This window comes from Diadema antillarum, unplaced genomic scaffold (assembly GCF_040938485.1).
Source record: "Diadema antillarum isolate AM-2024a unplaced genomic scaffold, OU_Dant_1.0 scf00000151, whole genome shotgun sequence".
NCBI lineage: Eukaryota > Metazoa > Echinodermata > Echinoidea > Diadematoida > Diadematidae > Diadema > Diadema antillarum.
This window is the reverse complement of record NW_027271040.1, coordinates 1,009,169-1,081,257: the sequence shown is the minus strand read 5'-3', so window position 1 is coordinate 1,081,257 and position 72,089 is coordinate 1,009,169. Positions and strand designations below refer to the sequence as shown.

Genomic DNA, 72,089 nt, shown 5'->3' with positions numbered 1-72,089 from the left:
GACTTTTTAAGTCATATATTTTAAGTCATATAAGTCATATAATCCTCCTTATTGTTTACAAGATATGTAATAATCTTGCCCCATCTTATCTTAAAGATTTAATTTCCTTCCGCTCCTCCACTTCAACCCGTTCTCTTCGTTCTTCCTCCGCTCTCCAATTATCACGTGGTCCCCGCACCTGTACACGTTATGGTGATAGGACCTTTTCAGTTATTTCCCCACTTCTTTGGAATGAACTCCCTTTTTATATTCGTAACGCTGAAAATGTTGATAGGTTTAAGTCATTGTTGAAAACTCATCTGTTTACACAACCTTAATTTTGCTGTTGTTGTTGCTGTCGTTATCATAATATGTACATAATGCTGTATTTTGTTTCTACGTTATATATATTATTTTTCCCCGATTTGATGCGCTTAGAAACATCAGTATTAAGCGCTATATAAATGTTATTCATTATCATTATCATTATCATTATATATGTATTTTCTAAAATCTAGAGTGGTTTTTATGAATATTCATGAGCTATGTAAAAATTTGTACCACAGGAGTACCACAGGAGTACCACAGGAGTACCACAGAAGTCCTTATGAAATTTCTCATGCTTTACATCAGCACTTTCACTAAATAGGTAATACTGTAGGAGTATAGGACAGGATAAGTAATGGCAAATCAATTGCTATAATTCACAGCATAGCTTATCCATCAATTAATTGAGGAATATTAATATGTGCTTTTTTGTTTGTATTTTTGTTATACTCCTGTGTGGTACTGCTGTTTGATATTCTCCTGATGTGATAGTCCTCTGGTATAAAATGTTAAGAAAAAAAAGAATATCCTGTAGCATTTTTCTGTGGTACTTACGAATTTAATTTGCTGCGTGGTACTAGAACTGTGTGGAATAGCACCATATTATGATTTTCCTGCGGGATTTTGGACAGTTCCTATGGTACTCTCCTGTGGTATACATCAAAAATTACCACAGGAGTTCCTGTCGTACTGTCCGGTGGTACGTCCCAAAATTCCACAGGACAATTCGTGTGGTACTGTCCTGTGGTATGTCCCAAAATACCACAGGACAAGTCGTGTGGTACTGTCCTGTGGTACTATCCTGTGGTACTTTCCTGTGGTACTGTCCTGTGGTACTGCCCTGTGGTACTGTACCACAGGACAAGTCGTGTGGTACTGTCCTGTGGTACTATCCTGTGGTACTGTCCTGTGGTACTGCCCTGTGGTACGTCCCAAAATACCACAGGACAAGTCGTGTGGTACTGTCCTGTGGTACTATCCTGTGGTACTGTCCTGTGGTACTGTCCTGTGGTACTGCCCTGTGGTATTGTCCTGTGGTACTGCCCCGTGGTACTGTCCTGTGGTACGTCCCAAAATACCACAGGACAAGTCGTGAGGTACTGTCCTGTGGTAATATCCTGTGGTACTGTCCAGTGGTACTGTCCTGTGGTACGTCCCAAAATACCACAGGACAAGTCGTGTGGTACTGTCATGTGGTACTATCCTGTGGTACTTTCCTGTGGTACTGCCCTGTGGTACTGTCCTGTGGTACGTCCCAAAATACCACAGGACAAGTCGTGTGGTACTTTCCTGTGGTACTATCCTGTGGTACTTTCCTGTGGTACTGCCCTGTGGTACGTCCCAAAATACCACAGGACAAGTCGTGTGGTACTGTCCTGTGGTACTATCCTGTGGTACTTTCCTGTGGTACTGTCCTGTGGTACTGCTCTGTGGTACTGTCCTGTGGTACTGCCCTGTGGTACTGTCCTGTGGTACGTCCCAAAATACCACAGGACAAGTCGTGAGGTACTGTCATGTGGTACTATCCTGTGGTACTGTCCTGTGGTACTGTCCTGTGGTAAGTCCCAAAATACCACAGGACAATTCCTGTGGTACTGTCATGTGGTACTATCCTGTGGTACTTTCCTGTGGCACTGTCCTGTGGAACTGCCCTGTGGTACTGTCCTGTGGTACGTCCTAAAATACCACAGAACAAGTCGCGTGTGGTACTGTCCTGTGGTACTATCCTGTTGTACTCTCCTGTGGTACGTCCCAAAATACCACAGGACAATTCATGTGGTACTGTCCTGTGATACTGTCGTGTGGTATACGTCCCAAAATACCACAGGACAATTTGTGTGTGTATACTGTCTTGTGGTACTGCCCTGTGGTACTTTCCTGTGGCAATGTCCTGTGGTACTGCCCTGTGGTACATCCCCGAGTACCACACGAGCCTGTGACACAGTACCACACAGTTCAACATATATTTGTGTGGTACATTGTGTGGTACCAACCAGTACCACAGGGAGTACCACATGAGCCTGTAAAACAGTACCACACAGTTCCTGTGGTAACATTTATTTATGTGGTACATTGTGTGGTACTGACAAGTACTACAGGGAGTACCCTACAAGCCTGTGGTACAGTACCACGCAGTTCCTGTGGTAACATTACAAGTGTGTGGTACATTGTGTGGTACCGACAAGTACCACAGGGAGTACCACAGGACTTTTTTGTTAGGGCCCTATATAACTTGTTTATTATTTGATGCATCATCATATTTGGCAAATGGGTAGAGTAACTCATACTCTATATACATGACTCTTAAAACATCCGAGTCAGAAATGACCCGGAACTGGGTCCGTTGGGGTCAAACACCGTTCCGGGTCAGAAATGACAAGGAATGGGGTCAGATATGACCCATTCAGAGTCATGAATTGGGTCAGGGTGACCCAATTCGGGGTCTTCGTGACCAAATTCCAAGTCATTTTTGACCCGGAACGGTGTGTGACCTCAACGGACCCAGTTCCGGGTCAGTTCTGACTCGGATGTTTTAAGAGTGTACATTTGAATTTTCTCATGGTCACCCACGGAGGGCGCTATTTACCAAAATATAAAGAAATTCATAGAAATATGCTAAAAACTTGATTTTTCTGCATAATTTCTTTATCCCCATTATATATGTCTTATTATAGACCAATAATTTTCATATTTGCCACAAAAGATAAGTGGAATCTTATCATTTGTTATGGTTCAATTTCTCAAGGTCACCACATGGAGTTGCGATTCATATCAACATAAAGAAATACATTATGAGACCTGATAAGAAATGTTTGGGATGGGTACATGTATAGTCATAGTTATGACATTTAATATTATCATAATAGAGGAATTTTGAGACTGCAGATTGATAATATGATAAACTGATGATATTAAAAGCTTAACTTGGCTGAAGGAATCAAAATAACTCAAAACAGAAGGGCAATCTCTAGAAAATACTATTTTTTCAATTATCTCTATCATATGTTTTATTCTTTTGTCACCTAAAAACAAAGGAAATAGTAAGAAAAACTTTCCGGAAAAATGATTACTTCAAATTTTGTTTCTTCAACAAATTTCAGCCAAGAAACACCCATTTCATACACTGTGATACTGTTAAATGAAATGGGAACAGAAAAAAAGAGATTCAAAATCTGACTGACATGGTTATCAGTTTATGGTCGCCATGGCAACCAGCAACATTATATATAGCTGAATTATATATCAAAATGTTTGCAATAAGATTTGAGGAAAAATCACCAAATGTGGTTGAAATCGGATAAAGGGCGAAGGAGTAGGGGGGCACATTGTCCTCCCCCCCCCCCCTTTGGCTTTATGGGATTAATGGTAACGGTAGAACTCTGTGGGAGAATAGCAAGGTTACAAGTTAGTCCGGCAAGTAAGAGGTTACCCTTTGTGTATAAAACTATGTCAATACCAAGTATTATCATCAAAATGATCATAACTATAGCTCTTTCAATATTGCCATGGTAACTATCATCATTATCATCATGCTAATTATGTAATTACATCAGTTAATATACCAAGAAGATGGATCCCACCTCCCTGCATACCATGCTGAAGTGAAGGTCCTTATGTCAGATATTTGGCTCCGGCTGGATTTTCGTGCCAAAATTGTTTTTTTACTGGCTAACTTTATCAACTTGGGGGGGGGGGGGGGGTTGCTGATTCCGAAATTTAAGAGTACTATATTTTTCCGAACCCGTAGTCTGCCGCCACTTTGAAATTCAAAAGGGCCGCCTCTAATAATGAGTCTTTTGCCTTTTGCTCGACTTGTAAGGAATGAAAATCACATTAATTAAATGATGCGTTACCCATGTTTCTGATACCACAGATTTCACTAAAATCATCAGCCATGTTTCACCTCATCAGGCTTGGCAGCCATTTTGAATTTCGACATGGCCCCCAATTCAAAATAGGTTTTGTGCTATATCTCAACTGAGTGATTAAAAGCATTGAGATTGGTGACGCTGCTGGCTGCCATGTTGAATTTCAATGAGGCCGCCAATTCAGAATAAGCTTTGTCCCATTTCTCAAAATTGTGAGCAATGATTATCATTAGAATCGCAGCAATATCCATGTCTGTGATACCAACAATCTGGGCCCTGTTGCATAAAACCCTTACCGCTGGACTTACCGCTCCTTTCTAGCGGTAAGTCTTCAAATTAGCGGTAAATTTTATCATCCTTGATGCTGATTGGCTGTGACACCTTATTTTGACGGTAGTTACCATTGAAATTCAACGGTAAGTTTTATGCAACGGGCCCCTGATAGGCTACGGTCACAACTCAGAGCGGCGACCGACCGATTTGTAGCCTGCTCGGTCGCTGCTGAAATTTTGGCACCGCTCAGCAGTTTTTGGAGATGCTGAGCAGGCTGTAAAACCCTAGCGATGTCCGAGCATTGCCATGTCGATTTCCCGTCGGTCACCGATCGATTTTCAGTAAAATTTTGGCGAAATATGGGGATCTGCAACGCGCAGAGTCCGAGCAGTCACCGAGCGATGTCCCATCGGCAACTGGACAATTTCCCACCGGCCACCGGCCGATTTTTACGAAATCGCTCAGCGACCGACGCACAGTGGGCCAGGTGTGCATGAAAGTGCGCCAAAATAGGGATTTAGTCACTGGAAGGAAATTTATTTTTTTCATATCCTAGGCACAGATTACATCCTCCTGAACACCTCTGATCAATAGTTTCTCTTAAAATTAATTTTAAGTGGATTGTTTATCTACAAAAAGACTCAAAATTTGTGAATACTGGGTACAAAACGTGTAAATGCAATATTGCGGTTTTCAAAAGGTTTCCGCCAAACAAGTCGTTTGACCCACTTCAAATTCTCAACACGTGTGTCAAATTAACTATTTTAAATGATCATAAACTCTACAGGCCAAATTTTACTCCCCCTGAAAATAATTTGGGCCAAAACAAGGAAAATTTGGCAAAAAATAGCAAATTTCTTTTCATGTGCAAAAATGGTCAACATTCCTGCCGATTCCCGCGCTAAAAATATCACAGTCGCCTTTGTTGTAGTTCCTGCTTTACAATGATACCAAACTTGGCTGCAATCTTCCGCAATCTTGTGAAGAAAACCCAATTTTCCATCCGCATATTTGCCTGGTTTTTGCCAAATTCTCACGTGCGGTGGAAGCACGCACCCAATAGATCCTCATACGCAGGCAAGGCACACACAACAACAGAGACCCCAGAGAGAGCAAGAGAGAGGGAGAGAGAGGGTGAGAGATGGGGGTGGTCTGGGGAGGGGCGGGGTGTCATGTTCATCATGATTGATAGGTGTGTATGATTCAATGTTTACATCAAGCCAGTGAAATGACCATGAATGTCTCGATGGTCTAACCCTATAATGCCTGTGTAGTCAGTTACTTGCACTGATTAAACAGCATGCCAACTACCCACATTCAACAAATGTAAAGATCTGACGTTCTCCTCCTGCACGATTCTTTCGAACTAGTTTTTCGTGGTACCACAATTATATTTTGATGCCAGAGTTATATTCTTCATTGAAGGTAAGGAATATCCTCTTATTATTCAATCTTAAAGTGTCGATAAACAGTTCATGTTACTTTGTTTTAGCATGATGTTTTCACAGTACATAATATCATAGGCTTCTGCTTCTGTTATTGTGTAGGGTTATTGAGGTGTAAGGTTAGTTTCCAGTGTGGGTGTCAGTGATCCTTTTTCGCTGTATTGAAATATTCTTTCGTCCGAACTAGAATTCTTCATGCCTCATGCATGCCTGTAGACCACACTGGTCAAGTCAGTTGGAAGGGGGAGGGGAATCATTCGTTTTGTTAATTACGAAAATGTAGAGTATCTTTTCTCCGAAAGTATGTATGCCCTAGAATGTAGAATATTTGTCTCTCCTTTATCAAATGAAGTGAACACTATTTTCAGGGAAAGTTTTAACTGGTAATTCATAGTGTATCAATTCTCATCTCTCTGTCTTTCAGTCTACCTCCGTAGGCACATCTTCCTCCATCATTATGCAATTATATCTATCTAGTCTTGTAAAATCCTACATACTTACCTAAAATTCTCATTAATTTATTCATTTTGAAGAAGTATGACGACCTCTCTAAATTTTTTTAAGGCTTTATGCATTATGGCCCATTATTAAGAAAGAGCGGTAAACATGACTGTCGTGTGCTACAAAATCCATCCCTGTTGTTTATAACTTTGGAGAGCGTAAGATTTTTTACCACAATTTGTCAAACACAAACAAATGAAGAACTAGCTCTCTAAATGAAGAGTTTGTTGGCAAAAACCAATAAGTCCATATTTGCCAAATGGAGATATTTGCGATTAAAGGTCAAGAAAAATAAGGAGAACAATAAGATATTTTTTGCTTCTTTTGACCATAACTTCAAAAAAATGAACCTTTGTATGTAGCGACCAATAAATCATTTAAAAGCTATTATTTTGTACTTTATGACAGAGACCGTACTTCAAAATCTTCAAAAACGAACTTATCGGTTTTTGCGATCAAACTCTTCAAATATTCCCTCACTCTTTCGTTTTGCAGACCCAACATACTGAGTAACTCACAATGGCTTCTGTGAATATTTCAAGGCGGAGACTTTTCGACATAATTCATGCTTCTGACAGTATGGACAATACGGCAAAAGGACTACAAAAATGCATGGACTTCATCATACAGTTTCATGATTTGGATAACGCTGTCATACCTGAAGAATTTCTTCAGATGATATCCGAATCTGTCAAGAAATTTCTGTACAAATGCCGAGACAAGTGGAGGAATAGCTACCGCATGCGTACAAATTTTCTCCAGAAGAACTGCGAATGGCTAGATAGTAATGTCTTCCCCGATACTATCATAGATTCGATTCAACGAGCACAGAGGAACATGCCGTCAACGTCCCAAGGGGAGTGTCGACTGCAGGCCGACCGACTAAAACCTGGGAAGCATTGTCGCAAAGATCCAGACAAAGGAAGGCCCAAGAGTTGTTGACGCAAAGGGAACCAGAAGAACTGATCTTTGCTGCAACTCAAGGAATGTATAAGAAAAACCCAGATCTGAAATATGTGCTGAACTTTGCAATGATTTCCCCATCCCGACCATCCAAAATCAGGAAAGTAATCAAGAAGCCAGTGAAGACACCTGAAGGGTACACCTCTGATGAAGCATTATCACTTCTTGTCGAAACAGGAATGACAAAACAATCATATCAGACTGTTAGATCATCAGCAAAGAGAAAAAATGCCGACATCTACCCACCATACAATGAAGTGAGGACGGCTAAGATGAAGTGCTATCCTGAAAACATTACAATAAAGGAAGATTCAGCCGAGGTCCCTCTTCAGAATCTGCTCGATCACACTGCCTTGCGAATTATCGATGATCAAAAAGAGGTGATGACAAATATCGTGGAGGGTCTCGAGGATGACGAGCAGATGTTTTGCAAGTTGGTTTGCAAGTACGGATTTGATGGGTCATCAGGACAAAGCGAGTACAAACAACGATTTTCGTCGCAAGAAAAGACGGACGAGAGCTTGTTTTGCGCAACTGTGGTTCCTCTACAACTAAAATGGGGTGATCAGATCTTGTGGGAGAATCCGGTGCCGTCTTCTACAAGATTCTGTCGACCTCTCCGCCTCAATTTCGCCAAAGAAACAGTAGAGTTGAGCCAGGATGTAGACACATCAATAAAACGGGAAATTGATAGTCTACAGCCAATGGATGTTGGCCTGGACATCACGTACGAAGTCGAGGCAGACCTGAACAGAATCGCCCAAGTGAAAGTCAACTATGAACTACATCTCACCATGGTCGACCAGAAGGTCATCAATGCTCTCACAGACACAAAATCTTCCATGAGATGTTACATATGCGGTGCAACCCCAACACAATTCAACAACTTGGAAGAAATGCCTTGCTCAGATCCGAAGACGTACATGTATGGCCTTTCGCCTCTCCACAAGTTGATTAGGTGCTTCGAGATGTTGCTTCACATCGCCTACCGAACAGAGATTAAGAAATGGCGCGTTTCTTCTGCGGCAGAAAAGGAGGCAGTGAAAAGCAAAAAACAGATGATCCACGATCGCTTCAAAGTGGAGCTAGGAATCAAAGTCGACGAACCTAAACAAGGTGCAGGGAATACAAACGATGGCAACACAGCTCGGAAGGCTTTCAAGAACGAAAAGGTGTTTGCTGATGTCTGTGGTTTGGACGAAGACCTAATCCACAGATACCACATGATTTTGGTCGCTTTGTCATGCAAACTTCCTTTGGACCCAGCCATATTCGGGACATATTGCCATGAAACAGCCGAGTTACAGCTCCAACTGTATCCATGGTTTCGCTTTCCCGTAAGCATCCACGTCCTCCTCATTCATGGTGCCAGAATCCTGTCTTCTTCAGTTTTGCCGATCGGGATGATGAGTGAAGAGGCACAGGAAGCCAGAAACAAAGACAACAAGATCTTTCGACGAATGCACGCTAGAAAAACATCTCGCACTGACAACATCAGCGATGTTTTTCACAGACTGATGGTAACGGGTGACATCGTAATCAGTAGCAAATCTCTGCGAGTACAGAAATCACAGCCGCTTCCCGCTGATGTTCAGAAAATGTTGAAAGATCCAACAATCCAGGGCATTGCTGGTAACGCAGCAGAGAGTGACTGTGATTCAGAGTAATTTCAAATGCTTCAGTGATACAAGTATGCGGTATTTTTTTTCCGGGCTACAGAGGGCGCTCTTAACAGAATAACACTATCAATTTCCTTTTCAATTTGTGTACAGTGTTTGTTTCTCACTTATCTCTTATTTGCATTGTTAACGCATGCATTTTCAAGAGGGGACATCATATACAGCAAACTATTGATTAATACCAAAAAAGTACTGAAGGGCGCCCCTTTAAGTACGTATGACCTAAGTCTGAACCTTTGACGTCTTTTCTTTATTTTTTCTTTTGTTTTGTTACTTTTCATGTTGTTTCTGCACATGCGTTACAGCTACAGTTTGCACTATCAATTTTCTGACATGGGAAAAATATTGTAACGTGAGAAATATTACATTTTCTCATTGGATGTTCACAGCCAATCAGAAATCGCTATATAAATGACGTCATATGTGTTTGAAAATATTTTCATTGGATTCTACGGGTCTGATTACCCCTAGATTCACCAATTTAGCATACGTTTTAAGTTGATCTCGGTGGATATGAATTTTGGCGCACTTTGGAGCCATTCTGGCCCACTGTGCGACGGGTGATCGATATTAAAGTCATCTACCGGTGATCCGTAGGCGTACCGACGGCCACCCGCCGGTCTCTGCCGGAAATTTCTCACGAGCGACCTGTGTTTATTAATGTACCAATGTGATTTGTGATGTGTTAATTAATGAATTAATTTATTAAGATAAAACTCGAGGCAAAAGATCTAAGAGTTAGATTATCAACTAACAAACCTCACCTATGTCATACCACAGATAACTAGAAATTAGGAAATAAAACAAAAGGGAGGAACACCCAAGATGGAAAAAAGATTGGAATAGATTGGATTTTTCCAAAATATCTTGTTTGCTTCTATATTTTACAGTATTTTTATATGCCTATTTAATTTCATATTTTACTTTTCTCAATATCTTGACATTCATTTCTTCTTCAATCAATAAGGCCTTTAATGAATGATAAGGTTACCAAATCAAACCGTATTCCACTTCGTCAACATATCAACACTGACTTTTAGCTTTTATTTCTTTTGCCCCAAAGTGGTTGCCTCTGACTTCCATGTCCCTCATGTTGGTTGCCAAGATGTTGAGATGCTGAGATGTTGGTGAGGTTTCCTTGCCTCTTATCCCTCTCCCTGCTTCTTCCAAATTACGCTAGATTATCTTCTCCATGTATAGTCCCTGGTTTCCTTCAGTGCTTCTGTCATTTTTATCTTAATATTTTTAGTCCCTAAATCGCTCGACGGCGACTGCCCGATCTATTCTCTTGGTTTTCTTCTGTGCTGTTGTCATTTTTGTGTCTATCATTTTTGTTCCCTAAATCGCTCGGCAGTGACCGCTCGATTAGGTCAGTGCCTGGGCGGTTCCCGCTCGGACATCGAGCATATTTTGGGCAGCAAGTGCAAACTGGTCGGTCGCCGCTGAAATTTTAACTCCGCGTTAAAACTTAGCGGCGACCGACCGATGCCCTAAAAATCAGTGGCGCCTGGTCGGTCTCTGGTCGGTCACCGGTCGTTGTCAGACCGGTTTTGGCTAAAAACTCGCCGACCGGTCGCCGAGCTGGCTGATGGGGTTGTGACCGTAGCCGTAAGTTAATTCTAAAATCACACACGGCCGGGTCACAAAACAGATTTGATCCAGGTGAAAATGAGCCGGATAAGTCCCGGAATGGAGGGTTATTAATGCTGTAGTCACTCACTGCCGGATTTTGAACCGAGTCCATAAGGAATCAAAACCGTGTCGACCCGGTTTGAGCCGATGAGACCCGTAATGACTTGTATCAAACTGTATAAAAATCCGCTTTAATGTATCCTTTTCGACCACTATCGACCCGTGTCAACCCGCTTCGACCCGTATTGAACACGGATGTAAACCTTGTCATCATTTTGTTGCGCATGGAGGCAATGCTGTAGACGGCAAGGGTCCATAAGGTTTTACTCTGCGGGCTGCAGCGGGTCAATGCGGTTCGAACCGGGTCATTTCGGATGTCAATACGGAATTGAAATCCGTAAGAAAATTCTGAACATGACCAAAATGATTTCACCGCCGTATCGTAACCCTCGGAATCCATCAGGAATTGACACGGGCTACGATGCAGGCCAATGCGGGTCTCTACCACTCGAACTGGGTCGATGCGGTTAAGATTAATTCCTTATGGACCCGGTGCGACATCCGGCCGTCTGTGACTCTAGCATTAATCATTGCTTTTTGTCTGCCTTATTGTGAAGCACTAATACTGGATTTTTGTTTTATTTGCAAATGGTAGATTATGCCTCTAAAGAGTATGCTATTTAGATGATGCTTTTAAGAGTTAAAATATTGATGAAATCTTTGAAGGTTTTCTTGGTGGTAGAATGCTTGTTGGAAGAAGGTTTAACGTTGCACCACACTTTCTTTCTAAATAGGAATTTACGTGGAACTTAAATGGGCCTACACACTCTTGACTTTTCGGCAAGATTATCCTTGCTATTTTCAAGAGAATAAAAAAAGAACATTATTGGTGGAGCGTCGTGAGCGCGTATAGGCCTACCCTTTTCAGAGCCACTATGACTATACAAATGATAGCATCTGCACATCTAATGAGCACCGTTCAAAATGTTAAATTCCCACCACGATAGCAACAAAAATTCATGATTTCAGTGCAAGCAACAACCAAAAATTGAAATGGATTGATGATGGGATGACCATACATAGAATACAATGCACTTTGTTATTGCATTGAGGCATTAGGGTAGGCAAAACAAGAGAATGTGAAATGACAATATTGTGACTTAGTGGTCATACATATAAAGAATAACCAGATGTACAATTTGGAGTGAAAATGATAAGGCAGGATGATAACAAAAGAAAAGAATGTGAAATGATCATGTGGTGATAGATTTAACTAGTCATTTGGAGATGGTATGGAACGAAAACAAACAATACCCTAAAGGTGTTAATACATGTTATAGTTCTTGATGCCTTGTTATATTGTGGAGCACATATCAAGCAGATAATGTATCTTTTCCATTCATTATCATATTGAGTATGACGTAACTGCATAGGAAAAAAATGCCCTATCACTTTGTATGGCATCAATGCCCTGAGCATCAAAACAAAATATTGTCCGTGGAGCAGGGTTTGAAATTTTTGCAATATCATTTGGTTGGGAGATGGACTCTGCAATGATGTTACACATTAGTGGCTGAATTTCACTGACAGTGATCATAACGTCCTATGACCTGAATATGAAGTTCTATTGTTGTTGTTGCTGTTGTTGTTGTTGTTGTTGTTCTTCTTCTTCTTCTTCTTCTTCTTCTTCTTCTTCTTCTTCTTCTTATTTCCAGAATGAGAAATAATTTCAAATATTGTTTTTTTTAACAGACAGTAAATTCTGGAGATTCACCAAAATGCACACCTGGTAATACAGAATTCCTTATAACAGATTATATTGTCAATAGACACACTCTCTAAATTCCTCAGATTTAGGAGGGATAAAACCAGAATTAGATTGAAAATGTCATTCACAATATACAAGTCAATGTAACTTTTGAGCTTAATTTTGGATTTGTCCCTATCCACAATCTCACAGATTAATTTCCAATCTAGTATTTAGATAGCAAGATTTGATGAAAGCGAAACCAAATAGAACTACTTTCTTAAGTCTCCCTGTATAAAACATGCAAATCTTGGGTTTGAGGCGAAAGGGCAAGATGCATAGCAAAGAGAAAACAAAATGGATCACTGTTTGTCAAGGTCGGAAAGGATAGCAAAAGGCTGGCCAAATCATCTCAAGAAAATCTTTTAAAAAAAGATCAGAGACCACTGACAGGCACACTAGCAGGTTTTATGTGGGAAAACAACCTTTCCATCTCTCCGTGACAGGATAACAAGTCTTTTAGAATAACAAGATTTCCAGTCAGTTTACCACCACGGCTGTTATGATAGCGTTGCATAGATAATGAGAAAGTGCAGATATCTAAATAGATTTAGGGACACATCATTTTCATCTATTATACTCTGCCACCATAAAGGGCTGACTTTTCCGATCAGATTCAATAATATAATGGAACGCAGCACAAGTTGACTGCGCATTAGCTGAGATAAACTGTTGGATATTTGATATTCACAGGATATTCATGATATAAGTTGTGAGATTCAAAGTAGCCTTTTGCAAAGGTGATTATACCCAGCAAGCACAGAACATTTCCTTGACGTTTTTTTAGGTTCCGTATATCTTCGTATCAAATAGACGTTTTAAAACGTACTTACAACCTCAAAGTTGGGACTTAGCATTTACCGCAAAGCACATGTTCTTTTTTTTTTTAAAAAAAACGTTTTAAAAACTTCAATCGACGTTACAAAACTTTTTTATCATGTCTCACGTCTTCGTCATTTATAAACGTTCACAAAACGTTTTTATTTAGGCCTCTACGTCGACCTCGTCTTTAATGAACGTTTGCAAAACATTTTCATTTGGTCCGCTTCGTGTTTGTCATAGGTTTCTTTGGTATGAATATTCATGCCTATTTATGAATATTCAAATAAGAAAATATAAGATTCGAAAACAAGAGGAAATAAATAAAATACATCGAAATCTAAAGATTTATGGTAGGTTCAAACTTTCTGTGGTAAAAAATAAACTTACCTACTTATTTTTCAGTTATTCACAATTTCAAATGTTGTTATGAAGATTTATTTGTATATGTTTATAGGCCTAATTAAGGTGTGTATGACTTAATTTTAGTAACCCTGTCTTCATGCATTGCATCATTTAATCAATTGGAAATAGGATGTAGTATAAGTATAGGTGTTAGGACATTAGGTACAGGTTAGGATAGGATATAAGATTAGGATTACGGTACATTAATCTCAGATTGTGTCAGTATATCTCATAACTATTTTTAAAAAAATACCCAATAAGAAAAAGAAATCTTAAAGGGTGTTCTAGACGGAAATAAAAGGTTCTCTAAACGTTCTGGAACGGATCATGAGATTTTTTAGCCGTTCTTAAAACGTTTTTTGAACGTTCTAGACGGTTTTCAAAAGTTTTCTAGACGTCCGCAGAACGTTCTGAATTTTCTTAAAATGTTTTATTGACGTCTATAACGTCCAAAAGGTTTCTGCAGGTTTTTAAAAATTCCGAATGTTTTTTTTTTAACGTAAAAAAAAAAACGTTTATATAACGTCAATTTGAAACGTCTTAAATACGTCGAAAACCTTCCACAACAAGACGTTCTCAAAGCGTTTTGACAAAACGGCCAAAATACGAATTTGGAACGTTTCCAGAACGTTCAGAAAACGTTCAAATGTTAGCTTGGTAGCAGTGGACTCGCATACGGCGGGCGTGTACTCGCGCACACAGCGATCGGATAGGAGCGAGTACTCTCTCAGCTCGTCGGTCGCACGCTGTGTGTGCGAAGTCCATTGCTCTCTGGGTTCTTGTGCTTAAATTATAGCTGCCTCTACACAAAGCTATGAGTTTCATTGCTCTGATGCAGAGTTGTGAACATCATCGTGTCGAAAGTGAGACAATGAGAAGACTAATTCTGTCCAAATTAAAAACCCATGATAACAAGGGTCTTTTAGCATTAGCAAATGTAAATAAGCCATCTGACTGTATAGTATACTGTATTTTATTTCATGTATCACAAAAACTTGTGTCTGTTTGAGGGACCATAACGTAAAATAGGAACCGTTTCAAACTTTTGAACTGGAAAATTATTTTCTGATTGTTGTCAAATGTTTTAACTTAAAATACACTGAATGAGATTAATGAAGACTAGTGTCTTTACTTGAGAACATCAATGGTGATCCAGGTCTTTTCAACATAAAAATAATCTGAACTAGAGGTGTCGCTATGGCGACTGGTATGCCTCCGCCATAATGCATGATTATCCTGATAGTACATGTGGACAATGTGTGATTACATTTTTACCAAATTGGCAAAATATTGAAATGACATGTTTGTCATAAATGTGTTGAATGTTCACCTTCCTTGACCTAGGTTTAATTGGATTAATAAGAGACCATGCATTTGGGGATTTAAGGACTTTAACTTGACTTTGACCCTTTCATAAGTTTATGCATTGAGTAATTTCAAGGTATGGAGAAAGAGTGCAATTTCTGTATTGAATAGTAAATTGTTACCATTTTCATCTGGCCTTTGACCATAAAATTCATGAGCAGAATCACTGTCAGGCAGAACATGCATAAATATGTACCGGTACTAAGTTTCAAGATAACTTGAGCCACTTCCGAGATATGAGGGAAGAAGTACGTTCAGCACTTTCACTTTCACTTGACCTTTGACGTTTTTGGCCAAAAAAAAAAAATCCCAGAGAATCTCTATTGGGTTATACATGCATACACCAAGATGAAAGAAAAAATAATCCTGCTGGCATTGCATAAATATGAGGGGAAAAGTAACATTTTGAAGTGTTACCCTTGACTTTTGACCCAAGGAACCACAAATTTCCCAGATAATCACTGTCTGTCAGTGCATGCTTATATACGATGTTCCATGAAGATACCTTTTAACAATTTCCAAGATACAAAGATAAAAGTAAAATTTGAACATCTTAACTTAACCTTTTGACCTTTGACCTTTGACCTCATGACCCAAACTTTCACCAGAGCATCTTGATTGGGTATAATGTAAACACTAAGTTCCAAGAAAATATCTTCAGCATTGCTTAGTAGATATAAGTGACATAGTGAAATTTCAAGCATTTGACCTTGACCTTTTGACCTTTGACCTTAAGCATGTGCACCCAAAAGTTGATAGGCACAACTTCACCCCCTAATACACATAAATGCCACGTTTTGTTAGGATACCTCAAAAGGTTTTTTTTTTTTTTTTTTGTTACGCTGTCCACAAAATTCATTACGGACGGACGGACTGACGGACAACCGGAATGCATAATGCCTCCGGTACCACTTCGTGGCGGAGGCATAAAAAGAAAAAATTAATCAATGAAAATACATAGAGGAAGCTGATGTTGTGAAGTCAAACCAGTTATGTATAAAAGTGACTTTGTGTAAAGTGAGAAACTTCTATGTAAATCTGCAAGTGATATCTAAAATCAAGATGAAGAAAGTGGAGTCAGAGGTCCAGCAAAAGTAGCTGCCAAAACTAGGAAATAACTTTCCAAAAGCAACCTGTGGAAGTTTATGGGTTCTCAATCTCTCTAAGAAATAAGTTCTGCATTAAAACTGACTGGCCCGGTCACACAGCCCAAAAGTCGCGTAAACGCATGAATCACGTACGAAATTCGAGCCTTACGCGATACATGCGCGATTTGCGCATTTCATGAGTTTGTCTGACGTGATATAGTTGTCCGCAGATGTGCGCCGGATCGGCGCTTTACGCGATTCCAGGTTTTGAGCAGCTCAAAACTCGGCTTCGAGTAAAAGTTTACCCAGTATTGCGCTGTTTTACGAAATTTATGCGAAGTTTACCTAGTTCTTGAGCGAACAACGCGCGAAATATGCGTGGAATATCAGTGATCGTTCGGGAAAATATTGCAACTATCGCATTCATGCGCGAATTATGCGCGATTCATACGCAGTTCATTAGTGAATATGCACAGACTATGCGTGGTTTACAGTCGACATCAGTCGTCGCGCACAACGGAATTCGCCCTATTTGGGGCCTTAATGTGCCCATGCGCTTAAAGTGCGTACAACACAGTGAGTGATATTTGCCTGATCTTTCCGTGATCTGACCAGGCCTTAAAGGGGATTGCTAGTAACTGATCAGTGGGAACCAGTCAAGTGGTTATGCTGAGGGATGATTGTTCAAATCCTTATGGGATTCATTTAAGAGTACATTATGTATCTATACTATTGTTGTTTGAAAATTATTTGATTCAGAATGGTCTCACTATGCAGTTTAATGTTTCCAGGTTAGCATGCCTGTACAGTGACGGGACATTAAACTGCACGTTACTTGAATATGAGACCATTCTGAAGCCAATATTTTTACACAACAATAAATATATAATGTAATCTTAAATGAATTTAATCCCACAAGAATTGGAACAATCATTCCCCAGTATTCCCACTTATTCCCTACTGATCAGTTACTAGCCACCCCCTTTAAAGGTAACTTCTATTTATAACACAAACCACGTAATACTATGTGTGAAAGGCAAACGCATTGAAGCTGCAAAATAGATAGTAGGCCCCCAACTCATCGCTCCAGTGATTTCCTCATAGCTTCAAAACTGACCGGCAACCTTGATTGGTAGCCATATTGAAATTCAAAATGGCTGTCAATTCTGATGATGTATGATTGAGGTGAAATTTGTGGTCTCATCGAAAAAAAAAATACACTGTAGGAATTGCCACTACTTACAATACTTTTTGTCGCTCGCAAGTCGAAATACTGAGCAAAACCTATAAGATTGGCAGCCATATTGAAGTTCAACATGGCCGCCAAGCCTGATGAGTACAATCAACAAAAACCTGATGGTTTAGGTAACTCCTGGCTATCACAAACATAGGTAGAATATCTATTGCCACCACTTTTAATGCTTTTCATCACTCAGTCGAGATATTTTTTTTTTTATTTGGGCCATATTGAAATTCAAGATGGCCCCTAAACCTGATGATGAATAACCAAAGTAATGATTTCTGTGTTATCAGAAACATGGTTAATTCACTATCACTATTCATCATTATTTTCATCCTCTTCCTTTAGTCGAGATATAGGACAAAAAGTATCTGTTGTTTAAAATTATCGGCTGAGAATATCGGATAAACAGTACTTTTCAGCATCAGTATCCATTTATTGACAAAGTTAGCCCCGAAAAGCAATTTTGGCACAAAAATCACGCTGGAATATATATTCCACTGTACTAACCACACTCACTTGCAGAGCTACCAAGTCTCACGCATTCTGCGTGAGACACAAGCATTCAGGGGCCAACTCACGATCTCACGCATGACATTCATTTTTCTCACGCATCGGGCGAAGTCTGCAACTAGGGCCTATAATAATGAGCATAGCTCAAAAGATTAAAGTAATAGTTGCAATTGAAGGTATATTTCCCTTTTGTCTTTCAAAATAAGTAAAAAATAGTCACTTAAGTATGCACCTGATCGCACCATTAAGAGCTAAAAATTGAAAAAGCTCCCTACCGTGGGAGGCCACAGGGGGGAAAAACCCCTCCCCTACCCTCGCTCGCAGGCACATTTGCATGCCGAGATGCCGAGTCATGAAAATCTCACTTATAAATTTTTTTTTTTAACTTGGCATCCCTGCACTTGTATTTGCAGTGCGGACGTTGACAGATCTTAGAGCAACTGTCTCTGGCTGGGGAAGGCAATCAACCGGAGAAGAAAGATTCAAGATGAAGAAGCTCCTGATGAGAATTGTCGAAGGAAATCGTATGTGTGTTATCAACGACGGGGCCAAGCAGTTGTGCGCAGGTCTGCCAGGTCGTGAAGAACACGTGGAAAAAGGTGATTCCGGTGGGCCGCTGGTTGTACTGCGCGAAGCAGTGTCTCCAACCTTCGTGCAAGTGGGAGTGGTCAGCTTTTCACACGAACTGCAAGGAGGATTCTCCCCCTCCCACCTGCCGGGAATTTGACTTGTACACGCGTGTGACATACTATCTCGACTGGATCACTAACACTATGAGAGAGCACGAGTAGTTCAAACACAGTGGCGGATCCAGAGGAGGCGCAACCGGCGCACGCCTCCTTCCTATATTCTTCGTTGTAAAAACACCCAAAAAGAAATTAAAAAAAAGAAATGAAACCCCAGAAGTGGCACCACGGATGTTAGTTGCGCCTCCATTTTATAGAATTCCTGGATCCGCCCCTGAAACAAGTCCCATTCTAAGAAGGAGAAAAGAAATCCACTCTTTTCTTTCTCTCTCTCTCTCTCTCTCTCTCTCTCTGTCTCCTCTGTACAATCCTGTTCTTGTGAAATTTTGATGTCCTGTCTTTTTTCTTTTTTTTGGTTACTTTGTGTTTTATAACCACTCTCACTTCATATACATTGCCAGTATTGATTAGGACTATATCTTACTATCATGTCTAAATGTATAAATGTGTCTGTGATTGTTATGAATTTATCGGTTACGTGTATGCCTGTTATCGAAACAACGAGTACACGAGCAGAGATTAACAATATTGTATCAATACAGTGCACTCCCGTTGTAAAAGAATACGGTTCTAACGAAATTCTCGTTACAACGACGTAAAAATTCAGATCCTCAAACCACAACCTACTGAGTATATCATTATTTTTACATAATTTTCCTGACTGTGTGGCAGTAACAGAAATTGGATATAACGAAAGAAAAACTGCCGGTCCCGAGTATTACGTTGTAACGGGAGTGCAGTGTACTACATGTACAATATGTCCAAAAAAAAAATACAACCAGTTCATTGATAACTTCCAGTATGATTAAATTATCTGAATGCTGTTTCAGGGCCTTAATTTTGCAGAAAACCCCCATTCATTTTTGTAAAGTGGTCACACGGAAATGTGGATCGTTATAAAACAAGTCATAAATTTATGAGTCTGATTCTTCCAAGTTTAGCGCTTGGATGCTCTCCGAACTGCATAATCAATGTCAGTGACTGTGCGAACACAATGGACAGAACTTGGAGGGAAAGGATCCCCGACATGCTCTACAAAAATCCTCATTTCTCTTTGACCACTCAAGTAAAGCGAATGGGGTTTTGTGTAGATTGTGGGTAATAAGTTATAGTTACGCACCCTGAAAGTATATTTGGATTGATTCACTATTTTAAAGTCATTGGTGTGGAGGGTACCGTTGTATTTTTTTTTCTGTGATATACGGTATGATTGATTGATTATACACCACACTCTAACGTTTTAATTGTGGAATCTAGCGCTTTTATTATGAACTCTGTGACTGTATCATGATTGTATACTAAGTATAATGATATAGAAAGGGTCTACCATGGTGGAAAATGTCTGTTACTTCCGAAACCCTAAGTTTTTACATTATTCTTTATTTGAGAATTGTGAACGCTAATAAATTATGTGTTAAGGGCATTTCTTTTCAGTGTATCTACTGGTACATGTATTTTTTCCGAACACTTCTACCCAAAGACTATACTGAACAAAGTTTAAACTATAAGTCGGGAAATACATTATTTTGCATGAGGTAAACTCAAATTTCTGCTTCAAATGTATTGCGCTCATTTTTATGTATGTACATGTATGTAAACAGGTTATTTATTTTTGTTTTTGTGCTTATTGCTACACTTAATGTCAAATAAAGCGTTCCGCCACTCCAAGACTGTTTACAGTCAACTGATATAGATGAAGGTATCATGCCTCTCCTGTCACAATTGTTCTGCGACATAGATCAATTAAGACAAAGTGCATCCCGTAAAGTCAGAGGTATGAACTATAAGATCAAGTGCTACATAATCAGCCCACAAAGAATCTTTTCCACAAGCTTCTTCTACCTCTCTGGTTTTTGTGGCTCTTTCTTTCACGTCATCACTCAAAATGTTGACGAGGATATAGGAACAATATTTTTCTCGTGTTTTTATTTATCTTGATACTAGATTTAGGTGATAAATCGGACGTCAAATTTGCTGAAAACCGGACACAGGAGTTATGGCAAAACACCAGAGAGAAGCATACTTGCGCGTAATCATAAGAAACGGAAAGTGGCTAATATACTGCAGAGAAAGAAAAACTGCACATCCTGGAGATGCATGCATTTACAGAAGAATTAACTGCATACGATCAATGAAGAGAAGTATGAAAGTATGAAATGAAGTATGAAAGGGAAAGAGTTGAAATTACATTGGACTTCCGTTATAACGAAGTCCTCAAGACTTTTCTTTTATTATGTCAAAAAATTCGTTATGACCAAGCAAATGAGAATTAACATAGAGAAAATAATGTTGCGGCCTGAATTTTTACTTCGTGGTAACCGGAATTTCGTTATAACCGTGTTCGTTAACTGGAGTGCACTGTACTTATAAAAGGAGTATGAATGTTTGTTGTTTATGAGACACAAGATTCAAGATTCCAGATAATTTTTCTTTCTCACACACATATACGCGCGTACACACACAAACACATATAAACACAAAATGCAAACCTTATTAGATATATCACGACCTCTGTCAACCTGACACTCGACAAGAAATCGAAAATAAGACACGTGATTGGAACAGGTCTTCTACAGGATTCGAGTGGATCATGGTTCATTATTTTCTGCCGGACAATATATATAATATATGTATATATATATATATATATATATATATATATATATTAATTTATTTTTAAATATAATATATTTATATAATATATAATCATATGATATATATATGTACATATTTATATATATCATGTATAATATAAATACATACTAGTATATATATATATATATATATATATATATATATATATAACTTTATATGATAGGTGTCGTTAAGGGCTTATGCAAGGTACGAAATCATTTGTCAGATCACCAAGGCAATAATTATACACACGTTAATTCCACGACAACATTTTTTTCATAAGATCATTACGTTCTTTTTTGCTTTAATACTGTCATTTACGTTAATCTACAGCCACGGAAATCCACATACACATTATGTAGAACATTGTACAATAAGAACAACAAAAATCCTTTGTGTGATACCAGTATCTACAACGCATGCGTGTGATACCATGATTATACATTCATGGTTTTCACATTCTTAATTTTATGTATCTATACTACAAATCATCACTTATACCAGAAGAGCTGTTTGATGAGTTTGTGAAAGCGAAAGTCAAGCGCTCTCTTCTCGAATGCAAAGCACAGACCCGACCTATTTTTTATGAAAAAAAATTGCACGAGTGTTTATCAATATTTTGTCCTCGCAAACTATTCAATTATTGAGGGAGAGGTGTGGAAACCTCTTTGGAATCATTATTCATAAAAAGTAAAACAAACTATATCCGACAGCATTCAACACTAACCGAGGTTCAAAAACTGTCGTTCAATAACACTGTCCCTGTTGGAAAGAACACAGTGTCTCACAATGTGAAACACAATATGAACATAGCGTGAAATATCTTCACACTGTTAGATTCGAGCGTTTTAACAGTGTGAACACATTGTGAACCATCAGTTTACAGTGTAAAAGAAAATTGTACTATGTGAATTTCCCTATAAAAACCCTCAGCACAGTGTGAACATACTGTGAAACGCTGTATTATTTCCAGCAGGGTAAATTCACGTAATTAGCTACTAATGGCTGCACTATAATGATTGGTGTTCTTTATTTGTTTGTCGTCCCAAAAAAATAACGTTGATTTTCCGTTTGTTATATTAAAGCAATCAAGACGGTTGATAGTTTGCCTACAGTTTTTCCTCCTTTTTTTTTTGTAATAAGGGTATACAAAAATACGATTTCGGCAGACGATTATCGATAAAAGCAATTTCGAGCAGTCTTCGGCATAAACACTACCACCTCAATTTTACTAGTCTGTGGCAATGAACCAGATTTCGTTGTGTCGAAAAAATATGGTGAAGGGAGAGTCGTAGCCTGCAGTGTAGTAGTATGACGTCACAAAAGTGCGATTGTCGGCTCGAAGATCTTCACCAAGTTGCGCGGCGTTTTCCAGCCAGTCCTTTTCATAGGCGCGACCAGAGAAGGAGCTGGGAGGGAACAACAGAGAAAGTTTTTCAAATGCTGTCTTTAGAGTTTAAATTGAAAGAATGCCGACCTCAACGTTCTAACGTTCTACTTCTACAACTAAGGGTAAAAGAACCCGCGGAGGGTAGGGGCGGGGATGGAGGTGAGGGTGTGGAAGATGTGCCCTCCCCCCCCCCCCCCCATTTCCTACAAGCCTAGAAATATTCGTTTAAATGTTAAACTTTCCCTTTTTTAAATTCGTGCTCACACATGGCAAAAATGACACTTTGCTTTGTTTCATACCGCATTCCTCCCGGTCATGCCCCCCCCCCACATGTCTAATGGGGCACATCATATAACGATGTTGTTAAATCCTTCCAAGAAGTGATACATTCTTTGTAAGATGATAGGGTGGTTATCCCGTGCTCGTGTGCCTAACAAAGGAGACAAAACACATTATGGAAATATCTGCCTCTGTTTCAAGAGTTCAGAATGTGATCTTTAAGTTCGAGAACAAGCTCCATGGGGCGCCAAGTGTCGCACGGTCCATGACTGATTTTGTAACGAAATCAACCTTGCGACACTTTGCGTTCCATAGAGCTTATTCTCGAAGTTGGCTTTAAATCCTCGATGTGAAGGATCACTATCTAAACGTAACTATAAGGTTGAAGCGACAATGAAAAAAAATGTGAAAACTAATCATGCGTTCTTTTTCCTGACACTGCAATATGTTATGAGGCTTTTAAGATGGCATAGGGGTAAAGGCGGAAAAAATTATAATTTTCTGCCCCTTCCGTTCTCCACTCCTCTCTCCTGCCACAGTTTCACCGAGAGCACACAGTCGAAGTTAATAAACGTGTTCTGAAGTGTTTATGTAAGGCAAAAAGGCCATAGAACTGCACAGATGTCCTTTTGCAAGACACCTTTGCAACCGTACTAAACGTTAGACTAATTACAGTCTCTATATACAAGATCGGCAAATTTCGATATTGATATTACCAATTCCTTATGTCGCAATGAATACATTCTTGATTTAAGATTGCATTGCGTATTTCTCACTGCAGTTGAACAAATAAGATGGAGATTTCTAAGATCCTTTTGTAGCAGAAAATGTTTGAAATCTTTATCATTATGACGAGTTGAGGTAGAGATAATTATTTTTATAATAAAAATAGATTCTAATTGAGTGATTTAGGAAGATTTCCAAATGTAATGAGAGCTGGTATAACATGTGTATAGCAAACAACAAACAGAATTCGTTGTCGATGGGTTAATTAAAAGAGGCTTAGGAACATTCAAACACACACACACACACATGCACACACACGTGTGGGGTGTGCGTACGCGCAAACATGTACATTGTACATACAGGCACACACCCACACATAGAAAAATAGCAAGAAGTGACAGGGGCAAACATGATTTCCCATGCACACATACACAAATAACAGAAAACCAAAGAAAAGCGGCACATATTCAACTTGGCGTCACACTTCCACGCAAGAGAATAAACTCAAGTAATATCCATACACACGGAATAAGAATAAAACAAGTATAGAGAATATCATAGGAAATTACGAGCATCGCAGTTGTACATAATAAAATATACCCACCGTACGTAGACACGTTGCTGGGGAAACTCCTCTATAAAGACGTTCTCATCCGTTGGCTGAGGAGCGTTGGACTGGATGTCATGTGGGACGAAGAAGTAAATGGTAAAATTGGACTCGCATGCTGGTCCCTGTCCTGGGATCACCCGGGTGGCTACTGGGACTGTCATGGGGATTTTCATTCCTGTTTCAAAAATATTTGAAGCAAAGCAGTTTGAGAAAGCTTTGGTCTGGCTGATTTCGAATATGAAAGGCAGTAATGCGGCTGAGTGGATGTCACCGTAGACCCTCATTCCTGATACACACTTAGATGCGAGTCCATCGGTGGAGTTATGCCCTTCAGAAGGTTAAAGGGATGGTATAGTATTGGTGGAGATGAGGTTTGGGCTTTTAACTTTTTGCGAGATACCAAGAAACCACTTATGAATAGTACAGAGCATACCATTCTAGGAGGAATTCAGAATTTATTTGATAAAAATAGGTTTTGGAACTATAATTGCTGAGACATCCAAAAACAAGTTCTCTTCTCCCTACTCGCCTTTTTCCTGTCCTCATGTCTTTTTCTGTTTCTTCTTTCAAAACTGTTCCTCTTTTTCCTTCACTGCGTTTTTTTTTCTATCTCTATTTTTCTCTTTACAAGAGAGGTTACTTGTTTTTGTTTGTCCGTTTGTTTTTTTTTTGTTTGTTTGTATAGGTCTGTATGTGTTGTGAACCTTTTATATTATATCTAGTAATTTGCTTCTTTGATGTTATTTAGTCTTTTTGTCCACGAGGAGACTGCAAAATACAAGCTTAGCTTTTTAGCATGTCTTCTCCATTTCCGGCAACTTTAGTTTTAATTTTCATTTGCTTTTGTGATGCGTATAGTATTGTTAACTTCACGTACTTTTCTTTGTTGCTACATTGTATTGATGTTGTGTTATTTTGTGTATGAAAATGTTTTACATTGTTGGAAATGAAATAAACGAAATGAAATGAAATGAAATAAAATGATGTTAAAAAAAGCCATTGTAATAAAAGGTGAGTCCCACTTTATATTACGATCGCTCTGTTTTGGATATCTCAGCCATTCCAAAACTAATTTTCATGAAATAAACATTGAATTCCTCTTCGAAGTATATGCTCTTTCAAATCTCAAAATAAGTTTTTCATTATTTTACCTAAAAATGATAGTAAAGAGAAGTTAGGTCTCAACCAACACTAACACACGACCCCTTTAATCAGTTAATCGTGTTTAAAGGCACTTTATACGCATCATACATTGCTTACTAACTTGTGTTTCTCGAAAAGGGACACAAAGCCGCCAGCCATGTGTTTACTTGCTTGAATTGTAACCATGTAATTGCTTTGTAGGGGCCATGTAAAATAAGTCATTAAACTCAAACACAACGAAGAATTTTTTGAACCAAAAGGTAAGTTTCTTGCTTGCATGTAACGAAGAGCGATGAAACACATGTGCCTTTGACAAGGCTCAGCATCACCACAAGGATGGACGACGACTTCTAAAAAGGAAATCTTCAAGAAGCAAAGCTTTGAAATAGGGGACGGTCCTCAGCTAACTGTGTTGTAAAAAAACGTCACGAACTGACCTGCTTCGTTGTTCCCCTGGATGTAGTCGAAGTCACGATGGAACCCCTCTGACACGGCCTTGTCGTACTTCAACCCAAGGACCTGAGTACCCACCCAGTTTGCCGCCTCGTAAAGACGTTCCTCATAGTTCTGCGGGTGAAGCGATGTTTGTGTGAGCGCTATGATAACTAATATTATAAAATGGCCTTTAGAATTTCTGTAACCTGATTGATCAATTGTCATGCATCGATATTTTTTTTTTTTCTAATCCACACTGAGCCATGCTTCCGTTAAAATTCGAACGCATGCCATCATGCGCCCGGTAAAATCTAAATGCACGGCTCAAGCCTTGTATAGTGTTGTAGGTGTAACGGACTCCTGATAGGGAAAATGGTTGAATTTCATGAATTAACGGGTCCATTTTATAACACGCATGATGTACAGGCATATTTCGTGGATCGGTGAGGATCGGATGCTCTCACTTAACTTTGAAATACAGTAGTCTAAGACCCACTCGCTGCGCTTCATGGGTTTAAACAGTTCGCGCATCCAATTCTCACTGATCCTCTCTATCATGTGCATCATAAGGCATGAAAATTACATCGTTTGTGATATTCATTTCTGCAACTCACATTGTAACGAAGCGCAAAATGGTTATGAGGCATTATACCGGTATAGGGAAATTTCCTCATTTCTGTATGCGAAGAGCAAGTTTGTAAATCAAACTGATTACCTTTCCAACATATTCCTCCTGAAATGTGGGGCAGTCAAGGCCCTTGCACAAGTCCTGTCCCTGGTTTCCGTTCCAGCTTGGCAAGCAGCATAGTGTTGACGGGATAACAACGATCGCAAACGCAACACAGAGAAGCGTCTTCATTTTTGTGGCTGAGTCTCTGTGATGCGAAAGAGAACATTATAGCAAATAGTTTACAAGGAACTATAATCCTAAAGAACAAAGACTTCGTGAGAAAAAAAAAGTCAGTGGACAATTACTCTTTACCATCCCAAATACGAAGAAAGCAACAAGAGCAATATACCTATAGAATTGTAAAAGTAACATGACAGTCCGGCACAGACTAAACAAAGTTAGTAATAGACCTCTCACATGTTGGTCGTGACCATTATGCAAATTAGATGAGTTGATGACGTCATCGCCTCCAGTTTTTCCTTTATAGCACACATGATATATTATATCTTAAAAATATTTTGCTCAATAATCTATAGCATCAACATTCGACACTAATGTGGGAACCAAGACAATTGGTTTTTTTTTGTGTGTGTGTGTAAATGTTATGTTTTGATATGGAAATGAATGAATGAATGAATGAATGAATGAATGAATGAATGAATGAATGAGTAAAAAAGGCATTGCATGAAAACATACACAGGTTATGCTCAGTCAACGGGAAAGTGCATTCTCATAACTTTTGTTTAGCCATTGTGCTTTCACACTGTATGCATTTGGAGGAGGTTTCTTGTTAATAATGTGCTTTTCGGGATTTTTTTTTTTGTTCGTTTGTATCAGAACGCGCTGGGATTGTGGTCAATGAGTGGCTGGAAAGTATGTGAATCAAATTCCACAAAATGTAATGACGAAGCCAGTGAATCACTAGGCAGTTAAGTGAAATACTTTCAGAGACTTTGGTCTTGCAAAGTTATGGTTTCGTCAAATGTTATGGTATTTTTTCGTACTGAAAAAAAAAAAAAACCATCCTTATTACAAAAGTGTACCATCAGAACAAAAGCAAACAAAATGATGGGGCGTTTCTCTTGAATTTGCCCTTGAGCATTGTCGCATAATACGTTATGTCAATTTTGCCGACCCTTATCCATACAGAACTGATAAAGGCTCTGTATAAAACCTATCCTTATATCACGTACTATATGCAGTGCAGTCCCGTTGTGCCATCATGATACTGAGTACCTGCGCCCCACCTGGATCCGCCAAATTCCCGTTACAACAAAGTTAAAATTTAAGTGCCTAGAATTAATATACATGTGTATATGTATATATATTCATATTCATATTTATATATATGTTTATATTTATATTTATGCATATATATATATATATATACATATATACATGTATATAAGTGTTTACATATCATATACTTTCCTTGTTCGATTTTAAATTTCGATAAAACGATTCGATATCAAGCATGTGCTCAAAGACTGAAGGCTCCTGCATATTTTTTTTCTTCCCCTTTATTCTGAAACAAGTGTATCCTCGATTCCTTTGATCTCATTGTTATGTTTATACTTTAAAGATTTTGATTATGATACTATGAATGTAATATTGTTGGGTTTTTTTTTCTATTCTGTTGTCAGATACACGTGTTGTCATTGTTCAATACATGATTTCCCTGAAAAAAAAAAATGCAGAAATAAAATCGAACTGAACTGAACTGAATTTCGATATAATCCTTGGCACGTACTACATACACCTTAGAAACCCGCAGGCAAACACACGCAATGGCGTTCTCTTATGCTGTAGGGTAAAGGTTGTGGAGGGCTCAAAAGAAACAAGAGACCCGCGGGTCTAGCGCTCACCTGAGTATCGCAAGTTCACCTTTCATGCAGTCACTAATCTAAATTATTCACAGCTCTACCAAAATTTGACCAGGCACTCTCAAGTAGAAGATGAAAATGTACAATAAGGTCCCATTTTTTTAAAGATTCCTTAATTTGGGGGGATTGGGGCCCCCTGGGGCCCTCTGGGTGGGGCATGGTGCTCATTTTGATAAATTGTGATCCTGATCCCCTAGGGATGCTACTTGCCAAGTTTGACGAAAATCCATCATGAGGTTTTCAGGAAGAAGATGAAAATGTACAATTTAGGCCCCCATTTGGACCTTCCCAACCACCCCCCCCCCCGAGGGGCACCCCTGGATCTCCTATGAACAAACTTGAAACTACAGTCATTAATGTACTCACTCATAGTATTATCTTAGCTCTATAACTTCTGATACTAGAGAAGATTTTAAAAGATTCCTTCATTTTGGGGGTGTGGGCCCCCCGGGGGCCCCCTGGGTGGGGCATGGTACCCATTTTAACAAATTGAGATCCTAACCCCTTGGGGATGCTACCTGCCAAGTTTGGTGAAAATGGGTCATGGGGTTCTCAAGAAGATAAAAATGTACAATTTAGGCCCCATTAGGATCCCTCCTCACCCCCCTCCCCTGGGTCCCAAGGGGGGCACCCCTGATTCTGCCATGAACAAACTTGAAACTACAGTCATTAATGTACAAACTCATAGTATTAACTTAGCTCTATCACTTATGGTTCTAGAGAAGACGATTTTTACAGATTCCTTAATTTTGGGGGGTTTGGGCCCCCTGGGGCCCCCTGGGTGGGGCATGGTGCCCATTTTAACAAATTGGGTTCCTAACCCCCTAGGGATGCTAGCTGCCAAGTTTGGTGAAAATGGGTCATGGGATTCTTAAGAAGAAGATGAAAATGTACAATTTAGGCCCCATTAGAACCCCTCCCCACCCCCCTCCCCTGGGTCCCAAGGGGGGCACCCCTGATTCTGCCATGAACAAACTTGAAACTACAGTCATCAATGTACTAACTCATAGTATTAACTTAGCTCTATCACTTCTGGTTCTAGAGAAGAAGATTTTTACAGATTCCTTAATTTTGGGGGGTTTGGGCCCCCCTGGGGGCCCCCTGGGTGGGGCATGGTGCCCATTTTAACAAATTGAGTTCCTAACCCCCTAGGGATGCTACCTGCCAAGTTTGATGAAAATCGGTCTTGGGGTTTTCAAGAAGAAGATGAAAATGTAAAAAGTTTACGCACGACGCACGACGGACGACGCACGACGGACGACGGACGACGGACGACGGACGACGCACGACGCACGACGGACGCCGGACGAAGGGCGATCGCAATAGCTCACTTGAGCCTTTGGCTCAGGTGAGCTAAAAAGATAATCAGTAAAACACCCGAAAGCCCGCTTTTGTTTTTGATTTTTTTTTTTCGTTTTTTTCGTTTCGTCGAGCTAGCTGAAATTGTTGACACCTAGTTAGGGATGAGTTCCTTAGCTAGCTGTTTGAGATTTTTCCCATTCTGTAACGCCTATTCGTAAACAAAGAGACCTCCGGGTGATTTTCAGACTTGCATATAAACATCGATAAATTAGTTGTTCTGTCATGGTTACACAGTTTTAAAATTCGTATTTATTGGCGTGAGGAATAGGAATACCGTCAAAAATCATATGAAATCACATGAATGAGCGGGGATGATGCAGTTTCACATAAAAATGCATGATTGGGTGCTCAAAGAAGCAGAACACGAAAAGAAAACATGCAGAAATTCTATACAGGTGAACTTGTTAAGCAATTGACATTGCCATGGAATTACATCGCTATACAACACTAGAATACAACACTAGAATATAATGTGAGCTTCCTACATAGTCATCATCTTTCTTCACTGCACTATAGGGCCTATGTGTTTGGGAGTTTTCATGGGGTCATCCCAGAAGACCGACACCCACGAGTCACACATACCACGAGTTCGACATTGAAAAGAGGTTCACGAGTCATACAGCTCATGAGTCATACCAATACAGCCCATGAGTTCGACACTTGGTAAAAACAGCGATTCAACAGATACACATTACAACTCGGAGCTTTGTGTCGGTCTCGTGCATGGGCCTCGTTAGCTTATGGTGTCGAACTTATGGGCTGTATGACTTGTGGGTGTCGGTCTCGTGTCGTGCACCCGTTTTCATGAGTATTTGTTTATCATGGTCAGGGGCTACGATAAATTCCACAAATGTATAGGCCTACATGACACTTTTGATTTATTATACATGATGTGAAATCGTCCGAAATGCCCCTTTAATCAGTTGACTTTGACAAAAAAAAAAAGACTAAAGAGAAAAATGTAACAGTGATCGTTTAAAGGACAAGTCCACCTTCATATACATAAGGATTGAGAGAATGCAGCAATATTAGTAGAACACATCAATGAAAGTTTGAGGAAAATTGGACAATCCGTTCAAAAGTTACGAATATTTTAAGTATCTGTGCAGTCACAGCTGGAAGAGAAGACTACTATAGTGTATGATGTCACATGCGTACAACTATATAAGGAAAATAAAAAGAGAATTTCACAAAACTTTACTTTTTGAATAAAGTGCACATTTCTTCGACTTGCTACTGACGTATGTTAAGGGTAATATCATTCCCCCTGCCTTCTGAAAGAGAGAAGTCGAGTGTTCTTTTGTTATGCGAGAAAAATGGAAATATGTTGAATTTTCTTTCTTCTTTCTTTATATCGTTGTACTCATGTGACATCACAAGCTATAGTAGTCTTTTCATCCAGCCGTGACTGAGCAGAAACTTCAAAAATTCTTAACTTTTGAACGGATTGTCCGATTTTGCTCAAACTCTCACTGATCTGTTCTGCTAATATTGCTGCATTCACTCAACCCACATGTCTATGAAGGTGAACTTGTCCTTTAATGAAGATCAGATCATGTTTACTACAAAAATATGCGACTAGGTTATGACATTCAATTTCAAATACCTCCAGATTCTTACGTAACTGTTAATATGTCATCGTCTAGAGTGAGTCATTCGTTCAGTGCAAAAGCAATCCAATATTGAAGTTACAGCTGCAGTATCAGCTTTACAGTCATAATGTCATGGATTGATATGAATCGTTAAATAATGATTTCTGCCTTTTAGATTTATAGAAAATAAAACGAAACATAAATTTTGACAGGTTGTAGTGAAACTTTCACTGCTCTTGCTATCTGTTTGATTTTACACCAGTCATTGATGTCAACGTTACACTTGAATGCACATATTAACACAAGTCGAGATATAGCCAGAACAAAACATGATGCCACTTCCGATTGGATAGACTGTGATCTCTCATGAACTGCAAAGCTAATAGCTTTGCTTGCATCGTATTAGTCCATGGGCTAGGCCAGATATTGGTACCACCTGAGGTGGCAAAACCTTTTTGGTGTCATTTTGTTTGTGGGGCATAGATATCCTTATCAAGCTATGATAGCATTTCCAAATGAGTAGCTTAGTCATAATAAATGAATTTTTAACCAATTTAGTCTCGTTTTTATATCCCTATACTTCTGAATCGAAACTAACCGCTTTACAAAGAAGAGCACTGTCTTCTGTATGTCCACAGGTGTTCTGTTGTAAACGCGGTGCGCTTAGTCTTTATTCAAGACGGCGAAGGGAATATCCAAAGCTTATGATACAGTTTATATCCCTTTATCTAAAAACAAAAAAGAAAATAATTCCAGATTTCAACAAAACAGTATAGATAATCCCTTTTAGTGGGAACTTTAGATATGATAACGCTATTATACGTTGTGTGTGTGTTTTTTTTTTATCGCAGTGCATGTTTACCAGAATATTGTTGTCAATCAGGCAAAAAAAAAATAAACCACACACGCACACGCACACAGACACGGAAACAATCGCCACATAATGTAAAGACGCACTATTGTAGCAGAAATTAAGAACACATTGACAGGACAATGAAGGTCAAAGAGACAAAAGAAGGGGGCGACAAGAAAGAAAGAGAGATCTGATGCCACGCAACTCCATCACCAGCTGGAAGTATGAATGGAAGTCGTCCCGGAGATCAAGGTGAGTTGCTACATTTCACTGTGCTTCTGTTTTAATATAACTGGTGAAATTTTAATTGTGTCATTTTTTAGAGCATCATATGCTGAATATATATGTGCCAAATTTCAGAGGAATTGGTTTAAAAACCTTGAAATTATCAAAGGTCACACTCTGCCTGTCTTTGGTCAAAGAGCGTCAATAATATTTGGTATTGGTCGGGTTAATGGCTGAAATCTATGACTAAGATACTACTCTGGAAATGCTATCATAGCAAAATACAATCCTTAGATATATGCCATTTCAAAATGCACAACTAGAACTTGCCACTTCAGGTGGTACCAATAACCCATTTTTCGGGTCTTGGCCCTTGGACTAATTATATCGCAATTGTTTTCGTGTCTGGGTGTTTCTTTTTTTTTTTTGACCTGATTAACAACAATATTCTGGTAAACACTGCTAAAAAGAAAAAAAAACAAAACAAAACAATATACCTTTATCATCTCTAAAGTTCCTAATGAAAGGGATTATCTATACTGTTTTTATACTACCCTCTCAACAAGTACATCAGTTTTAAACAAAAATCACTCTGTTCACTTACAATATTATTTATCATAATGTCTTGTAGTGTACCGGTACATTATTTTTGCATTATCTTTCATTGTTGGATGGAAATAAAGCGACATTGGCGTGGCATTAGCGTTTTCACAATAGCGTTTTCACCGGAAAATGATGAATAATTGACAAATACGGCAAAATTCACGAGAAATTGCTTTTTTTTTTTTTGCTTTTAGATAAAGGGATATTACACTGTATCATAAGCTTTGGATATTCCCTTCGCCGTCTTGAATAAAGACTATAAGTGCACCGCGTTTAAAACAGAACAGCTGTGGACATCAGAACCCTTTGGATATTCCCTTCGCTGCCTTGAATAAAAACTAAGCGCACCGCGTTTACAACAGAACACCTGGGGACAAACAGAAGGCAGTGCTCTTCTTTGTATAGCGGTTAGTCTCGATTCAGAAGTATAGGGATATAAAAACGAGACTAAATTGGATAAAAATTCATTTATTATGACTAAGCTACTCATTTGGATATGCTATCATAGCTTGATAAGCATATCTATGCCCCACAAACAAAATGAACCAAAAAGGTTTTGCCACCTCAGGTGGTACCAATAACCCATTTTTAATGTCTTGGCCCATGGACTATAGACCATGGACCTACTGCACATGGACTATGAACGGAGGTCTTTCTCTGATCCCATCATCACCACCGCCACCTGATTATGTGCATCTTAATGAGTACATTCAGGTTTCTGGACAATAACAATTGTGTGATCATGTATCGTCACCAACAAAAGAATCGTTTCCCTCATTTCAGTCTTGTATCGCTGATGTGCCTTTTTTTCAGACGGAAATGTCTTTGAATTAATACAAAAGATGAGGAGCAGCAATACCTGAGAACATGACAAATTTTGTGTGAAAAGATGGGTAATTGCTGATTCGCGCATTTTCGCACACGCATGAAGCCTTGCCTATTGGCAAGATATACCTGTTCTCTACCCTAACCATCCCTTTTTGCTTTGGAATAAGCTGCGGAAAAGTGAGAAATTGAGATCACAAATGACAATCATTCTGCCAAAATGTTAGCTTTCTTTTAAAAACTGCCTGCTTCTCCCAAGCGAAATTGTTTGAGGCATGATTTCCTAACATACGCCACAACTGCACATTCACTTTACTTGATTCTTGTGAGTTATTTTCTTCTGCGCATATAAGTTTTAGATTTCTCGAATCTCCGTCTTGCTCTTCTCCAAGTTTGCTGGCGATGGCGATCATGGGATCGAAGCAGTTAGTCCATGGGCCAAGACGCGAAAAATGGGTTGTTGGTACCATCTGAGGTGGCACAACCTTTTTGGTGTCATTTTGTTTGTCGGGCATAGATATGCTTATCAAGCTATGATAGCATTTCCAAATGAGTAGCTTAGTCATAATAAATGAATTTTTAACCAATTTGGTCTCGTATTTATATCCCTATACTTCTGAATCGAAACTAAACCGCTATACAAAGAAGAGCATTGCCTTCTGTATGTCCACAGGTGTTCTGTTGTAAACGCGGTGCGCTTAGTCTTTATTCAAGGCAGCGAAGGGAATATCCAAAGGGTTATGATGTCCACAGCTGTCACGCGGTGCGCTTAGTTCTTTATCTAGACCAATGTACCGTTGTCATATCGAAAGTTCCTCATAAAAGGGATTATCTATACTGTTTTTATACCACCCTATCAACAAATACATCAGTTTTAAACAAAAATCACTCTGTTCATTTACAATGTTATTTATTATAATGTATTGTAGTGTACCGGTACATTGTTTTTGCATTATCTTTCATTGTTGGAGGGAAATAAAGCGACATTGGCGTGGTATCGGCGTTTTCACCGTAGCGTTTTCGCCGGAAAATGATAAATAATTGAAAGATACGGTAAAATTCACGAGGAATTGCTTTTGTTGTTGTTGTTGTTTTTAGATAAAAGGATATACACTGTATCATACGCTTTGGACATTCCCTTCGCCGTCTAGAATAAAGACTAAGCGCTGTGGACATCATAACCTTTGGATATTCCCTTCGCTGCCTTGAATAAAGACTAAGCGCACCGCGTTTACAACTACGGTCCGAAACTACGGTTCGAGTTCAAGTTGTGTTGGGGGGGACAACAGAACACCTGTGAACATACCATAGAGCTGCATTTTACAGCTCTATGGAACATACAGAAGACAGTGCTCTTCTTTGTATGGCGGTTAGTTTCGATTCAGAAGTATAGGGATATAACAACGAGACCAAATTGGTTAAAAATTCATTTACTATGACTAAGCTACTCATTTGGAAATGCTATCATAGCTTGATAAGCATATCTATGCCCGACAAACAAAATGACACCAAAAAGGTTTTGCCACCTCAGATGGTACCAATATCTGGCCTGGCCCATGGACTAAGTGAAGCATGTTATAAATGTCTGTGTGGCGCTTTCGAGATGTACAGGTGCATGAATTAATTAACGATACGATGAATGTCCTTGTTTTTCAGGTCCATGTATATGCAGTCCCTATCAACTATAAAGCTTCGCATACAAGACATCACATCACTAATACGTTCAATTTTGATTCCATTTGAATAAATGAAATGCATTCTTTATAGATGTTGATGATAGTCCATTTCGGTGTTGGCACGTGTTAAATTATATGTTCCGTAGATTGCCCTTAAAGGGTGTGTACAGTTGTGGTTGAGGTGAGGATTTAGCTTTGAACATTTTGCGAGATATTCAGAAACCATTCTATAAGATGTCAAAGAGCATGCAATTCTAAGGGGTATCAAAAGTTTATTTGATGAAAATCGGTTTTGATGCTATTAGAAGCTTGCCCTCTTTAGAAACAGCTAAGTAAATTCCAGCCCAAGGAATGTCATTCATTGTCATTGGACATGTTGGGTACAGCTGACATGGCTGAGTGAAATGCTTCTTTATACAAGGCTGTAGGGAAAGAAACATCGATGAATAAATTGTAACGCGCTGCAGTCTATTTTTATGGGGTGGATAGATCAGCGAATTTTGCCGAAGTTCTCTTCGATTATAGATTTAATATACATGTACATTGCATTTAATAGTAAGCATACAGATTATGAAATGGTGGAATTATCGAACAAGTGTATGACCTGTTTTGTTTTGGGTTCGGTTTTTTCTCCAGAAGTGTTGGAATGTCGTGCGTATTGTACTTCTACGTACAGGTGTACAGTTGTTTTCGCTTTACAAATTTACACGCAAGCTTAACTTGTAGGCCTATTTGCCAATGGGGCTGAATCGATTGAGGAATCTGCTCAAAGTTTGATTGATAATCTCTATTATTTGTTACGTCACATCCCGGGCCCAAATCTTTGCGAAGGTAATGCTTCTGGCACACACTAGTCTGGCGAAGATAAGACAGAAAGTCCAGTATGGTACGAACTTGTCATGATCACCGATTGTTAATACAAAACTAGGGATCTACCAGATTAACACTATAAGTGGGAATTTATCAATTGTAAGAAGTTGGAGACCCATTAGGCCTACCCTATTAGACGACACAAGGGTAAACGTTCTATATCCAGAGCAAAATCTGACAATGAAAGAAAAAAAAAACAGACAGCAATAGGTCTTTGACAATTCTTGCAAAAATACAAGATGCAGATGAAGATATAAATTTAGTCACTTATGCGGAACTAATATCACTTCCGTTGGATCCAATTCCCCTACTGATGGACGCATGCAGAAACGGGCAACGCAACTGACATTTACGTGATTGATAGAGTGGTCATGATCATACATTGGAAGATATCTGCATGACAAACTCGACATAGCAATTAATTTTAGTGCAAACTGATTCCAAACATCCAATAAGATTTTCAGATTCATATATACATGATTTGAAGCAATGAGGACATAATTATCATCAACAATGACCAAAATCAAACATGGACTCAAAGTATCGAAAACTATTTATCATGTACAAGTGGCTGGATAACAACGAAGAGAGGTCCCAAGAGGAATGATATCCATATGCAGTATAAAAGTGACAGCCAAGCTCTAAAAAAATGTCACGATCTTTTGAAAAGTGCTACGACCCGACTGCGAAATTTTGAAGTGTTTACAAGAATTTCTAGATCCACAGGAAAACACAAAACGTACGAGTAAATGGTTATAATAGTCTTACGTGATATGTCTTACCTCCACACTGTACGTTGACTTTGTCGCACGGGAACGGGCGTCTGTACGATATAGCTGTAGGAAGTCAGTCTTCACAATCAGTATCCTTGGTGCACATTGCACATCACACACTTCGGTGCAGAGCTTACCGATGGGCAGCGGAGACTATCGGACGTAACAACTTAACTTGTGACGTCATTGCATTTCATAGATGTGCCACTCATTAGCGGTATAGCCAGTAGAACCATACACATAGAATAGACACACGCACACACACACCGCACACACACACACACACACACACACCACCACCACCACCACCACCACCACCACCACCACACACACGCACACGCACACACACCACAAACACACGCCATCAAAAATATTCCAGCTAACGTTCCTGTTTTGTAAACTGAACATTATCAAGGTAAAAGTCAACGTGGGACAGTTTTTGAAATAACTATTGCTTTTCTTAGATTTTTCAACAATCAATTGTCTTAATTTATGGTCTAATTTATATTTTTCCGATAAAAAGGAGAGGGGGAAGGGGCAAAGAGAAAAAAAAAACCTCAACCAACTTTTTTCACACTTTCCTATTCCAGCAAACACAGTCCTAATCGACCACCGTTGATAGCTATTTTCTTTTTTCTTTTCATTACATTCCAAGATCATTTCATGCACTTCAGAGACTACTTAATCGCAAATGTATTTATAAGTGTAGATATAAATGTGAATTGAGCGAAAGCAGCAATAGAACACATGCATCAGTGACAGTTTGAGGAATATTGATTCAAAGTTATTTATTTTTAGAGTTTCAGCTCGCTAGATATAAAGAAGACAGAACTACATTTCTTTACATCATTCTGGACTGGACAGTTGGGGTAATGTTCATGTCAGTTGTGTGCGGCGTATGTATGGGGTACATCTCTGTGGTGTGTGTGTGAGAGAGAGAGAGAGAGAGGGTGAGAGAGAATGTGTGTGCGTGTGTGTGTGTGTGTGTGTGTGCAAGTGTTTTGGTGGTAGGGTCTCGATCCATTCGTATTGTCTTCATTTTAGCTGTGTTTGACGAATTGTTAAAACCAGAATTGTTTAGGACAGAACACGCATGCGCAGGGATCGATTGCAATGTTTAATGAGCGGAATGTTGTATTTTTGTTGACATATATTTGCCATTTAGTCACATTGTTCTACACTTTTGTATTTTCTTTTGTATATTTGTATTTTTGTAGTGACATTATTCTATTTAGAGACTGTTACGACGATTTTCATGCCTGAGTGCATGACAATACTTGAATCTTGAATCTTGACTCTTTATGTTGTTGCTTCCTTTTCAATACTTTGTGTTTCATTTGTTACTTCTCGTGGAGAAAATTAGACATCAAAATATGATAACGCCAAAGAACACAATATGGGAAGAGTAAGATGGATCGAAATAAAGAGGAAGGCCAGAAGAAAGACACAAAGAAGGAGCGATAATGTATTGGACATGCAATCACAGGATGCCGCATAGAAATTAAAACTTCCTATAACATTTCTTCCATTTCGTTAAATATTACACACTTTCTCAAACGGATGTTAATGTATTTTTTTTTTTATTTGGATGGGGGCAAATATTACGTCTCCACAGTCGAAATACAGATGTAAAAAAAAGAAAGATACGAGATGTGTCACAGGTCAAATCCCATCAGGTTTGACGTCAGAATGATTAGTTATTAAATGCAAGGTATAGGCCTGATATGACAAGCAACGTCATCCATCTATAATGCAATTAGAATTTGCGATATCTAATGTCATAACCTAGGAATTATGATATCATCAATGCCAATTGCCCGGGTATGCAGACACATCGTTCTTTCTTTGTTTTGTTTTGTTTTGTTTTGTCATTTTCACAAACCAGTATTGAATAGTGAGCGATGGCCAGCTACACAGAAACGTGAAACTATTAAGAAATATCCTAGTACATTTTTAAAACTTTGTGGGTTTCTTCATTAAAAGAAAGATTAGGAGTTTCAACATTTGCGTAGGTCTCACCTCCATGGTTTACATAAGGGTGGGTAGTCAGGGCAATCATGGCATTGCATTGTCGTCTGAAATGGTGCATTACAGTATATATACATACAATTGTATTATGAAATGATGTAAGCCATCCTGTCTGAAGGAATATTCTTGCTATTCCACTGTATGAGCGCCGAGCACGTGCAAGAACAGGTCTAGTGAGTGAACTTGACTTGACACTGACTTTGGACCAATCAGAACCCTCGATTGGCGCAGCAGTTACGAAATGCAGGAATGGGCCCCGCCCCCATTTACCCACCAATGATACAATTATTCGTCTACTTGGTGTTGGTGAATTGTGATGAAGCTTCTCCTCGGTAGAACCAACGCTAAACTCTGTGCTTTGACGTATAGACGTTCTACAGAATACCTGCAAGTGCAGTGAGTACCATATAACTGCTATTATTCATATATATTTTTATCGATTTTTATGAAGGTAAGGTAGTCTTTGGGCCTTATCACGATGCGATGTCAGCTACCCTCGTAAAGAGTAGTCCCACCTATTAAAAATGGTGTAATGTATTTTATCACACGTAGCCGAAACATACTGAAGCCAGTTCAAGTTGACTTATGTTATAATCCGTATATTGTTTACACTTACTTGCTAACAAGATACCACAGGATTGAAGGACAAAGCAATGAGGATTAAGTGTCTTTCCTTCTAGGGAAGGGGCACTACCGCTGCAACCAACCAAGCCCACACCGCACCAACAAGGGCTCTCAAGACTATTGTCCACCGGTTGGGGTCTAGACTAAATGACCAACTTGATTTACTTAGATTAGCCCGAGCAGACGCGTTTTTACAGCGACTTGGCTGTGTATGGTATAGTTATAGGTCTATAGGTCCTCTGGGCTCTGCTTTGGCCAAGATTAGACAGGCTAGATGACTGGATAGCTCTAAATTGTTTTGGCTGACACAGTCATTACCTTTTGTTTGTTGCAGGTTTCAGGTGAATTTGCCAGGAGTGAATACAAGTGTTGCAGTGACTCATCTTTCAAGATGCTTCAGTTCTTAAAAAGTTTCTTCAATGAACTGCAGGTGCCAGAATATAAGGACAAAAAGCATGTAAGTATTTAGGTAGAAAAATCTGTCTGTCCGGAGGATTTTTTATCATCTTAAGGTTTGTTATTTCGAAAAAGGTTTATTAATTTAAAAAAATGAGAAAGGTTAGTTATTTCGAAGGTTCGGTTATCTTGAGACAATTAAAAGGTTTGTAATTCCTAAGTTTTGTATTGGCACCTTTTTCACTTTAAAAAAAAAGAGACCTTTTTTTAATGTTCCAGTTAACATACATTTGGAATTCCTATCATTTTTGGACTAACGAACCGTCGCAATAAGAACCATATTTCATTGTCAGATTAACATACCTTATTTATTAAGACCAAAATGTTAATAATAACAAACCCTTTTTCATTTCTGAACTAACGGACATTTAGGTGTATCAGAATCTGTGCGTTTTGTAATAAAGAACCTTCAGAACAAAAAAAAATGAACCTTATTTAGTTTCAGATTAAATGTATTACAATAGCGCAAGTTCCTCTCGGAAGCTGTGCGTGAAACACGGAGCGAAGACACGGTGATGTGAAGCGTTCACCCATGTAGAGACACTATAAATGCTTGCTCCACTACGTATTTTCGAAAGCGATCCGCATTTCATTATAACGGAAAACATTTCTTTTGCTTTTCTTTGTCAGTGGCGCTCAGAAAATACTTTGTTATAATAGAAATTTCGCTATAACCGTGTTTGTTATGAGCGAAATTTTGTACCATAGACTTTAGTGGTGATAATTTTGGGACCAGAAGTTTTACTTTGTTATAACCAAATGTCATTATAACTATGTTCATTGTAACGGGGGTGCACTGTAGATCGATCTTCTGGTCAAGTAATAATCTGGGCTGTGTGAGGCAGAGATTCTTCAGTCACTTGCTCTCAGCAGGAGATCTCCCACTTTGAGGCTATTTTTGCACAGTCTCCTCCTTGACTTTGCTCTTGCTCTTCAGCTCTGTGACTCCCGCTTAGAATAGTTTCTCCTGCTTGAAATTTAGTCTACTCCAAACCAACTACTTCTTTGAAATAATAGCACTTAATTCAAACAACAACAAGAGTCCCTAAAAGCACTGATGATGCAGGGTCCATTGGCTTGGGTAATCTGCATTCAGGAACTGCAGGCAAGCAATTAACATCCATTATATACCCTTTATAGTATTGTCATTAATGCTTGAAAAAGGGATGTCATCTGCAGCTACAGAACTTCCAGGGCCCTTGGGCAGGCTCTGGACATCAGCTGCAAGTGTCAGTGGTCACACAGTTTGTGGATTGTCATAGATTAGAAACTTTTCTTGGCTGTTTTGGGGAGTGACCACCATAATGCAGCAAATTGTTTTCAACCAGTAGCAATGTGAAAAATGTCAATAATTGATTCTTTGTGTGCCATGTTGTAAACCCTGTGTGTGCCACATAATTCAGAGGCCACAACACATGAGGGCTGTTTGAAAACATTCTTATTTCAGAGCCATGCAACTTTTGATTGAGTTTTTATACCAGAAATGCAGTGCAGCAAAGTTGAAAAGAAAATTGCAAGCTTTAATGCAATGTATATTTCATTAAAAGCTATAGCTGTACAACACTTTTAATGTACCATGGCATATCGTGATTCATTGATTGGTTTGTGTGCGGTTTTGAGCTAGAGTGAAATATACGAAGTTGGCAAGCTGTGAACTGAGTCGGGTGTGCGAATGTGACTCACAAAGAGCTCATCAATTTTGCCTTGATCCGATGAATGTTGCACTGCTGACCATATCCTTGTAGGATGGCTATGAGGAACGAGAGTACCTTCCCTCTGTTTGGGTGTCGACCTCCAAAGACCTCATTGATGCAGATGAGACGGCGATGAAGAAACTTCGAGAAACTCGACGCGAGATGTTCTTCAAGCTTTTCAGGTACATCCAAGGAGCTAATGATGCAGGTAAGGATGCTACCGTCTCACAAGATTAAAGCACCCCTCAATTGCTTAAAATTATTCTATTATTATTGTGAACCCAACCAGTTATAAGTATTCAAGGATGGTTACTGAAAATTTAAACAAACAGCATGATGAGTAGTTCATGACAGGATGAATACTTCTTATCAAAATTTTTAATTGAAAAAAAAAATGGTAAGTACTTATATTGATTTTGGCTAGTTGATTGTTTCAAAAAATTCATTTTTTTTTTTCATGTCAGTTGACAAAATTTTTCATGTCAGTTGACATTGGTTTCTTTGACTTTGTGTACGTATTTTTTGAGGGTCCCATACCCTACAAGCTTTGCTTTTTAAGTGGGTCCCTCCATTTCCATTCTAATCTTTGTATTAGGTATATACCTTAGAAACGAAATTCTGTTGTTACTCGTGACCACTTGTACGTTTTCTTTAAAATTGTTATAAATTTGTTTTGTAAATGTATTGTATATATTTTTTTCTGTTTATTCAATGGAAATGGAAATAAAATTGAATTGAATTGAAATTGAATTGAAATTTTTGTTTTGTATCAATTTATTATGCCTTTGTTATGGCAAAGTTTGGCAATTTGTATAATTGTTTTGTTCATGATTTCGAGAAAATTATATAATTAAATATGTTTCATTTTGATTTAGGAAGATGAAAATACAGGTACTTTGATCTAAGTCCTTGAGGTACATTGCTTTCAGGGCACTAGATATGGAACTAGACTATAATCCTGACCCTAATTAAGGGCTGCTGAAATAGTCTAACCAAAGGAATACATGCAAAGCCAAGCCATCTTTAACCACCGTAGGGTAAATTTAACAACAATGTCAACAAAGTGAAATTTGAACAATAGCCTAGGTGAAGCAGAATATTGTACAAAATATTTTAATCAGGTACAGTGTAGATAAACTTGTCTGGGAAAGTTGATTTCATTACCTATATCATGATAACAGGGTGATAACAGGACTCAATTGAAGGTATGGATTTTCAAGCTACATTGTATTAAAGTCAAACGAAACAAACTGATGAATACATGCCTCTTATCCAGACAAAAGTACAACTGTTACAGATGTAAAGGACAAGTTCACCTTCATGTACATGAGGACTGAGTGAATGCAGCAATATAGTAGAAGACATCAGCAAGTTTGAGGAAAATTGGACAATCCATTCGAAAATGATGAATAGAGTTTTGGTGCTGCCATCATTGAATGAGAAGACTACTACACTTTGTAATGTCACATATAGTTGATGTGTAAACTAAAGAATGCAAAGTGAAACTGACCAGAAATTTATACAATTCATCTAGGTGAAAAATTGAGCAAAGAAAACATCCCTTTACCTTTGCTCAATTTCTCTTTTGAAATATAAAGAAAATACAAAGAAAATTCAATTTTCACTTTTCTTGCAGAGTAAATGAGCACTTGACTAGCCTCTTTCAGAAGGCAGGGGAAATATTCTTGCCCTTACAAAACATCAGTAACAAGTGGAGGGAATGTGTGCTTGAATAAAAAGATTGTAGAGTTCTCTTTATACATGTATTTCCTGTCAACTTTCTATGCATGTGACAGACTGTAGTTGTCTTCTCATTCAGCGATGGCAGCAGGGAAATTAGAAAAATGCATAACGATTGAATGAATTGTCTAATTTCCTCTAACTTTCACTCTTGCGTTCTACTGTATTGCTGCATTCACAAAATCCACATGTGAGTGAAGGTGGACTTTTCCTGTAAAAACATATAGACGTCCCAATTTCAAATGCATTCAGTGTGATGATTTACATTCAATTGTGTGTGAACATCTGCCTCAGAGCAAAAGATCGAGATGACTGCTCCGGTCGCCAGGGAGATCATCCCTGGTCAAGGGCCAGCCTGTGAGACCAAGTACACCATGTCCTTCTACATGCAGCGAGAGTTTAGTGAGAACCCTCCCAACCCCACAGAGTCTGACGTCTTCATCAAGAGACTTCCAGCCATGACAGTCTTTGTAAAGTGAGTCTCGGGAGCCGTCTCATCTGTAGGGATCGGCTCTTCCCAAAGTCATATAAATGTACTGTAGACCTATTAGGAGAATCATACATTATGGCGGAGGCATACCAGTTGCCATAGCGACGTTTCTAGTCTTTTGATATATCAAAATTTCGTTATATAATAGCTGAACAGTAAAATGTACTGGAGATACGAGTGTATATAGGTGATAAGTTGGGGATCTGATACCTTACTTCTTTGTTTCTTTGTAAAAGAATTTCATTATAAACAGAAGAGCACTGTACTGTGAAATAGGTGTAGTCAAAACGAGAAATAGAGGAGAGAAAAGAGGAAAAACTTTTAGATACTTTGATATTATGGTTAGTTCCCATCTTAAAAGATTCTCTTTTTATAGTGAATATAGCCCTCTAACCCATTTGTTGGTACAAAGAAGTGACTAACAGAATGTTGTTTTTGCACAGCTACCACTGTATTGAAGCATGGAATATGGACTGCACTCATTTCTTATTTTCGTCAGTAGAGAAAGAAGACTTTGCAGTACTGATAGCAGCATCCATCAGCAAACAATACTTATTCCAATGGAGCTGTATAAGTATAGATGTTGATCAATAGCCACTGGTCCTGAGCTGCTTGATTATGTGAATACTCTTTTTTTTTTTATGTTTTATGGAAGAGGCAGTATTTTTTCCCTATGGGAAACATGAGAATGATGTTGCTGTAATTTGCCAGATGGAGACTACATTATATAGTAGAACCTTTTTGAAACAAGGACCTAAAAACCATGACAAATACGAAATATGCTACATGTGTATATATTTTAGCAAGTCTAATTTTTGCGACTCTGGACTTTATGCAAGTGGTTTAATTTGCACAGGACTGAATGGAGAAATGTATGCTTGTATGCCGCATTCATACTGGGATCAGAATTCATGTTTTTTTTGTGTGTTTTTTAATTTGCAAATAGCACCTGACTTACAAAATTTGTGTAAGATAATAAGTCACAAAATATTTGGTGTATACAGACTGGTCAGTAACTTCTCTTTTTAGGTTTTAGCTCTCAATCACGTCACAGAAAAGAAGAAGTATTAGGAGGGACCTGCAAAAGCTCCTGGTTGTAAGAGTTTGTTGTGATAGCTGACTTCATTATGCAACAAGGTTTCACTGTATTAAAGCTGTGCTCCAGCTTAAACATATGCATTTCTTATTTCATCCTGCAAAGAACGTTTGGTGGCAACGCCAGTGAAGAAAATTATCTTGAGGAGATGAAAAAGTTTATTCCCGTCCTGGAGCGAGACGGACACCAGCTTCGCGATGACATCTTCTACTTCGCTGGCTACGACAGCCCCTTTAAGTTGTTCAACAGAACGAACGAGGTGTGGGTGGTGAAGAAGACAGGAGGGGACTCTGCTGGAGGTGGGACTGGTTCCGGGAAAGGAGAAGGTGCCACGTCTGCTCCTGTTCAGGAAAAAGAGTGATATGCCACACCCTGAAAGGGGAACTCCACTCCATGTTCAAATTTAGTCTGGTTGATAAAGTGAAAGCAACAATACGGGAAGGTCCACGAACATCCTTCATAGAAATATTGAAGGTGGTTGAATTTTCAATTTGCAAGTGTTTCTTTGATCTAAATGATAGGAGTTTCAAGGAATAGTCACTGTTGCGAAAGAAATGGAAACAGGAATGAAGTAATGGATATCACAAGTATAGATCAATGACAGATTTGTGCAGTAATTTTATATGCATAGTGACTAACTGGAATTCCACAATTTTCAACTTTGATATTGACTCTGTCAAGTGGTCGATTTGAACATGAAAGGGACTTAACATTGGATGGCGGTCCCATGCACAACATACATGTTGATTACATGCAAAAGAAATTGCAATTTCTTGTTAAAGGATCACTGCAGGTGTGCTTGGCATCTTCCACCAAACTTGTTTGTAGTCATGACATGGGGCATAGTGTAATTATTTATGTGAAAATGCCTCTGCTACATCATAATCCTGGTCTGTGCAGCTGCCAGGCATTTTCTAAGTATGGTACACTTATCATTAAAGTACCAAAAACACCATTGTACAGGAGATTAATTTTATGCACTATTGGGCAAAAGAATGATCATCCATTCTCAATCAATTTGCAAATTTCAGCTGTTTCTCTGTACCTTCACAGTGGCGGATCCAGAGGGGGGCGCAGCCGGCGCACGCCCCCCCCCCCTTTATTTTCGTAAAAAACAAAAGAAATAAAAAGAAAAACAATGAAATGAAACCCGGAAGTGGCACCAGAAATATTAGTCACGCCCCCCCTTTACAGAATTCCTGGATCCCCCCCTGCCTTCATATATGCCTTTGCTATGAGTGTGCTAGGGATGGTTCTTTGCTATTAAAGGACAACACTACAGAAAGGGACATGACTACAATGTATAACCAAGGCAAATGCATTCTCTTTGAACAGACTGTAGTGTTAAACGGAGTGAAGAATACACAGCAGGCTGTGTACAAAAGATAATAATGATAATAATGATTTTTTTTAAATGTGCATGGTAACTGTATAACTTCATTTTGAATATAGCTTATGTTTCAGGTATTTGCTTCCAGTTTGGATGGTGGAAGTCTATTACCTGATGGTTTCCAATTTTTCAGGGTAGTCTCTTCTTTTTTAGCTCAATACTTTCCTAGTGGTGGATTTTCAGGGTATTTTTGATATTTATATGTAAATATATGAATGATATGAAAATGTATGAAAGTATACCCATAAATGGTAAAATGACATATCAGTTGTAGATTATGAAACTTTCAGTCTGCATCCAGGGTTACTTTCCCTGTTTTCCTCATTCACCAAGGTGTACAGAGTCAATCACCTGCAGACAAACTTGATTGACTAGTAAGAATTGAACTTGTATAATTTTGATATTCAGTCTGTTGTGGCTCGATCAGTGTGTGAGAGTATAAGACCAAGGATTTTAAATCACAAGGTCATTAGTTCGAGCCCTCTGGCAGCAATGGTGTTCATGAATAAGGAACTCTATCTGCCCCCATTGCTTAATCTTTTGTGACATACAGACATCTGTCCCATAGCAGCTTGTCCATGGTCGCTTTAGTGCTTCCTTTGTGGCAATGTAAAATTGATCCAATCACACATACAGTCATCGGTAGTGCTGCTTTAGTGAGTTTTGATGTGAACAATATCTTATGCTTTGCAAAATAAGTTCATAAGGATGGTTGATAAATACAAGTGAAGAGTTCTCTAAACACATCCAAAAGTTGTATTTACCTGTGACAGTTTCGACGACGGGCTGTCATCTTTCTCAAACGATGGCCATATCATCAGTTGCCAATTAGCCATCGTTTGAAAAAGACGACAGCCTGTCGTCGAAACTGTCACTGGTAAATACAACTTTTGGATGTGTTTAGGGAACTCTTTACCAATATCTTATGCTTGCCTATGCCATTAGGATATTATGAGATTGTACACCCGTTCTATTTTTTTTTCTCATATCACATACGGTATGTACTATTCTTTATTTTTGTGGCCCCATATTTTTTGCTAGACATTAGGTTATGGCACTTACATATTTTGGCTGATTTGTGCACCAAAAGATTTGTGCTTGTAAGAAATGTGGTACAGGTATATATACCATTATTTAATACATCTCTCTAAATGCTCGCGTACAAATAATGTGGAATGGTTCTAATGTTGCCCAAGAAAGTTTCACTGCCAGAGCAAGATTTGATATGCTTTATGTTATACATGCACCAGGGGCGGATCCAGGAATTCCGTAAAGGGGAGGCGTCTTTACAAAATTAAAGGGGGGCGCATGCACCCCCATTTTTTTTTTCAATTTCTTTTGTTTTCACAAAAAATAAAGAGGTGGCACGCACACGGTGCACCCCCTCTGGATCTGCTACTGTGTACAATGTACATTGTCTTTTGCACATTATGTGTCAGCCATGCCCGTTGTGACATATTGCTGTAGTTCATCTGTCATTAACGTGTGAAACAACTCAGTGCTACATTCTTGCACCCCCTCGACTCTTGTCTCATTCAAATGCAATAATGTGTAATATTATTTCTGAGGGATTCTCTGACCCTAAACTTTATTTTCCTTTTTTTTTTTTTACAGTACAACAATTTACCAGTACACAGTGTATCATTTTATTCATTAATACTGTGATGGGCCATGTACCATTCTTGTATTATGTCCCTAAAACTTCCTCACTTTGCCCAAAGTACACAAACCCTTACACTTCTCACAAACTGCACAGGGTACATTATTTCATTATTGCTCTAACATACTGCCAAATAGGCTCAATACACTGTTTTGTACTTTGTATTCAAATTTTACAAAAGTTGTTCTAAACAACCACACAGCTTGCCAAAGGCTTGCTTTCACTAGAAACAACTAAGTGCATTCCTGCATTAGAAACTTGCATTGGAATGAGCAGGTGAATGAAATGGTTTTTTTATTCAGGCGTATGAAAAGAAAAAGCCATGAATTGTAATACATTACAGGAACGCTCTATTTTGCAGTAGTACACATCCGGGCTGGAGAGAGTGCATTGACCTATGGGAGATTTGGCTTCTGCACAAGTTGGATTATGTGTTTGTTGTTGCCATGCTGCTACTCAGAAATCCCAACCGTCAAGCTTGTATTCTACATTTGTGTTAGGTCTTTCTTTGATAAGGTCTGTTATCTGGTACAGATACTGTAGGCCTAAATACAATTCATTGCTTTTACAGGTCATCCCTTTATGGTAAAACATTCGTATGATGGTATGTAATCACTATAACATTATCGCTAGATTGTAATCGTGGTATTTGCCGAGAGGTCAGAGGAGCAATTTGTGAATCATAGAGCAACTGTTTTATGCACCATTGAATTATGTTGTCGACATTTATACAGCTGTCTGGTTGCAACTACATTGTACATTTTTAATGTATTTGTTGTAGCTGCATTCATTTTTAGTCGTGAGTACATGTATACTCTCAGGAGGTCCTGCACAGTACAGGAAAAAGAAGAAGTAGAACTTTTTCGCACTATGTCTTCATCTCGTCGTCATTGATAGTACATAATGTGACGTGCACAATTTTGTTACGACTGTGTGAAGCATGATATAGCATATGGGTTAAACAAGCAGAGTGTGGAATAAGGTTGGCACTTTTTAAAATGTACTGGCTAATGACTGTCAAACTTGAAACATTGCCATGGTTCCTTTTGAATAAGTGAAAGATTAAAGCTTCTGCGGGGTCATGTAAGTTTTGTATTGTCTTGAATAGATTGCAGCTCACAATGTTGCAGTCCATGCTCTGATACGAATAGAAATACTGTATATTGGTAGCCATATGACTGGTTAAATGTATATTGGTTAAATGTAGGTAAGACTATTTATGTCTGTGATGTACATATGTAATGGAAATACAAACTACATGTACTTCAAACGAGCCAAAGTGTTGCTGCCAGCTGTTCATACAAGTGCAGTGCACATTGTAATAATAAAACAATTACAGGGTATATCAACACTGGGCGTTCATGTCTTGCTGCATATTTGGATGTCATTAGAATTTTTCAGAAATATTTCATTTATCATTCACAGCTGAAAAAAAAAGAATAGTGGGCAATAAGTTTGAAAAAAGCTGTGAACATGTTATTGCGCACCAGTAACAAAAGAGTTTGTGCAAAATATGTGGCGTTCGCATATCAAACATTTGCATACAGTGGACTCCCCTTATAATGAAGTTCTAGGGACCGGCTGTTCTCTTTGGTTTTATCAAAATTTTGTTATAACCAAACAAATAAACAGTAAAAATACATAGAGTGGATAATGTTGCGGCCTGAATTTTTACTTCGTTGTAACCGGAATTTTGTTCTAACCATGTTCCTTATAATGGGACTGCACTGTACTAAGCAAGAGATGGTTATCTGTAGACATGCATCTAGAGATAAGAAGTTGCCCTAATGTCTCACTTTCTCTCTCTGAAATTTGAATTTAAGATGTTATTTAAATATTAGTATGTATATCAAATATCAAAATTTTCAAGTGGGCTCTAGATGTCTGATTTGGTTGCGAGTAGGCCCTAATGATAATGATACGGACTGGCTACTTTCAGGGGATATATTAATTGGCCTTACTAGAATCTTATTGTGCTCAATCTTTCACTTGGGCAATGCAATTCTAGTTCAGGCAATGAATGTTGTATCCCCTACTTAAGGGCAGTCCATATCATATCATAGTTCTGTGCACAACATAAGTTGATGTTCTGTACCCCATAAGAATTATGGGAGTAAAGCCACCCATTGTGATTTTCTTGTTCCTCACACAACACAAGATTTCCCTATGTAAGAATGCATGTGAACACACACATACAGCACACACAGAATGGAGAATTCTGTCTTCTGCTAGGTAGGGACACTATGAATTCACCTGCACCATTTACATTATATATTTTCCAGAACATGACTCTTTAGTAGGTACCTACAACATACAGAAATTGTTGGTTTCAAGGCAGAAAGGCATTCACAAGGTACATGTATCATACATGTATCATGGATATGAATCCCATTTCCCTCCAACACTAGCAAAGCAAGCACGCCTGCATGCAGTCAGGTTAACACAGAACACTTCCTATCTACATCACAACGTACATTCTTTTAAAGGGGAAATCCAGTCCAAATATAAGTCAGTCCGATAAGAAAGAGTACATGTAAAATATTACGTGTTCAACGGTATAAATTTGATTGAAATCGGATGGAAAATAGATATGACATTTCAAAGTTTTGCTATTTCGGGGGGGGGGGGGGGGGGGGTAACAGTTCTTGAGCAGTCAATATGAATATGCAAATGGAAAAGTGAGCATGTCATTCCCTCACAACTTAACATATAGTTTGTACATAAAATTTTTGAAATTTCCTGTTTTTAATTCAAACGCAATTATACTGAGGCTCAAATCCTCATATATCTTACTGATCACTATTCTGAAGTTATTTAACCAGGAATAACATCATGTTTCAGACTTCAATGACAGAAACATTGAATTTTCGTCATTTTTTTTTTGTACACGATCAATGGAAAATTGTAAGGGTATGACATGGTTAGCTCACCCATTTACATTTTCATATCCACTGTACAAGAACTGTTTTGGAGAAATTATCAAAACTTAGACATTTCATAACTTCCTTATTTTTCATCCAATTTCAGTCAAATTTCTTACCGCTTAACTTGCAAAATTTTACTCTTTTTTATCAGACTAACTTATATTTGGACTGAATTTCCTCTTTACAAGGCTTTACCTGCAGACATATGGCCCAAATTCAAGTACACTGTAGTTGGTTTCAAATTCAAGTCGTGGCTTAAATTTCGATCATGGACTGAAATAAGCACGAAACAGCCATATATTTAACACGCACATATCAGCGCGCGTTTCTTACTGGACGTTTGTTGGCCTCCGCAATCTGTCAATCATATTTATGCAGAAGAAATTTTTTATTTTCCGTAAACCATGGTCTAAATTTAAACCATCTTCTTCAGTTCAGGCCATTGTGTTTGATGTTGTGAGACTTGTGCATCTTTCATGAAAAAGGAAGACTTTAAATCAATTCTGTCTTAAATGCCTATCACATTTATTACACACCATGTCAAAATACATAGTTCTTCAGCTTCAAAATGAGTTTCACAAGATGCAAGCAACAGATAAGGGGGTTACTTTTTTGATGAATTCATGTTAACCAGTATTTCTGTCAGTAATCACCAACACACAAATGATTACTAGGCGTGATTTCAAGTTCGGTGCAGCTGCTAGTGTTAACACTTTCTCCCAAACAGCTGCTTTAAATCAAGCTCCAACGCCAAAGGTCAGATGACACAGATTAATGCAATGGATACCGATAACAATCACCAATCCCCAACACCTAGTGTTAAACACTTAGTGTTATCTTCACACCACCACGAAGTCCATAAATGTGCTGGAATTGTGCAATGAGAACAAGGTGTTTCAAGAGATGGTGCATGGTTCAAATAAAATATTAAATAATGCCTCTGGCACCCTTAGGGCGGAGGCATAAAGATATAGTCATGACTGCTAAGCATAATGAGGAAGATTAATTAAAATGGCACAAAGTCCATCCCTTCTCCAAAATACAACAATCTCTTTTTTGCTCCCAGGCTTAGATTTATGTAGCCGTTTCTAGAGTGTTTGTCTTATATATTCCGCGGGCGACCACTGCACTCACCTAGACTATCGAAAACATCTGCATGTACAACATACGTTCACCATGGATGTGACTCACAGGAATGTGGGTCTTGCACATAATGCCAGAAATACCAGCACCGAACTTGAGATGACAAACATGATCATCCCTAGGGGCTAGTGTTAAGCCAATGAGGAGAAAGCATGTAAATTGCTAACATTTAAAATGTTGAAACTTTTAACACCAGCTATGGAAACATGTAATGATTTTAAGGCCAATCTGTCAACATTGACTAATTTCAAGTTCGGTTTTGATACTGTGCTAATGCTGAGATAGCACTAACACTAGCACTACCATAAAACCTGAAATAACCCAATAATAACATTAAGATCCAATGCATTTACAATACCCTCATAAACTGCATGCAACATTACTAGACAAATGGTTGAGTGGTCATGGTGTCTTCAGCACAAGTTTTGTTGGTTTGCAGACAAAAAGGCAGTTAAACTGTGCTATGACTTTTCTCTCTCTCTTAATCATTATCTGCAATTCCACAGGGTGCAGCCCATACCATTCTACAAGGACATTAAAGCCTCAACTTGGTTCCTGTTAACATGGAGAAGTTATTTGTGCCAGATCAATCAATACTCGGATGGCTGATCTGACAAGTGTTTCTATGGGCTTTACTGTTGATGTCAATGTTATCAAAGAATATTTCCAATTGAGAATAAGACATTTTTGTAAAGATATTCAAGAACCATTCTCAAACCAAAAGAAAGGACAAAGAATACAAATAACACGAAGAACAAGGCAACGGAGAAAAACAAAACAGGAAAGAAAAGGAGGAGTAAAAACGGAAAGAAGATGAAGAAAAAGGAGGAAACTGAAAAGTAGAGTAGAACACTCTCCAAAGATTTCTTCTTCCTAGTCCATGGCAACTTGATTCCTCGAGTTAAAGCCAATAGGACAGGATCTTCTCCCATATGGCAAAGTGTTTCGTTACAATAAAGCTAAGACTATCCACTTCAGGACAAATTCACAAAGCTCCTCTGGCTTTCATAGCATTACAGTCCTGTGACTCATTAAGATAAGTGTTCTTTTGACTTCAGAGCGTCGCTAACATCATGGCCAAGAAAATTTCTTTCACTCTCTGCAAGAGAATTGTGGAATTGACACTGCATTGCTAGAACCTTGGAAAAGCATTCCGGTAGTCCTTGGCTCTCAGTGGCTCATGAAGAATAGTTCATTTGACTCTGCTTAAACCCGGTAGAAGCCTCCTTATTTGCTCCTCAGGGTGGGGGCAGAGGCTGGTTGCTGGCCGACTCGGTGGGCAGCTGCCCCGCCCTGTCCCCAGGCTGCTGGTAGTAGGAAATGCCAACTGGATGGGCAATACCCTCCGACGCTGTGAATGGTGGAAAGTGGCCCCCGGCGGCCGCTGCAGGGCCGGCCTGCTCCTGAGCCTGAGCTACCTGGGCTGCTTGGAGTTGCAGCCACTCTTGTTGCTCGATAGCAGCTTGCTCTTGCCTCGCCTAAGAATAATGACACAAAAACCATTGCATACATCAGGCTGCCCTCTATTGTTGACCCACCCACAACCCATGCAGAATAATCTGTACAAAGTGCCAAGCAATGCCTTTCACCCTAGACATCAGCACCATACTTCCAAACAAAATTCATAACCCAACCCCCGACTCTTTATCAGCCTTTTCCTTGCCTTCCGATATCATCCTCAATGTATTTCAGGCAATATCTTGTTGATGTTTTATTTCAAAGGCACCATAAATATTTTGCACATTTAGATAATCAGCTGTGAATGACAAGCTCCACTTTTTTGTATATCCAAAGCTCCATGATTTCTCAAGGTTATTCCTCTCACGGTACTAATCAACCAACCAACTCCTTAACCCGTTAAGGATGAGTCGCGAGTATACTTGGGCAGGGGTCTACGGGAAATGCATGTTGTAGCAAAATCAGTCCATCCCCAATGGGTTAATATCATTAAATATCAATTTATTCTGTTTATGCATTTACTGATAACCTCTGGAGAAATATTTGCATCATTAAAAGAATATTGTAATCTGAGAGGGTAAAAAAGTGACAAATTAAAGAGACATTCATGCTTGCTCACCTGTCGTCTAAGTTGAAAATATGTTTGATCTGTGAAATATTGTCAGTATAATTTTACCCAAGACATATGAATGCTTTTAAGGAGAGTTACATCACTGTGAATCATGCTTGTTTTGTGAGAGCTCCAAAAAAGGCATGCTCAAAATAAGTCCAATTCACAAGATTAATCATTGAAGATTATCTGCACATTTCGTGTTTCAATGGAATTAAATGAAGTGAAGTGAACTGAATTGAATTGATGGAAAGGAATTGAATTGAATTGAACTGAATTGCATAGCATTGAATTGAACTGAATTGAACTGAATTGAGAAGTGAATTGAATTAAAATGAATCTAATTGCATTGCATTGGAGTGAATATAACTAAACAAAGTTAACCGAGTCCTTGTGAAGTACAGCTTATGGGTAAAGTTTGTATTTACAAAGGATTGGTGAGAAGTTGTGTCAACAGTAAAATGTAGCAGTCATCACTTACTTTCTCAAAGAGCTCCTGCTGTTGCCGTAGCAGCTCCTCCTCTGGTATTCCTAGGTTCTCCAGCCGCGTGCTTGCTCTTCTCTTTTTGGCAGCCACTGTCTTGCACTCCTCAAGTACAGACTTGCATTCATGGAGATAGTCGCCAAAACCAAGGCTATCCAAAGCTGTGGTAAAAATCATAGATAGATATATAGATAGATAGATAGATAGATAGTTAGATAGATAGATAGATAGATAGATAGATAGATTGATAGATTGATAGATAGATAGATAGATAGATAGATAGATAGACAGACAGATAGAAAGAGAGAGATAAAAAAATACAAAGACAAATGTGTCAGAATCAAAACAAGTGATTTGGCAGGCAGGGTGCTAACCCGGTGAAATGACCACCCACTTTAGTACCTACATATGTATCCACACAAAAAGTCTGTGTTTATCTTCAAGCATGAAGCTTGCACTGAATGGAAGAAGAAAAGGAAAATCCTATTATTCTGAATGTGGCCTCCATATGATTTTAAATTTCTTGGTCTGAGCGATTCACAACAATTATGACAAGACAGCAATCTAATTAAATTCAGTTGAATTAGGATATCAGTTACAGTGCTGTGTTTATTGAACTTTGTTCAGGAGTGCTGTCATATTTATTTCTTTGTGCACAAGACCCCAATATTAAGCTCTGCTTACTGGGGATCCCTCTGTATGGTACCTTGACTTTTTTTTCTTTTATTATGTCTCCGTTCTCTGGCACAATGATTTGCTTACTTTTCATTATACGTGCAAAATCAGCCATGAATTATTATGAACCATGTGTATATTTCTGAAAGTGATCATAGTTGATTATTTGTACCATACAGAAACAATAAAATGGAAATGAAATGGAAATGAAATGGATAGAACTTGCCTTGACTTCAGGTCAAAGGAGAGTGTACTTTTCATGAAAATGAACATTTGTTAAATTCTTTCTATATTTTCTTATTTCATTCTACAACAGTAATATCACAAATTGTTGCAGAGTTCCCATCTACTTAGGGCAACTACAGAATCAACAACAGACCTGCTAATATTGAACTGATTGACAAATTGCCCACAATGTCAAAGTTAATTAGCAGCAAATCGATCAGTGTTTAACCCGTTGAGGATGAACTAATTTTGCTACAAAACGCATTTCCCATAAACACCTGCCCCAGTATACTTGGGACTCGTCCTCAACGGGTTAATGGAGGCTCTGATAAAAATCATGATTATACATACTTGGGCAGGATTCAACCTACGACCTCTTGATAACTGAACAAATGTCTTTACCATCCACTAGACGGTAAGACCACAGAGCTTTCACCCGACAGCCATCGCTGGTTCTAATCCTTATAGCATGCAGCAGGCACTGCACAATTATTCATATTGATGAAATTCTTGCATTGAGTTATTCACATCAATGTGGGGCAATTAGTCGATCAATTGCAATAAAAACAACTTAATTTCATGAACTTGTAAAACCTGTTAAACTTCATACTTTTGAGTGGACTGTTCAACCTCCCACCTCCCCCCCCCAAAAAAAAAACCAAACAAACAAACAAAAACAACAACAAACTCTCACTGAGCATTCCATTGATCTATCTACATCACTGAATAACATATCTACCTGGGGAAATTTCTCCATCAAGTAACTATTGTAAAACACAATATTTTCGCAGCATGACATATTTGCGAATTGGAGCCGACTGCCTTTTTCCCGGCATGAAATTTTCACGAGTTGCCTCAAACATTCAATGCGTATAGGGTAGACAAGAACTTTCAAGTGCATTTAAATTTCACAAATCTTGGCTCTCAAGAAATTTGTGAAATTAAAATACACATGAAACATTCCTCGTTTTAAAGTATACTTGGAAATTGCTGAACAAATGGCTTTGTCAAAATAACAGTAGAAAGATTGATGGTACCAGTGGCAGAATGGAAAAGTAGATGAGCAAACGTGTTTGCTCTTCTTTTACTTCGAGTCCTGAATCTTGCCTTGAAGTGCATGCTCTGGTGATATTGTCTTCTTAGCCTGTCTGTTGCAGATGTCATTCGCCTCAGACGAGACCAGTTGAATGAACTCTGTGCAACAGTCGAGGATGAGCTCTCGTGCGTCGTTAGCCACCCTCACATTCGGTAGGAGCTCCTTGATCATTTTGTTCAGTGGTGCCCGGGGCACAGTCAGCTCTTCATCTGGCACTTGAGATGTCTGTGCTTCTGCCATGACTTGTTGACTGGAAGAGGGAGAAAATGCCTTTATTCTGAAAAACTCCTTCATTATGAATCATCTTTCAACAAAATATTTGGAAGTGTTACAAATGATGCAACTCAACTGTATGTCTACGTGTATCCCAAGGCCTGAATTACATGTATAACTAGGAACTAAAAGTCATCAAAATGTAGCAAGATGTACTACCGCTACATGATGTAAATTACAGTTTTTTGTTGTCACTACTGTTGATATTCAAAGAGAACTTTGGGTGTTAAAGGGGGCCTGTACTTCTGTACGTACAAAACAGGGCTGTGTCATCCAACATAGATATATAAATTTTGTTTTAGACCTACATTTCCTGTAGGTGTCTACTCTACAAATCACATGACATAGTGACAAAATAGTGTATCACTGCACAATATTCCACTTCCAGTGTGGAGTGGATCTAAATCTTCATATCTATCAGCCAGTAAATAATTCATTTACTAGAATCCTATTTGTACTAGACCTAGCGTTAGACATGACGTATGTACTAGCTACTGGCACTTACTGCATAAAATTTACTACTGTACAAATTACATGTCGTTACAACTCATCTTCTCATGAACCTAAATTAAAAATCACAGTAAATTTATTTTGTATCGTCAGTCTCTTTAACTTCTTTCAAACAGTGTGCACTTACATCTATCATTGGTTGACAATAATAACATACAACAATATGCAGAGGCGGTTGGCAATATGCATTCGATAGAATTGGCCTTGGTAGACGTGGATTCTAATCAACAGCCACAGCGTCGCCAACATACATCTTATCATATGGGACTACAGGAGGCAAATATCGGCTCCTGACCCTATCCTTGGCCTCAACTTTACCCTACGTAGCGTAGCGTTTCAATACTCTTTTGTGGCCATTTCTCGACTCTCTAAATTCATACAAAGATTTGGCGGGGTTGCAACCCAAATAAAGATCTCGGTGAAGTATATTTACCACCTCCTATCCACCAGCAGTCATCAACGGTGTTTAACAAATACCAATAGTGGTGTTCAGCACATACACATACATACCGATACACCGGCGGATTACTCGTCGTACACCACCGTCGTATATTTAGCTACAATCACCGAACTAGTTCGGTGGCTACAACACGTGAACAGTCGGTGTACGCCACGCACTTAGCACAGACATACTCCCCTGTGCTAGCGCCTGGGCATAGAAATCAGTGACGTCCGCGTACCTAGCTCACTGGTGTAGCTGTATCCTACGTGTAGTACGCGGTGTAATCTACAGTAGAAGTTACGTGATTGTTATGGCTGCTGTCGGAAGAGCTACGGTACGGGCCGTGAAAGGTCGAGCAAAACTTATTCCTCAACGAGCTGCCTTGGTTTTGGTAAGTTGCAGAGCTGAATCAGAATTTACTCGTTACATTTCTCTCAAAATCTCACTGGCAAGGCCTTCGAAATCGAGATAATAAAATGCAAAGTTTGAGGTAGGCTGATGTTTATTGTAACTCAACAGGACAACTGCGTATCTGCGGCTGCGGCGGGCGGGCGGTTGTGAGGAATTGTGTTGTAATTTGTATGTTGCGCTGCGAGTGTAGGCACCTAACTGTTTGTGTGTTGTTAGTTGCGTACAGTACGTAAATTTAAAAATGTAAACAGGTAATTTTACTCAGTAGATTTCTACTAACGTTTGCCATAAGTCTGTATCTGTAATATTTACAACAGTGTCATGACAATTACAGTGGGGTTTTTTTGGCGTTGTACTAACGCTAGGGCCGGAATTGTAACGTTAGTCGTTAGATCTAAATTATGCCGCAGGTGCGGTGCCTCACTGGCGATAAAGTAACTGTTAGCCTAGAGTCAGCAGAGACTCAGTCTTCTCAATAATAGTAAAATTCAAGTCTAACTTTGATTACAACGATAGACAGTCAAACGTTAGATTCCACTTCTAACGTTAGACCTTCCTGAATTCTACACCGTTATAATTAGAATCTAAAATCGTACCTGAATTGAATTTGACCCAGGTCTATTCTAAATTTAATTTAAATAAAATTTACAAGGGTGTCCAACACATCGACCACCTTGCCTATTTTATATTAAAAATAAAACCTGCAACCATTAGACCTATGTTTTTCTAGACAATAGAAATGTGGATAATCTCACAATTTGCCAGGAATGTTTTATACTCACATTGTTCTATGGAGAAAATACTCCGGATTCACAAGCGCACACTGAAAATGTGATCTGAGGTACGATAGTGAGTAGTGTACTTCCGTACATGTATACCCAGTCATTGGGTGTCCGGACAGGTCGTGGGACCGGACGCGCACTGTACTGTACAGAGTGCGTCTGGTTTGACAATGACACGCCTACATAAACAGTTGTTTGTCAGTGAGGAGCTGTGCGTAAATGCGTATTCAAAGTAAAATAAGCAAGACAGTAAGCGAGAGTCTTAAGTGTCCGGACACCCAACCCCCGATCCTACATGTACCTCCTTGTAACTTACAAGGAGGTGCAAAAGTATGCTACAGTTGAACCTCTCTTATCCGGCCTCCCTTTATCCGGATCTCTATACGGACGCAATCTCGCCGTGATTTTTTTTTTTTTTTAATAATTACAGGAGGAAAGGGGGATTCCCAACTCCTTGAGAACTCCTACACAAACACACATGAATTACATAATACTTCCAACATGATTAACATACATTACATCAAATTTCCTTCCATATTGCTTACCTTCAGACATTTTAACATCCCCAAACATCCCCAAACATCCCCAAATCATCGCAAGAACATGGACAGATTATGCGCTCGAGTCCTCTCATATCGCATTGCCACATATAGGTCCATACACTAGATAGTAGACATGCATTGTTTCGAGTCATTGGCTGATCAACGAATGATATTGAACACTCAAAAATTGTTCACACACAGTACACAGAGAGAGAGAGAGAGGGAGAGAGTAGAGTGTGCGGAAGAGAGCAACCCAATCGCAATGCGCTATCACTTTTTACCTTGGGCCCGGTACGGTATTAGGTAATGTAGCTGTCTGTTACTGAGTGTAACAATGAAAAGGTTGCAGTATACACATTACTAGAATCCTGGGGTCTACATGTGGTACTGCAATGGGCTACATCAGTACATGTGTATGTATATGTACGTACAATGTGTACATGTATAAAGCATTGAGTCTCCCGTATCCGGCCAAATCCCTTACCCGAATAAGCCCCGGTCCCGACTTGTCCGGATACGAGAGGTACAACTGTATACAGTTGTATTGCTAGTGCCAAGGAGGGCCATTCTAACCAAAAGATCCAAAAGATCCAATCCTGAGATAAGTTTACTGAGCCTTAGGAGTTCAATGTGATGTAATTACATTGGAATGGGTCTAACATTAGGCCTACATCAATATTGGTTTTTAAAGGACAAGTCCACCTTCATATACATAAGGATTGAGAGAATGCAGCAATATCAGTAGAACACATCAGGAAAGTTTGAGGAAATTTGGACAATCCCAGAGACTCCAACTCTCCCGTTTTCGACGGGAGATCTCCTGCCGAAAGCCCATTTTTGCAAAATCTCCCGTTCTCCCGTTTGAGATTTGATTTCTCCCGCCCTGGCTCTGTGTCTCCCGGTGGAAAGGATTTCTTACTTATTGCTATCGTATGTTGAAAAAATAAGCCGCAGATAGCACCAGACAACATCTAGAACCCTAGGAACTTCGCGCTTCGCACACATCAACTTGGAGTCTCCCGTTTGCTAGGGGTTTCGGGCAGGAGAATCTCCAGATCAGAAGGTGCTTGGGGTTGGAGTCTCTGCAATCCGTTCAAAAGTTACGAATATTTTAAGTATCTGCGCAGTCACTGCTGGAAGAGAGGACTACTACAGTGTATGATGTCACATGCGTACAAATATATAAGGAAAATAAAAAGAGAATTTCATAAAACTTTACTTTTTGAATAAAGTACACATTTCTTTGACTTGCTACTGACGTATGTTAAGAGTAATATTATTCCCCCTGCCTTCTGGAAGAGAGAAGTCAAGTGTTCTTTTGTTATGCGAGAAAAATGGAAATATGTTGAATTTTCTTTATTCTTTCTTTATATCGTTGTACTCATGTGACATCTCAAGTTGTAGTAGTCTTTTCATCCAACCTTGACTGAGCAGAAACTTCACAAATTCATAACTTTTGAACGGATTGTCCGATTTTGCTCAAACTCTCACTGATGTGTTCTACTAATATTGCTGCATTCACTCAATCCACATGTATACGAAGGTGAACTTGTCCTTTAAATTGCTGAGATATCCAAAAACAAAGATGGGTCATGCAAAGCACATACCTGCCACGGTCTTGTACTTTCTTGAAATTGTTTCTCGAATAAGTGCGTGCAGTACAGTTGTAGTTCATCACATACATGTACAGTGTACATGTAGACTGCTCTTCTCATGAAATATACCTGGTAGTTGTAGCACCAGTGTGTTAAAAATCAGTGCAACTTTCAAGCAAGATATTATAAACTTTTCTGCACGACAAAAAGATATGCAGTTTTGAAGGTTTTTGTTTTACAAAAATCTTTTTTTCAGACACCAAATCTTATTGAAATCCATAACTCTTCGGGATTTTCGCGTTCATTTCTGCAAATAAAAAAGAATGAAAAAAAAAAAACTAGAAAAGCACTCGGAGAGCGCAAGCCTCTGCCAAGCAGCTCATTTTCACCCATACACGCATGCTGAAAATTGACCAATTTCCCAATAAAGAAGCCTTTGTTTTAATATCTCATCAGTTTCCTGCATGCTGCATTGGGCAGGGCATGCACTTTAGTGTGCATATATGCAAACCTCAAGTATGCGCAACTTGAACTCCCAAGTTCATTGACCCTACTTGCCAAATTCCTTCAAAAACTTATAAAAAATTCCCAGATGACCCCCAAAATTCAATCATGTGTTCCTCTAGTCATTATCAACTTTTCCTGCAAGTTTCATTCAAATCTGTTCACAACTTTTAGTTTTTGAGTAATCTTGCACACAGACAAACAAACAAACCAACCAACAAACCAATGACAGCAAAAGCATAACCTCCTTGGTGCAGGTAATTTAAAAAATTGTCTTTTTTTTCTCCCCATCCCCCTCCCCCCTAACCCCACCATCAGACCCAGGCAGCTGTTGGTAGGATCAAGCTTTTGCTGGCTGACAACCCAGATAAAACTGGACTGAGAGTTGGAGTCAAGACGCGGGGCTGCAATGGCCTTACTTACACATTGGACTACGCCAAGGAGAAGCAGAAGTTTGATGAGGAAGTCACGCAAGATGGTAGGTTTTTAAATTCATACTTACTCCCCTCACAGTATTCTCTTCTGAAGTTTCCGTATAGATAATGTCTATGATGATGAAGTAACTGTGCAATAATGGCTAAATACTGGTAGCTAAAGTTACAATGTATACAGTTTTAATGGAGAAATGTTACTGCATACTTGTGCATGGATGTATTTTGTTTGAGTGTCAACATCCAGTCAATTTTGGGCTACAACATCATACTAGTCCTACCAGACAATCTGAGCTATAAATTCTTTTATTTACAGTTCTCTTTGGTCATTATGCACAATGAAATAATTAATGTCATAAGGATCTTATACCCCTGTACTGCATAGTTCTAGCAAGAAAATAACTTTGAGATAAATTCTTTGTAGGTTAGCTTCTAAATGATTGTAAAAAAAACATTTTTTATCCTCTTTTAATTCTTTGCAAGAAAAAAAAAACACAAAAGTAATACCTATGAGGTATGTTTGATTTCATGGACAAAAAGGACCATTTTAATTTGCCATTTTATGTCAGCCGAGCTGACTCTCTAATCACCATAATTATGACTGTGACATCTGTTGTATCAAATGTACAATTTTGCTGACTTTTCCACTGAGTGTGCTATCATGTCCGAATGCATTTTCACCCTTTGATTGAATAATTTTCAGATTTCCCCTCCCCCTTCTTTCATACAATCCTACAGTAGATGCAGACTACAGTTTCTCCATTTCTATGAGAACATCTCACCTACATGTACTTTGTTTAGTCATTCAAGCGTATGGCACATTGTTTATGGTTGATGTTGATACTACTTTGCTGACTATTGCTAGTCACCTGGGGCGCACCACAAGAGGTTGGCATCATTCGCCCATTTTCTTGTGTTGATGGGTGGGGGACCACTTCCGCAGGTTAGCACCTTGCTCTTTGCGATGAATGAATGAAGTGGGATCTTGAATACGTACAATATGTGAATTGTGGATAACTCACACACAGGCCCCCATTTAAAGTCCTATCCGAGGGACAGATCTAGGAGAGTGTGTTGCCTCTTTTTAGAGAGGCTGGTACAGTATTCAACATTGCTCAGTGAGACTCGGAAAACAAATCCAGTACCCTTTGATCTGAAGGCAGAGGTGCTACCAACTGAGCCACATCACTGCCCGATCATTTTTTGAATGTAACTTATAGCAGACCAATTCATTTTTATGTGTTTGCATCTGTCAGGTGTCAAAATCTTCATTGACTCCAAGGCACAGCTGACGCTGCTTGGAACGGAAATGGACTTTCAGGAGTCGAAGCTGGCCAGCGAATTTGTCTTCAACAATCCAAATATCAAGGGCACATGTGGATGCGGTGAAAGTTTCAATGTATAGCACAGGCTCAGCAGAGTTCGCTTGTGTGATGGACTCTTTCTCAAAGATTTGAGAATATTATAAAAATATTATCTATAGATATATATCTTTATGTATATGACATAGATTTGTGATGTTCAGGGAAGGTGGCTCTTGCAATCAAAAATTGTCATTAAGTTATCCTTGCCAGGTTGTGCAGTGATAATACCAGTGGAACTTGAATCTATTTTTAAGTTCATGCTTGTGGCTGTGTGTACAAACAACCAAACAAAATCAGAAAGTCTGGACAGCTCTCCAAATCTGAAGCTGAACCCGCTGCTCAGTCTTCTGCCAGCTCTAGAGACTTGTTCACAGACCGACTCTTCGTGCAGCAAGGTGTACACAGTGAGGTCTCATCCTCGTCTCACGTCACGAAGAAGCATCTGAAAATATTTTTTGTCCGAGCTCGTGTATGAACAAGCTTTGACAAGGCTATGTACATGTACTAGTTTGCCTGTGGTGTAGGTCTCCTAGAGGTCATAGGTGTATTGATGGTAGTATGAGGTTTATGCTTGCAGTATTTTCCCTATCTGTTCCAACGCCATCAGAGATGGTCTCAATATGCCCTCTGTGTTATTGATCTTTAATATATCACCTGAAGAGGCACAGTTGGTGCTCAGAGTGTCCCTGTACTTTTTCTCCCATGCAAGTTGAGTTTAGAATACCGGTAAATCATACAAGCATGGTGATTGTCATTGCTCATGAAATTTATTCTTATTTGCAGCAATAATACATGATACTGAACATGATGTATATCGTAAATGGCAAGTGGGGAAGGCAAAAAATATTTAGTTTTTGAAGTACTCAAAGATTTAATCTTTGTACATTGTGTACATTGCCCGTGTTGGTAAACTACCCATGAAAACAGAGAATTGTAGAGAGATTATCTTAACCACATCCTGGAAAACAACAAGATGTGAAGGGGAGGGGGAAGGAATGTTTGATGGTGCAGGATTTAAACCCATTCCATACTGGAACCTGGTTGCCTGTGCATTACATCAATGGAGATTTTAGAATTTGGTATGGAACGGGTTAATAGAAGCTACACATGCATCCCCTTCATCTCCTATACCTCATGGGTATGTACCAAGATGTTGTAATCAAGTGTATCAAATAGATTTGGCAGGCAAACGGAGGAAGCATTATAATTTTGTGGATCCAAAATGATGCAGGAATGGTCCTGACCTGATTAAGAGTGAAGAAAGAGTAGTGGCGCCTGGTACTGTATGTGTGAAGTCTGAAGTGCACAGACAATAAAGAAATACAGTAAACCTCGGATAAGTCGACGTCGAGTGAGTCGAAAATCACTTAACTCGAAGCAAAATAAAAAGTCCCGATTTTTCCCTATGTATTTTCTCTAAGAAATATTTGGATAAGCCGAAGTACGAGAGTCGAATTTCGGCTGTGTCGAAGTAAAACATTCAGTCCCTTTTGTACAAAATACACGTAGTTTACATCACTTGAGCCGAAGAAGATTTGTCTGGCATTCTCATTACATTTAGAGGAGAACAAAAAAATCGGCATGTCGCAGAGCCCCGTCCCTGGCCTGCTGCAGGTAAGCATGCACACTCACCGTACCGCTCTGCACGCATGTCGAATACATACACATGTAAATATGTATACACACAGAACATCGATCCATACTTTATCCATACACACAGCACATCCATACTTTATCCATGTCAAGCCAGAACTCCTTGGTCAACCAATCGCTGCTTTAATATTTTAGTGACAGGCCAAGTGGGCGGAGCTTGTTTGTGCGTGCCCGGCTGCCCGGCTGGCTGTATAGTTTTGTTCAATGGAGGTGGGATGGGCCTGGGAGAGTGTTTGTCTCAGGGTAGGTTGACAGTGATGGCTACCTATGTTGCACCACAGACATAGCACATGCACATTGCCGGGCGCAGACATTCTCAGAACTACGTTTAACTACTAGTATTGATACAAATTCCATGTTCAATTTTGAACAAAATAAGAACATTATCTTCAAGAACAGACAAATTTGAATGCAACACACACACGCACACACACACACACACACACACACATGCATGCAAATGTACTATAATACATGTACATAACTGTCTGTGAGTCGAAAAAAAAATCGACTCTCGCGAGAGTCGAATTTCACTTAAGTCGACGCATTTTTGTCAGTCCCGAGAGCTTCGACTCATGCGAGGTTTACTGTACCTCGGGTAGACCTTGGACATGACTTTTTACCAAGCTAGAGGTGATGTACCGATGTACACGTACAAAAGCAAAAAATAGAAAAAAATAATAATATGCCTCTATAATGGCAAAGATATTATATTAGGGTCATACATTGTATGTTTATATACACGTGTACTGATGCTGCCTTCTTTGAGTTGATTGTGGCTCTGAACCAAACTGTTGGTGTTTATTGGAGAGATGTGAGAAGATCACCATGTATGTGTATTTGGTATGCATATTATAACATTTTGAAAGCTCATCCATTCTTTTGTGGGATTATTATTGTTAAGATCCATCCCCCGAAATATTTCACATCTTCATCTAATGAAGTTGCCGTCCCACTGCAGGTTTTCTTTTATTTCAATTACAGTGAGTTGTAACCACATGCAGACTTAAGAGCGACAATCCAGCTGTATTCAGTATTTGATTCACACTGATACAGTGGACTCCTGTTATAACAAAGTCCTCGGGACCGGCAGTTGTCTTTCATTATATCAAAATTTTGTTATAACCAAACAGATAAACTATAAAAAACATAGAGGCGATAACGTTGCGGCCTAATAATTTTTACTTTGTTGTAACCGGAATTTTGTTATAGCTGTGTTCATTATAACGGGAGTGCACTGTAGACTTGCATTTCAAGAAACATGCAGGAGGATGAGTTGAAGGAGGAAGTGAATCAAATTTGAATAGTGATTTGAATTTTGTCCTTTGAAAAACAAAGTTTGTTGTGTTAGGGTCAACAATAAATGTTCGATTTAAAAAAAAAAAAATGTTAACTTTAATATGTTAAAAGCAACTCCCTTGTGTGTAGTATCGAAGTTAAATACACCGTATATTTAAGGATCCGTTTGTGTGAAACTTGTTGTTCCCTACAGCGTAAACGTTTGAACAAGTTGGAATGTTTGTCTATTTGTTTTTGTTTGTTTGTTTGTTTTTTAAATTGCGTTTGTCATTTGCTAACATTTTAGGACAGAGTACATTGTATTTGAAATTTGCACTCATTATGTGTACATGTATGTACATGCATGGGAGTTTTAAACGGTGTATTGCATCATGAACTATGCATTTATCGTAAATCATTCAAAAAAATAAAAGCTGAAGAAAATGATAGCCATAGCTCAATGAGATGTCACTAGATTACTGAAAAATATATTATGTGTGATTGATTTTATGATGCCATGATGTGCTATAGGCTCTTCCGTATACTGCTCAACCTGAATGATTCAAAGAGTAAATACATGTGTGTATATTTGGATGTATTAACTTATTCAAAGTACATTCAGACCTACAGTGAGGCATTGTTGAGCTACAATTTTACCCTGAACTGGGTACGTTTGTTTTTAATGTTGTGTTTTTTGCATGTTTTGAGTGCAGATTGTTGTGTGATACAATATAGATGAAAGCTGGAAGCACAAAGCCTTTATTGGCCCATATTGTCTTTAACCCCTTGTGTGCCCAGCACTTTAATAGTTTGAATTGCTATTAAAGCCTTCTCTTCAACTTTCAGTAAATCCATCCTAACCTGACCTATTTAGTAGTTAAGTTAGCCAGCCCATTCAGATGTAGCGATGTGCCTCACTCCTAACAGGAAGGCCTTGGTGACACAATAGGGATTAGGTAATCTCTGTAACGTTTGACAGTTTGATTCCAGACATCTGCGCCTATTCAGGTATTGTAGATTGCATGACGGTGTGCTTCAGACTTACCAAGTGTCACACCCATGGTGCAAGTCTCACTCCCCAGCGACCCATCTCACGCTCATCCTCCCAGCAATTATTTTTTCACACCCCCCAGGAAAAAGCACAAAACAAAACAGAACATAGGTCAATATTGAACATTGGATGGAAAGCCCGCTAATGCTGCATCGAGTATGGTTAACTTTTTCTTATTCTTTGTTTGCTAGTATATCTACATGACTGTATCTTACAAAGGACAGCTATTTACTATAAAAATGAAAAATCCGAAAAGGTCAAAAACGTCTTTAAAAATGGCGCCATCTATGCAATATCAATTCTATACTCCGCACCTTGTCCAAAACTTAGGCAAAAGCTGGCTCAAAATGATGTCTTTTGGGACCATCATCCATAACAATGTAGATAGCCAATTCCTCAGCAACCTTATTTGCATGTTCTTCATACTAGTGGGCAGTGCTCACTCAAGTATAAAATATTTCCTGGCTTTTTGGTGTCGTGAGGTAGGAGAGACTTTCAACTATCCGTATCTATAATTATCTTTCTAAAATTCAATAAGAATTTTCATCTTTGGGCGATTTTAAGAGTATCTTTTTTTGAGGGGGACACCCTGTGTATATGATGTTACAGAATATTATAAATCATACCGTGATATAATACTGTAGTATGGATTGTTACACTTTGGAGCATTATTGCTGAATATTCTGCATGGATCAGAACGAAATGATCTACATTTTGACTTTTAAATGCCAATAAAAGCAAAAAATTGTGTATTGAAATTTCCTTTTGAATACTGTATCAATACATTTGGTTGTTCTTGTGTGTGTGGCCTGCAAGCATTGTTACAAACCCCATGCAGCTGTATGTTTTGTTAAACATGATTGAAAAAATATTACATATATTAAATGGGTAAGTCAAATACCAGTTAGTGATTGGCTAAACACAGTCATGTGATGGAGGCACATTGGTTATGTTTGCCCATGGGCAGAACATTTTTGTAATGTTCTACCATGGGAAAACATTTTCACGTAACAAATGACAAACGATACCAAATGGTTGAACGATCATATTTTTCACACAATAAGATAAATTTGCCTATTCCTTACAATGTGAAAAAGCAGATGACCAATTATTGTAATGCGTACGAATGTGTGATTTGAAGGACCCGCGCACAGTGAATTTGTCTCTGCGCGAGCGATCGAGTGCGTTGACGTTACTTTGACTATAATATCAACCCATAACAGATGATGGTATTTCGGTATGTTCCCTCCCCCGCCAGTCATTATCTATATAATGTATGTACAGTCAATATCACATGCATCAAAGACCATGAATGGAATGAAATGGAAAGACCTAATTTACATTCAGAGCCTTTTGTGTATCATCATTTGTACAAACAGAAGTCGCATATCACCTATAGGTCTGGAGGAGTGGAACTAGTAAAGTGTGTGTGTGTGTGTGTTGTATAAGTGTTGTATGTATGCAGGATAGTACAGTGTATGTTGTTAACGTCTAGTCTTGCTGCCCCGTTGAGGGAGAACTGATTTTGCTATAACACACATTTCACATAGACACCTCCCTGAGTAAACTCTGGAGTACTCTCCAACTGGTTACACTCACCTCAAATTACAGCTTTACACACACTTATGAGATATGCATATGCCTCCACAACAACACAAAAGAACAAATCAACACATTTCAAGTTTGGAGTCGCTTTCCCTTTTATTGGAAAATAAATAAAATCATGGTGGCATAATATATATAATAGATTCATATATATATAGATATATAGATATAATTATTAGTATGATGAAAAATACAGTCACAAGAACTTCATTATGTAACACCATGAATGTGAGGTGCAACCAACCCACAGTACATGCAAGCGCTCAACGGGTGATTTATTAAGGCAGAGATTGAAGCTGCCTTCAGCTTGGCACCTCAGAATGCTCGTAACAATTTTTACCCCACTCGTGCCCGGGTGAGATCATTGTTACTTGACAGCTCAAAGTCCCTAGCAAAGTAACAGGTGCGGCAGCCTTTATACTCTTATTGCACATTTCAAACTAAAGCAAAACGATCACAGTCTTTCTTCTCTTCTTAAATGCCACAGACAAAAAAGAAGGAAAAGATAAAAATATTAACCGCATCATGTTGCATCAATCTAGTAGCTAGTAGGGACTTGAAGCAGTCCATCCCACAGTACCTTGCTCATGAGCATTTCAGTACCTCCTACAATAGTGAGCACATTAAATAAATCCAAACAAACAAACAAACTAATTTACAACATTCACAAGGCCCATTAGCCAATCTCCTACGAGACGGTACATTTTGTACAGAACAATACACAGCTTGTGTAAAAACACCAGAAGGTAGAAGGTGTGGTTGTGTACTTCAAGGGTATGACATGGTTAGCTCACTCATTTGCTTATTCATATCCACTGTACAAAAACTGTTTTGCAGAAATTAGCAAAACTTCAGATTGTCATAACTTCCTTATTTTTCATCCGATTTCAGTCAAATTTTTACCATTGAACTAGTAAGATTTTACTCTTTTTTATCAGACTAACTTATATATGGACTGGCTTTCCTCTTTAAGTCTACAGATGAAAAAGACTTCTACCCCAGAATTAATACATTCCTTTTTCATTTTTGCCTGCCATCTACAAGAAAAACACCGAAGGTAAATCGTGTAACACAGTGCAATCACAGACATTCAATCGTAATGGGTAAACTGTGTATTACAGTACTTCTGAATTCATACAATGTCATCAGTTGAGAAGCAGGTTGTTATAAACGATATGACCTTACTGCTTCTCAAGTGATGATCTCACTTAAATTCTGCAAATCAAACTGATGTTGCATCACATGGTATGTCATACAGTTTTATTCATTAACTGATTTATTCATTTATTTATCTATTTATCTATTTATCTATTCATTTATTCATTTATCTATTTATCTATCTATCTATTTATTTATTTGTTTGTTTGTTTGTTTATTTATTTATTCATTTATTTATCTATTCATTCATTCATTTATTCATTTATCTATTTATTTACTTACTTTTTTTCATTTTTGGCCAAGCTATACATATTCTGTGTTTAATTTAAACAAAACAACAAAGATAGACCAAAACAAATAAAGCAAACAGTAAAATAAAGTCTTCTTCAAAATATCTCACACGAACAGACTGGCAGGATCCATAAATCTATGCCACGAGGAGAAATTATTATTAACTCTGGTCAAAGACTGGGTCTTTATACGAGGTGTATGAGACAACGAAAAAAAAAAAGGTAATCAGTGTTATCATTGTGGAATCTGTCAGTAATTCTAAGAATCTTGAGAGCGCCATCTTCTCTTATTGGGGATGATCTTGCCTAATGAAAGGTCTTTTTTTAATCTTTTTGGCACACATCCAGTGTCATATTAAAAGCAAAGAGCACTGTTGCCCTGAATATACCTACATATTTGAAATGCTTCGTTATGTTCATACCCTGACAACATCTCAGCCCACAGAACTGGACAGTGGAGTTTAGTACGGCTGAAATACAAGCCAGAAACAGCAATGACAACCCTTAAATGAAACCATTTTAAATGGCACTGCCACAATCCATGTCCTCAGAAACTCTTTACATTTTGCTCTACATGAATGAATAACTAAAGTCTAAAATGGCCTTAATCCTATGAACAAGGTAATACTAAGAGAAAATAGGGAAAAAATGATACCTATAATCAATTGATAAAAACAAAAAACAAAAGCATTGAATACATTGGTACCATGGATCTTAAGAAGGATCAATACAGATATGGTTGTATTGAAAGAAAATGAAAAATCATTATCTTTAGCAATTAAATGGTATTCACTGTAAAAGTGATGAGAACATTGATACATTTTTCACTTGAACTTTTCCATGGTCAATGGCTTACATGAACATCATAAGAATTTATTACAGAACAGAAAAAGGGTAAGTGAATGATGAACATGAAATTGCTGTGAGTATAGTTCTGTCTAGAGAGAATAGCTATTCTACAGTTTACACGAACTGCTTGTCGCACATCACTCATTAATGGCAATATGAGTGCATCACACGTTGTATTGGTGGTTTGCATTCATAAAGAAACCAACCACATTTCAGTTAGTAATAAAAAATGTCATTATCATCAACAAGTCACAAACACCAAAAGTATAAGATGTTGCAGGATTTAAAAAAATCAACAAAAACAAAGAAATATGGAAAGATACTTAGCTACCATATATCCATAGTAGGTTGGCTAGTT

General features: G+C 38.6%; 4 protein-coding genes across 4 annotated transcripts; 2 read left to right on the top strand and 2 right to left on the bottom strand.

The window, feature by feature from the left end:
• Window positions 1–22,516: 22,516 nt before the first annotated feature.
• On the bottom strand, window positions 22,517–26,727 carry LOC139721821 (heme-binding protein 2-like). The gene is made up of 4 exons (XM_071633143.1): window positions 26,584–26,727; window positions 25,871–26,000; window positions 24,285–24,465; window positions 22,517–22,694 (listed from the first exon to the last, which is right to left on the bottom strand). Exons 1-4 carry the CDS (start codon window positions 26,725–26,727, stop codon window positions 22,517–22,519), a joined length of 633 nt encoding a protein of 210 aa, XP_071489244.1.
• A 5,729-nt stretch (window positions 26,728–32,456) lies between these two features.
• Window positions 32,457–45,689, top strand: LOC139721820 (heme-binding protein 2-like). The gene is made up of 4 exons (XM_071633142.1): window positions 32,457–32,480; window positions 42,054–42,210; window positions 44,037–44,217; window positions 45,434–45,689. The coding sequence occupies exons 1-4, from the start codon at window positions 32,457–32,459 to the stop codon at window positions 45,687–45,689; spliced, it is 618 nt and encodes a 205-aa protein (XP_071489243.1).
• Window positions 45,690–53,217: 7,528 nt separating this feature from the next.
• Window positions 53,218–58,257, bottom strand: LOC139721868 (protein Dr1-like). The gene is made up of 4 exons (XM_071633191.1): window positions 58,210–58,257; window positions 57,005–57,243; window positions 54,995–55,158; window positions 53,218–53,923 (listed from the first exon to the last, which is right to left on the bottom strand). Exons 2-4 carry the CDS (start codon window positions 57,231–57,233, stop codon window positions 53,684–53,686), a joined length of 633 nt encoding a protein of 210 aa, XP_071489292.1. The 5' UTR covers window positions 57,234–57,243; window positions 58,210–58,257; the 3' UTR covers window positions 53,218–53,683.
• Window positions 58,258–58,526: 269 nt separating this feature from the next.
• On the top strand, window positions 58,527–65,133 carry LOC139721867 (iron-sulfur cluster assembly 1 homolog, mitochondrial-like). Its single transcript, XM_071633190.1, has 3 exons — window positions 58,527–58,609; window positions 62,371–62,530; window positions 63,740–65,133. Exons 1-3 carry the CDS (start codon window positions 58,529–58,531, stop codon window positions 63,886–63,888), a joined length of 390 nt encoding a protein of 129 aa, XP_071489291.1. The 5' UTR covers window positions 58,527–58,528; the 3' UTR covers window positions 63,889–65,133.
• Window positions 65,134–72,089: the final 6,956 nt, after the last annotated feature.

Coding starts and splice junctions, on each gene's coding strand:
- LOC139721867 (XM_071633190.1), top strand. CDS start 58,529: ATGGCTGCTGTCGGAAGAGCTACGGTACGGGCCGTGAAAGGTCGAGCA. Junction 58,610..62,370: donor AACGAGCTGCCTTGGTTTTG/GTAAGTTGCAGA, acceptor CCCCACCATCAG/ACCCAGGCAGCTGTTGGTAG. Junction 62,531..63,739: donor TGAGGAAGTCACGCAAGATG/GTAGGTTTTTAA, acceptor TGCATCTGTCAG/GTGTCAAAATCTTCATTGAC.
- LOC139721821 (XM_071633143.1), bottom strand. CDS start 26,727: ATGAAGACGCTTCTCTGTGTTGCGTTTGCGATCGTTGTTATCCCGTCA. Junction 26,001..26,583: donor AGGAGGAATATGTTGGAAAG/GTAATCAGTTTG, acceptor CTTCACCCGCAG/AACTATGAGGAACGTCTTTA. Junction 24,466..25,870: donor CCAGGGGAACAACGAAGCAG/GTCAGTTCGTGA, acceptor TTTTTGAAACAG/GAATGAAAATCCCCATGACA.
- LOC139721868 (XM_071633191.1), bottom strand. CDS start 57,233: ATGGCAGAAGCACAGACATCTCAAGTGCCAGATGAAGAGCTGACTGTG. Junction 55,159..57,004: donor ACCAGAGCATGCACTTCAAG/GCAAGATTCAGG, acceptor TTTTTACCACAG/CTTTGGATAGCCTTGGTTTT. Junction 53,924..54,994: donor AGCAGGAGCTCTTTGAGAAA/GTAAGTGATGAC, acceptor CATTATTCTTAG/GCGAGGCAAGAGCAAGCTGC.
- LOC139721820 (XM_071633142.1), top strand. CDS start 32,457: ATGGAAGTCGTCCCGGAGATCAAG. Junction 32,481..42,053: donor AAGTCGTCCCGGAGATCAAG/GTGAGTTGCTAC, acceptor ATATCCTTGTAG/GATGGCTATGAGGAACGAGA. Junction 44,218..45,433: donor GCCATGACAGTCTTTGTAAA/GTGAGTCTCGGG, acceptor CATCCTGCAAAG/AACGTTTGGTGGCAACGCCA.